General features: G+C 41.9%; 1 long non-coding RNA gene across 1 annotated transcript; it reads left to right on the forward strand.

The window, feature by feature from the left end:
- Positions 1-4339: 4339 nt before the first annotated feature.
- On the forward strand, positions 4340-52878 carry LOC126933629 (uncharacterized). The gene is made up of 3 exons (XR_007718690.1): positions 4340-4441; positions 13166-13225; positions 52467-52878. It is a non-coding gene; the product is annotated as an uncharacterized LOC126933629 (long non-coding RNA).
- Positions 52879-72089: the final 19211 nt, after the last annotated feature.

A 72089-nucleotide genomic window follows, 5' to 3' on the forward strand; every position in this document is an offset into this window, starting at 1 on the left:
CGGGCGACCCATGGGTCGCCCAAGCATGCAGGCCAGTGTGGGTTTCCACAGCATGGTGATATCCCTGTTTCCTGATCACACCTCCCTGCTTCCCCAAGCTCACTCTGGTTTCCTGTTTGTTACCTCCCTGTCCAGGTTCAGCTAACCTTGCCAGTGGTCAGCGACAGGGTGGGCTGAGGTGAGGATGGCATAAGCACTATAAGTTTCCCTCTCCCATCCTATGCTCCTGCAACCAGTTCCCTGGGAGTTTCCTGCCTTTCTTCACAGTTATCCACACACCCTCAAAAACTGTCCCTTCAGCTAAAGTTGGTAGAAGCTGTGTTGTAAATGTGTTGTAAATACATTGTAATATACTAATACAAATAATAAAGAAATAAAGTTTCTCCTTCACTATCCTTGTTCTAAGGACCACCCCATTATAAAACAAATACTATAGGATTAAAAACACACCAGGAGAGCCATCTTTCTAACTGGGTGGAGGTTGAGCTGAAGTTTCAGAAACATCTTTCCTGAGTGTTCCCTCAAACTTGGAAGATGAAAATACAAATGAGCCCACAAGCTCTTCAGTTCTTGGAGGATCACTCCCCTCCATTGGACTAGCTATTTTTCTTGATACTGCTGAGAGGTATTAATGAGTATTTATTCACTCAGTATTAGGAGGAGAAAGCTTGCATTTGCCTTGTCAATGTTTTGTTTGCTTGTTCCTTTTTGGGTTCCAGGACCCATTTCCTTTTGGTTCCAGATGCTGTCCCCCAAAGGAATCAGTGATGCCTTTCTCCAGATCTTTCTTTCTCAGAGTCTGCAGTTTTATCTAACTTGAGCTAAACTATTGAAAATATGGCTTCCAACATGCATTGCATTTTCTTCTCACGAATAAGAATTGAACCTATCATTTGCCAACAAGTGTACCAGGCTTGTTATGAGAGAGTTTACTGTGGTGGAGGAGCAGGGGGTTTTGGTACGGCTGAGGAAGGATGCAGAGAAATGACCGTATTCACAGCCACTGGGATTCATACTAGGAGTCAACTGCTTCTTGGGTATGACAGTTGTACTGTTTCCAGTGAGGGTTCTGGGTTCGGTATGTATACACAGGTTAAGTTTCCTCTAGTCTCGATTACTTTAGGTGTAATCTCATGGAAGCCAGGGACAAAATTATTTTTAACTTTTCCATCACTCTTAGATTCTCTGACAATTAAACAAATAAGTTCAGACTCCTCACCTTTGCAGCTGACTGCAAGTAGGACCAAGATATGTTTAGGCCTGGAAGTGCCAAGAGCTGCCAGAGACCTCCTTTTTAGAAGATCATCAACCTAAGGTTGACCTCTTCTGAGATGACCAGAATTGTTTTATGAGTAAACACCCACCATTAATTTGCTCATCAAAGTTTTCCTGTAACATGCACTTTCTAATTGTGCAAGAAATTCTTTCCACTTGATTTCCAAGAAATTCCATTTGATTTTTAGATTATGAGGCTTATAGAGTCTGATTCCATTTGGGTAAACGGTTTAGTGCAAAGCAATAAATAATGAAGTCTTATTTCACTGTAAGTATTTCCCAAATATTGCCTGGGATATACTTATGCCAAACAATTTTTCTTTGTTTACATGAAATTCAAATTTAACTAGGTATCTTATATTTTTATTTACTAAGTCTGGCAGCCTTAGAAGGTAAGCACTTGAGAAATGGATTTTGAATGGATCCACATTGTATGTGTCTGGGTGTGTTTGTATTTTAGGTGTGTATTTTGGGGGACAGAAGGGAGAGTCTAGGGAAGAATTTCTTGGGCAATTAGACAAGTGCATGTTACAGGAAAAGTCTGATGGGCAAATTAATGGTGTGTGTTTACTCATCAAACAACTCTGCTCATCTCAGAGGAGGTCAACCCTAGGCTTGGGGATCTTCTAAGGAGGAGGTCTCTGGCAGCTCTTGGCACTAGGGCCTTAGTGAGAGACTAAGTGGTGAAAGGTGAAAGGAATCCTGCAGTATGCCAAGAAAATGGAACTCCTTTATGATGGCCAGCCAGCGGGACCTTGGGCATCTCTCTTAAGCCTGCTTTGTCTCACTTTCCACATCTGCCAAATGGGATTAATAATGATTATTTTATTTACATCATGGATTTATTTTGAACCATAAATTATCATGATGCTCACACTCTTTGAAACAGTGTAAACTTCCTGTATGACTAAAGGAAATGGACTCTGTTTTGCCAAAATATACTGAGCTGTACCACATGGTTTTAGGGAATCCAAGCTTTAGATCTTACCTTGGAATCCAGACTTTGGACGCCCTTGATAGGTAAACTCTTCTCCCATCCCAAACTCTCCCCTTTCAGCAACGAGAGTCCATTTGGAAAAGGTCTCAGGTGGTTTTGTCTTTCTCTGAGGCTGTTTTGAGGTGGCTACTGTTCTCAGTACCTCAGTGGGATTCCAAAGTGTGACCAAAGAGGATTTGGGATATTTATGTACAAGCTGGCTCAACTTAGCAGAAAAATATCTGGGCAAAAATTGAGAGTAGAAAATGATTGAACATGAATTTCTCCACAATGATTCTAGTATCTCTACTCAGGTGCATAAACAGAATGTGTCACATACATAATAAGACATATAATTCACATTGCACTTGAGAGTTTACTACATGCCTTTTCACACACATTATCTCATCCATGCATATATTATCTTCCTGTGGGCAAAAACAGACCTTTTGCTTCTCTGTACACACGGGTGGAGGAGCACAAGCTGCAGAGTGGGTGACTGAGTGACCAGACCTACCCACACTTCCACCAGCATTGAGTTGTCCTTGATCATGTGGGCTGCGCCATCACACTCAGCATTCTGTAAATCATTGGTACTTATGTTGAACGTAGTACTTTATCATGCCATTGTTCACCAGACTTGTAAGCTCTAAGAGGGCAGAGATTTTTGTATCTTTTGTTTATTGTTTTATTCTCAGTATCAAGAATATTGCACATAACAGCTGCTCAAATATTTACTGAGTAACTGAATAAGTGAATTGTTCTTCATAATTAGTTACATCTTCTCAAATAGATTCTCACAGCTGTGAGGGTAATTTCCCTTGTCCCCCCAGTGTACCTGGCATGGTGCTGAAGAACCTGAATGTTAGTGATGCGATTTATGTGTAATTGACTCACCCAGGCACATGGAAATGTGTTTTGAATCGGTAGATAGAGCCATTTTAAGGCCAAACGCACTCTTACTTTTGAAATCCTAATCTCATATTATATTAATCTTTAAAATGCATGTACATTTCACCCTATATGTGAGTGCGCATGCACATATTTCTGCTGTAAAATAATTTTTATAACTTGCTTTGTTAATTATTACTTCAATTATCATTTTGATTTCACAGCTTCCGTTTTGTAATTTGGAGCCTTTTTTTTTCATCTCGAACATTTTTTTGGCCCTTGACAACCCCACATCCCCTAGGCACTGTGCCTACAGCGCCTGATGCATAAAATGGCTTTGCCTGTGGGCACTTCTAGGACAAGAGTGACCTAAAAGGAACAAGAGGATGCATCAAAATCGAGTTGCGCGTCCCAGTGAAACTGTTCGCCATCCCCTTTCATCCTGTTCCCGGGCCTTCTCTTTTGCCCTGCCCCATCTGCCAGACTCCAGGCCTGTGCAGAGAGGGCGAACTCTGAGTTTTATGGTATCTGTAGTTGTCCCCCAAGTGCAAGCGTCTAATTAGGCTTGACACTGCCGAGGCGTTTCCCTGACATTTATGTCACTGTCTCTCAATCTTCAGCAGCATTCGGTCTTGTGGGAAGCACAACAAACAATGTCAGAAACAACATAAAATTCCCCGTTAGAGGAGGCCCTCGGAAACGGTGCCGCTGTTTATTAGGTTCACTAAAAGGGGAGGCCGAAGGGTGGGGCCGGGTGTGCAGATTCCGGCTTGGAGGAAGAAATAAAACGGCTCATTTAAATTCTTAAGAACTGCATAGGAGGCAGAAGACACAATGAGGATCTTAGAGAAGAAAGGCCATCAGTTGAACAAACTAATCACATGGTAATCAAAGGGGAGTGATTCGCTGCCTACTGGGAAGTACTTTAGAAGAAGTTCCAGCCAGGGAGAGGAAAGACCCTATAGAATGACAGCTCTCATAAATTACAGATTTTTAAAAATTGCACAAAGGAATGTGCAATAACGTGCGAAATGGATTTAAAGACGAAAAGTTCTCAAAGCATCTGGGCAAAGCCAGGAAACAGGCAGGGATAGGTTGGGGGAGGCTCTGATCCCGCGTCGGAGGTCCACGCCCCCCCGCAAGCCACGCCTCTCGCGCAAGGTCCCGCCCCCCACGCTGAATCCCGCCTCTCGCAAAGCTCCGCGAGGATCTGCGTGCCTGGCTTTGATGCGGGGATGCCCTTCGTATGATTAGACTGGAACTAAGTAGCCTGGAACAAACACCCTAATCAGGGAGCAGGTAGCTGGACTCTCTCCACTGCACACTGCACTACCACTACCAGTTTTACAGACTGGAAATTCTTAGCCTTTACCACGGCACAGGAAGGCAGGGGGAAACAGCATGACTTGGAGTCTGACTTCTGGGCTGAGGCTAGGCTTCCCGCTCCATAGGGTGGGCTGCTTGGTGGGGTGGGGTTCCTGGGAGGACTGCCAACTCAGAGCTCCTCTCCCCCTAGGCTTGTCCTCAAGCTAGGCTGAGCACTCAAGCCCTCTGCCCAGTCTGCTGTAGCCATTTTGGTCATGTGGAATCGTAGCCTTGCTGGGAAGGGCAGCAGAGGCCAAGGTGGCTGGGGGGTGCTTCTGTACATCAGGGCTAGGCCAGCTCTCAGCCAAGGGAAAGGAAGGCAAGCTCTGCCTCCTGGCCTCCCGCCTTTGCAACCAGGAGCCCCTTTCTTGCGCTGGTGCCCAAGGTAGCTGCCTTGAGGCCTCTTCTTTTTCTCAGGTGGTAAAAAAGTGATGACTAGCCAAGCCTTCAGATGTGATTGTACCTAGGACCGTCTTTGTAAAGGTGATTTGAGAAGTTGGGAAAGTCGTGACAAGTCAGAAGTATTAGCACTGGGTGCTCTTTCTAACTGTGTGATCTGGGGACAGGTAATTAACCTCTCTGGGTCAAAGTTAAAGGGCAGGTGGGACTAGTACCTTCTTCTGAGTTGTGATAAGCCCAAATGAAGTTCTGGATGTAAGTAGCTCAGCACAAAGCCCAGCATAGAGTGAGTGTTCAGTAATGTCTGCTATTGTTTTGCTCCTAAGGTCACCCTGAGCATGGCGGCTGGTGGTGGAGAGAGGCAAGGGTGGGCTTAGCTACCTGCTCTCTTCCTGACCTCCTAGAGGAACCTGAGTGGAGAAGGAGCATTGGCTTGTATGAGTTCCTAACAGAGTCTGCGAGGAACTGTGAAAGCTCCTTTCCTTCTCTCCAGACCCTGGCACAAGGGTGAACATGCTTAGTACTCTGGACATTAGTCAGCCCCATCATTGGAAGATTTGACTGGTTGCTGCACTGTGGATGGCGGGCTTGTAGACTATAGATTCCAGCTCCTGTTAGGAATGGATTAAATCTAACCTGCAGCCGCCACATGAGTGGCTTTCTTGGGGATCAGTCACACATGTGAGCCAGGCCTCAGACACATCGAAGGGAAATCAGTCTCCACTCCGGATGGTCAGTCGGGGCCCAGAGCCTCAAGGTCAGCTTTTGGGGGTCTGCCAGTCTTGTCAGCAGTCCAGCTCTGTGCCGTCATCCATTCAGTCTTTGGCATCAGAGAGGAAGGGAGTGTCTGGGGACTTTCCATGGGACCGGTTTAGCTGTGAACCCAGAAGAGAGAAAATAGGTGTGGTGAGAATCTAGCTGTCTCTGGCATAGACTCCTGAATGTTACAGGGTAGCTCTAAAGCTGGGCCCGAGCTTCTTAACTGGAGGTCCCTGAATTTGTGGAGGATTCATGCATCTCTTGCAATTGGATGCAAAATGTATGTATGAATGTATTCACTTTTATCCTCTTCTTAAAGGATTTGGGACTCCCCAAATACAAAGAATCTTTGCTTTATCTTGCTTTCTAGTCCAATGGGAAGACTTTGGGGCTGACAGTTTAGATGAATTCCCAACATGAGTCTACTCCAGCCTTATCCAGCCTCATGGATTCCAGATTAGATTCTGCGAGTTGATGATATTGGGGCCACCAGGCCAGGACAAGGCTGAGAGGGCTGAAGCCCTGCCCCTGGTTGGACCAGAGTAGAATGTCTGCCTTCTACATCCGACATTCTTTGAAAAGATGTCAGGGTCAGGGTCAGGATTTCTATCTCCCTTACTCCCTCTTTCATTTTCTTCCTTCCTTCTAGTAGAGAGCAAATGATGGGTAAGAGCAGAGATTTATGAGCACCTTACCTCATGGTGGCGCTGCTATTGAGAGGCTGTCAGCTTTAGGAAGAGAAAGGTTTACTTGGCTGTGAAGAATCCGAGACTGCGATGGGCAGGGTTAGGGCCCTTCCAGAACAGATCCAGGAGCAAGGGTCATCCGGATCTCTCCAGTTTTCATGTTCAGGCGGGCAGGGAGAGGAGGGAGAGGGATGTCAGGGAAGGGAGTCCCAGACGCCCATTTGAGACAGCCTCTGTGAGGGATGAAAGGCGACTCGATGGGAAAATTGACATTTTGCACGTTGTCTCAATGCCGTGTCTGCCTGCGATGGGCTCAGAGCGCCATTGTTTTCTTCCTGGTGACGGGCTCCACCTGAAAGCCCTTCCAGACGTCGAGGGCATGGCTGAGGGGTTACAAACGGTTCCGTGGCTTAAAAAGAAAAATTGGAAAAACCGCTGGTGTAGCCTAACAATGGGGCTTTGTGCTCTTGCCCGACCCTGCCTACCAGAGGGCCTTTTGTTTTCAACAATTCCTGGCACCGGACTTCAGGAGGCCATGGGCCCTGCTTTTCTCTTAAAGTCAGAAATACTTGCAGCTGGCATTTTGTTTCATCCTATCTCCTCAATTCGAGGGACCTACCCCCCTCTGAGGCCACGGCTGAACAGGAGTGGCCTGCTCTCTCTCTCTCCTATTTGTAAGACAGGGCGGGAGACAATACTCAGTCCGGCCTGGAGCGCCGGCTGTCTGGGTGAGTGCGACGCCAGCTGTCAGCCTGGGATAAGGTCAGACAGAGGCCACCCTGGTCCCAGGTGGGCAGGGGTCACCCAGGTGACCAGACTGCACCGGAGGCCCAGAAAGTGTGCACGAGCATGAACTGTTGGGCTCTCCTGCGGGAGAGGAGCTGCAAGCACTGATGGGAATCCACTGCAGACCCTGGCCAGGGGGCCAGCATCATTCCAGGTGCCTCTGTCCCTTCAGGAAGTTTGGGGTCTTCATTAAGCCTGTGCGTCTGCAGCCCGAACACAGGGGTATCCAGGCTGCACTGGTCGGGTGGCCTTTCTCTGTTAATAGTTTTGTCATCTGGAGGAGTGCTTCAGGAAGAGGCGGTGCATTGGATCAAGTCCTCTCTGGTTTTGGAGACAGTAAAGCATAATGATTAAGAAAGAACCTTCTGAAGCCAGACAACCTATGTTCAAATTCTGCTTAGCCACTGAGTAACTTGGCAACAGAGGGCTTGTGCCTCAGTTTGTTAATCTATAAAATAGGCCTAATGAGAGTATGCACTTATTTTGTAGGGTTGTCATGGGTTTGAGTTGATGCATGTAACACTTAGAGCAGTGCCTGTTAAACAGTAAGCACTCAATTAATGTCCGTTTTCATTATTAGCAAGAAATATCTCCAGGGGAAAGAGACCTTTCCCACTGATGACAATGCAGGGGCTCTGTGAGTGGTGTTTATGTCTGTCTGTCACCGTCACTGCTCCTGAGAAACCTTCTTTTATCACTCAGACAAGGTTGCCTTTTCTTTTAATTGCTTTGATATTTGTGGTCTTGCACCTTCTAACTGAAAAAATTCCTTTAGGTTGTGTTCTCTGCCTTATCTTTTTCTGTCCATTCTCCCAGCTATTAATATAATAAATTCTTGTTAAATATTTTTTGCTTCACAGATTTCACACTGCTTTTTAAAAACAACTCATACTCTTTGTAGGAATATCCATCATAAAAAGAAAAATCTCTAGTCTAGGATAATGTTCTTAAAGTTTTGTGCTTTTGATAAACCCTCCTTTTTTTTTTTTTTTTTTTTTTTTTTTTGAGATAGAATCTTGCTCTGTTACCAGGCTGGAGTGCAGTGGCTCGATCTCGGCTCACTGCAACCTCTGCCACCCAGGTTTAAGTGATTATCCTGCCTCAACCTCCCAAGTAGCTGGGACTGCAGGCACACACCATCACACCCAGCTAATTTTTGTATTTTTAGTAGAGATGGGGTTTCACCATATTGGCCAGGATGGTCTCTATCTGTTGACCTCATGATTCGCCTGCCTCAGCCTCCCAAAGTGCTGGGATTACAGGTGTGAGCCACCATGCCCAGCCATAAACTCCATTTTTTAAAGAATAGTGCTCTACCTGATCAAAACTACATTGTAAAGCTATCATAATAAAACAGTATGGTACCTATTCAGAGAGAAGACAGAAACAGCAGTGGAACAAAATATAGTAGGTAAAGCTCATGAATTGATAAAAATTTATTATTTTTTGTACATAAAAATTATTATTAAAAATTATTAAAAATTTATTTTCAATAAATAAAAATTATTTATTGAAAGTCAATAAGTACAGCCAGATTTGTATGAGACTTTATTAAATTTTAAAGGTGGCATTGAAAATCAATGGGTAATTGATGTATTAGCAGTGTTGAGACAGCTATTTGGAAAAATAGATATTTTGAAAAATAAGTAAATCTGGATCCCTAAATTGAAAAAGACTATAATCACAAAGTAAATGAAAATTTTAATGAGATTCAAATACAGCAGATGTGAAACTATGGGAGCTATAAAAGAAAAACTGATTAGTTTGATAATATAAAATCTGAAACTTTCATATGGCAAAATATTATCAAACTAGGAAATAAAATACAGCTAACTGGGTCTATATAGCAAAAATACCATAGACAAAGTGAAAAAAAAAGACTATCTGGGGAATATTTTTGTAACATATTTTCTTAATATGCAAAGAGCAATCAATAAATCAAAAAGACAAATATAACAATAAGAAAGTAGGCAAAACTCATGAATTGATATATGTTTTAACCTGCTTTCTAAAAACTATTGGATAATCTCTTGTATATTTGTTGTTCACCAATGTCTTTTTTCTTTGAAATATCAATTCATGAGCTTTGCCTACTATAAGCCCTTAGTGAAAGTATGCCTAATAGCTGGCTAGAGAACAATGGGATCAGGTCTTCCACTTGTGGGTCTCTTTCTCCTTTGATTCCTAGTTCAGGTGGCTTCTTCTCTGCCTGCCCTGCCCTGTCCTGCTGCTGACAACCACACTTTCAGATCTGAAGGAGTGGTGTACACTCCCTCCCTGTGTTTCCTGTGCTCTTCCACTCCATCTTTGGTCTGCTGCTCAGAAGGCTACCTGGTGCTCACTTGACCTTCAGGGCTCACCTCTGAGTCCAAAGGCACTCTTCTCCTTCTGGAAGGTCTCCTTTTTGTTAGAATGCCATGGTTGTCAAGCTTAGCTCACGTTAATTGTGGCCTGCTTCTTGACTTGATTAATGGAGATGCATATGCATATATAAAAGCAAAATTGACCAAAATTAACTTTCAGCAGTTTTAGTCACTTAGATCCCAGCAACTCTAATCTCAGTCTTTGAAAATAAGTTCCCTGTGCATAGTGAAACTTGCAGCTGGTTAATGCCTCTAAATTATACCCATGATTCAGATGATGACTGATGCAGAAGGACTCTTGCCATTGGGCAGATAAGTCAGAAGGTCATCTGCCTCTGGCCCTGCCAGGGCAGTAGGCGTATTCTCCAAGTCCGTCGGGGATCAGGCTGCAATGTGTTTGCCCATCATGACTTTCCTTTGTAAGTCTTCACAGATGAGAAAACGTGTCAGGGACCTGACTAAGCAAGACCTGGAATTTTGAGCCAGATCTATAATGTGGAAACATGAAAATATTTTCATCTGGATTAATGCCCTGCTGGTGGTATCTTTCTATAACTATCCAGGGATAAAGTCTAACCGGAATAATAATAATTTAAAAAAATCCCAACAGAGCCTCCAAACATCCTACCCTCATCAGAAACTTGGCAGCATGATTTTGTGTGGTTTTTTTTTTTTTTTTTTGGTATAGTCCTGTTGGAAAGCAGACCCCTGGAACTGTTCACTTGTATAGCTTCCCGGCCCAAGCTAGGATTCTAGCATGAAGATAGTCTATGATGTTTTTCCCTCTTGATTTTGTGCACTTGATTTATTTCTTCATCTTTATTTTCCTTTTCTGAAGCTGTCAATGATACACCAACATTGCAATAGAAGACGGTCTTCTGAAAAGTTTCCTTTTGCAGTGGAAGTTGTGCGACAGGGTGGGAGAAAATGAAAAAGATATAGGGGGTGGGGCAAATAAGAAGTGTAGAGGCGAGGGTCACCATTCTGCAGAGTCTGCCTGCAGAAGACGCTGCAGTAGAGGCTTTTCTGGCTATAGAAGCCTCAACAGAATGTCCTGGGCCTGGGGTTGCCCTTCACTGCTATTGTGAGAGAATCTAGGCATAGGGACCAAGACCAGGAACACTTGCCTTGACCACTCAATCTCTGCCTGCATTTAGCAGTGATTTGCTAGACCCATCTTTCTATAATGGAGATTATTTGGTTTGAAAAAAACCTTATTTTTTATTAATGGTGGCAGTGGGGGTGCATAAGCAATGCTGTTCCACAGATGATGCGCACGGGACAAGTGAGAAGGGAAAGGGACCTTGTGCTAGAACCAGTACAGAATTCAGAGCCATTTCTCTTGGCTGATTATTTGGTGTTGGATAGTGGATAAAGTGTTTGGTCCTCTCTGATGAGGTGCAGGCATTAATTTCTGGTAGATTCTGACGACACTGCTAGGAAAAGAAGGTGTGACAATGATTCTGTAGGAGAAACTGGGGGGTAGAAACGAGAATGAAATTCCTTTTGAAATGTGCCTAGATACTATTCAGAGGAAATTAGTGGTTGAAAGCTGGCAGTTGGAGCACAAAGTATTAGACAATGACTTACTATCATGGCCTTAAAAATAAGCCTAGACATATTTTCTTTTGCCCACACCAATGTTTTCTCTACCACAGATATAGTGGTAGAAAAGTGGACAAAGTCAGTATTTATTTTTTCTCCAGGGTGGGTAGAAAACAAAGAAGTAAACAAACACACTAGGCTTTCAGGTAAGGACTTATTTCCAAGGCTGCACTAAGGTAACCTTTTTAAGGGAGGTGACACTGGACTTGGAGGTTGGGAGAGGGTCACAGTATCTAAAGACTAGAAGAACAGTAAATCCAAGTGCAGTTGCCTCTTAATTGTATCCTGTGTCTTTGGCCTTGAAGGGCAGAGACTCAGAATTGGTCCAGTCTGATGCTTCATTGGTCGTAAAGATTTAATTACAATCCTTATTTGACCAGGATTGTAACATGAGACTCAGTTAGTATTTACTAGGATTATCTCTCATTGCCCCTCACTTTCTCCCCTTCCCGCCCACCCACCTTCCTTTAGTCCCCCCTCCCCATTAAAAGGATGACCAGTTTTGAATTACGGTAATAGCTGCACTCTTGGTTTAGGACTAACCTCCCTGAAATTTTCAGGACCACTAATTTGTGGTTACTCCAGTGCTAGAATGAACTTGGCGCTCTGGCCTTTAGACTGGCAATGCAGTAAAAGTTTAAAGCGAAGACTGCCTCAGAGCCAAAAGAAGAGAGGAGATTGAAACCTAAAGGTTATCCTGAAATGCACTTTACTGTTATCTATGAGAACAAATGAGTTAAAAAAATTTCAAATACCAGAATACCCTACAGGGAGGAGATATAACTATTAAAGGGCTGTTATAGCTGCAATAAATGTAGGAACAATAAAAATAAATTGATGAAGTAAATGTCAGCGCTGTTCCCCTGAGCTGCCCCCACACCTTTGTCCAAAAGTAGAACATCTCCAATTACAGAGGGTGGAAACAGCCTTCAATGACAATATGACAAGGACAGAACACAGAACGCTGGCACAGAGAACACAATTATGCACAGCCTTGAAAAATTGTATCATAGCACAATGCATGGGAGAAATCAATTAATGATGCAGGGCTTCCACTGCTGTCTAATAATCCTAGAAAGGAAAGGAGGGAAAAAGTACTCTGTACATCCAGCGCATCAAAAAGTTGACCCTTAAGTGGAAGTCTACATAATACCAGAGGTCAGTCCTCAGAGTTTATAGCATCTGAAATACTCTTTTTTTTTGCTCAAATTTTTTCTCCTTAGAAAAAAAGTCTAACAGTCTTAAGGAGGCATTTAAGTAAAAGTCACTTCTTCTGTGGTTAAATAGCCTTGAAAAAGAGAGTTCTTTGGTGGAAAGGGCAGGGATGAGCAAAGCGCGTGGTTGTTGTCGCAAGCCCACCAGCTGAAAGGGAAAAGGCAAAAGTTAGGCGTAAACACGGTGGAAGGTAGAAGGTGATTTATCTTGTGCAATTTACAACAGGTGCTAAACATTACGAAAACCAGAGCTATTAAGCAATCAAATTAAGCTATAATTATAACTGAAGAAAACTGTACAGGAATTCTAATTAATTCAAATCTGAACATGTCCAAGAGGAATGCTCCAGCAACCCCACTTCTGAATAAAACAAAACAAAAATAACCCTTGGATAATGCTTTCAGATTGCACAGGAAATTAAGAAATACTTCTCAGCCTGAATATTCCAAGCATTCCTTATTAAATAGTGAGAGAAATTCCCTGCAATGCCTCGGCACTTGGCTTTTCAGGTACACACCGCCTAAAGCATGTAGTTGGGGCGGGGTTGGGGGGGTCGCTTAACTCGGCAGGATTTGAAGAAGGAGTGGACCGAGGGATTCCACCGTTTATATAAGTACTTCAAAGGGTCTGAAGGGTTGGCTCATTCTTCTCGCCTTTGAAGGTTTTTCGCAGGGCATGGGAGCCTTTTAAAGAGCTCTCCAACACTCCCTTTTTATTTCTTTATTTATTTATTTGTGTGTGTGTCTTCTGGACCAATTCCATTTTTTTCCCCAGCCACTCCTTTTCCAATCCTCAATGGCAATCTTTTCACCTGACTTGAGCTTTCTGCTTTTCTCCCCCTTCAGGGAGCTCACGGATGTCAGGAGAACAGGGCACGGTTTTCCACGGGATGTGCCAAAACCATGGTACGTTGCATTCGATTAAGATGTTGTGGGAAGAAGAGGTTTAGATATTTGAAAAATATTTCCAACCCAAAGAGTGAACCATTTGATTAGGGTTTCTATTTCGCTAATTCATGTTTCTTTGATTTTAACAATTCAAGAATAGGAACAACAAAAACAACAGCAATGGGAGCAACATTTGTCAAAAGCTTGTTATGTATCATTCTAAATTCTTTACCCGGATGTCTTAGTTCATTCCTTCTGCCATAACAAAATACCTGAGACTGGGTAATTTATAGATAATAGAAATTTACTTCTCACAGTTCTGGAGGCTGGGAAGTCCAAGATCAAGTTGTCAGCAGATTACATCTGGTAAAGGCTATTCTCTGCTTCCAAAATGGTGTCTCTTGCTGTGTCTTCACATGGCAGAAGAGATGGAAGGGCCAAATTTGCCCCATCAAGCCCTTTTGCAAAACACAAATCCCTTAGAAGCAGAACTTTGTGGTGTTGTCTGTAGTTCCAGGTACTTGGGAGACTGAAGCAGGAGAATTGCTTGAGCTCAGGAGGTCAAGGCTATAGTGTGTGATGACTGTGCCTATGAGCAGCCACTGCACTCCAGCCTTGGCCACACAACAAGACCTCATTTCTAAAAAATAAAGAAAAAGAAAAAAGGAAAAAGACATTAATTCCATCCATGAGGCTTGGTCTCATGGCCTAATCACCTTCAAAAGTCCCCACCATTTAATACTGTTGTAATGGGACTTAAGTTTCAGCATGAATTTTGGAGAGGACACAAACATTCAAACCACAGTACTAGATTATCTCAATTAATTCCCTCAACCTCTCTATCAAGTAGGCAATCTTAGAGTACTCATTTTACAGAAGAAGAGCCAAGACCTGCTGTTGGCTGTTAAACAGATTATAAAACAAAGACCCCTTTCATGTTATTCATGTGATTCTTGTACATTTCTAAATAATTCCTTGCAATTTCTCTTTGCTTTCCATTGGGTTAAAGTGGTTGAGAGTGTGTGTGGGGGAGGAATGTTTTCTCAGGGTGAGTTTGCCTTCTGGACTGAAAAGGTGGCATGGCCCTTGTCATTAGCATAGTTTTGCCCACCATTTTGAATATCTGTTTTTCAACACATCCTTGACGCTTGCCTTGACTTTGCTTCCATTCATATAACGATATGGTGCTTGGGGGGTAAAGATGTATGAAGAAACACTGAATTTGTGGATACTGTCAAATTCATAGCACTTTTCACTATTACTGGAGTTTGTGTTCTCACGGGAAGCGCCATGCTCACTGTTGACAGCATTGACAAAAGGTATAGGGCTTATTTTTCTTCTGTGGTCTGGGTTCTCTAGGTCACATCCCCTCTCCCTTTGATTCATTGTGTAAGAGAGGGTTGGTACCTAGTTTGGCAAGATTAGTTCATAAATGTTTGCTGGAAGCAATTCTCATAGTAGCAGTATGAAGAAATCCTAATTTTCATTGGTAGATGAGGAAATCAAGAATTTAAGAGTTGGAAATGTGGCGAGGGTCACATTGCTAGTTATGTGGCAGACACAAGCACTGAGCTAGAGAGCACAATGCTCTTCCATGGGGCACCCCATCTGTGCATGCACGTGGGCACTCACTCCCACACCCAGTTTTCTTTTGCTACCCTTGAAGCACCCTGCAGGAGTTATAGGACATTTCCCTCTCACTTTCTAGGGCATCCGCCAAGCCTGGGATTAAGGGGAGTGCAGAAACTGCCCAGGGCTCAAGGGAGGCTTATGCCAACAGAAATGGCTTTTTGTGTAGGGTACCAGGTGGCTGGCAAGAAGCTTCAGCCTGGTGACTCCTAAAGGGCAGCTCTGGGGCCCACAGACTTAGCTCAGCCCACAGTAGCCCTTCCATAGAAAGTGTATGATGCTTTGGGAGGCCACGGTAGACAGATTACTTGAGGTCAGGAGTTTAAGACCAGCCTGGCCAACATGGTGAAACCCCGTTTCTACTCAAAATACAAAACTTAGCCAGGCATGGTGGTGATTGCCTATAATCCCAGCTACTTGGGAGGCTGAGACAGGAGAATTGCTTGAACCCAGGAGGCAGAGGTTGCAGTGAGCCAAGATCGCACCACTGTACTCCAGCCTGGGCAACAAAGAGTGAAACTCCATCTCAAAAGTAAAAAAACAAACAAAAAAAGTATATGATTGCAGTTGGGAGATATGAAGACACCTGCTATCATGGAAATACCAGCAAAAGGGAAAATATATGTACATTGAAACAGGAAAATAGTAATCCTTAGCATTTACTGATGCCAAGACCACTATGTACATTCATTCAATTCTCACAGCCACCCGATGAAGCTGATGAATTACTATTCCCAAGCTAAGGCTGAGGAAATTGGATCTAAGGGTCATTCAGTGACTTGCCCAAGGTCTCACAGCTTATAAAGGGCAGAATGAGGATTTTGACTCAGGCAGGCAGACCTAGGAGCCCAGCTCCTAAGCAAAATGCTGGGCCCACTACAAGCCTGTCATGTAAGATGGGTTCCAAAGGCACAGTGTCAGGAGCCAAGTGGGAAAGGGGGCTGTGACCTGGAGTGAGGCGGATGGGAAGGGCTATCTGGATGAGCTTGATGGAGGCCTCTGAAGCTGGACTCTGACAGGCAGGATTGGGAAGGCAAGTGGTGGAGGAGGAGGGAGACATGTAGGCCTCACAGCTGGTGCCAGCAGAGGTGAAGATACCACAAACGCTTTGGCACCCCGGCCAGGGGCTTGGGATAGCAGGGCCCACAGTGGGAATGTCACTGGGTCCCTTGCACTCTTCCCTGTCAGGATCTGCCCAGGCTCAGCTTGCGTGGCTGGGGGGAGGACCACCCTCCCTCTCCTCCCCACCCCTCTAGGGTGACCTTGGCCCTAAAGCACTTTCCTGGACTTCCTGCTCTCATGGGGGTGGCAAGTGCCCTGGGGATCTCCCAGGGAACTTTTGGTCATCCCTTCATGGCCTGAGGTGTGATCTGTGCTTTCTGTCTGTTCTGGGAAAGACAGCAAAGGCCTGCAGTGGCCTGTTGCCCTGACAAGCCCTGCTTGGCAATCTGGTCTCATGGGAATGTTCCCAGCCCGCCCCTTGCTCCTCTAAAGTCCTGTCCTCTCCCGTCAAAAGCTTCTGAGGTGGGGGAGGCCTGGGCACTCCTTGTGCCTGCACACTCTACTTCCAGCTTTTGAAATCCTCCTCAGTTTTGCATAAGTCATGGTCACCCCTCCCACGCATGGGTCGGAGGCTAATTTGACCTCATGTGGTGAGACTTGCCTTTCAACTGGCCTGGAGGGTGACCCAGAGAGACAGCTCCAGAGATGTGACTGGAACCCTGGAATGGGCTGACCAGTATAGCAGCCACTCAGGTAACCTCTGTCCTGCTTCCTCCCTCTGTGAAGTTGGACCAGAAGTCCTTACTGGCAGCAGAGCATGGTGGTGAGCTTTATTCCTGGGATTCAACTGCCTAGATTGAAATCTCGGATCCCTCATCACCAGCCAGGTGGCCTGGATGAGTTACTCAGCACTGTGCTCTTCAGTTTCCTCATCTGTAAAATAAAAATCTTTGTACCTCTCATTTGGCCTTTGTGAGGAGTAAATGGAAAAATATATGGAAAATACTTAAAACGGCATCTGGCATGCAATGGATGCTCAATAAATGTTAGCCATTGTTATTTTACCATTAGAGTTTGAGGAATCCTTTCCTACCATAAGCTCATTTCGCCAATGAGGAGTCAGAGGCCCAGCCAGGTCATTTACCTACCTGAGATCACCTACCTGGTGTCAGAGCCAGGGCCTTGCTCTGCTGGTACTGTATGCCCAAACCAGGTCTCTTTCTGCCCCCACACAAGGTGCTAGGGCCAGGTCTGTTTCTCAGAGCCTGGGATGAGATCCCATGCCTCAGAATGGCTGGAGGAGCTTATTAAAAATACAGATTCCTGGCCGGGTATGGAATCCCATATGCCTCTAATCCCAGCACTTTAGGAGGCAGAAGTGGGCAGGAGTTCGAGACCAGCCTGGCCAACATGGTGAAATCCCTTATCTACTAAAAATACAAAATTACCCAGACATGGTGGTACACATGTGTAGTCCCAGTTACTCGGGAGGCTGAGGCAGAAGTATCACTTGAACCCGGGAGGCCAGGGTTGCAGGGAGCTAAGACCGTGCCATTGTACTCCAGCCTGGGCAACAAGAGCAAAACTCCATCCCCGCCCCCCCAAAAAAAGTTCAGATTCCTGAACCCCGACCTGGACCCACTAAAACAGACTTTCTGGGATGGTGCCTGAAAATCTATTTTAGCCAAGATCACGTCCTTATTGTTCCCACTTTCTACCTCTGTTTGATTCTTATGTTCCCTAAAGCTTGAGAACTACCCACTTAGCTTTTGGGTAGTTTGATCAAATTACAAAAGGATTGGATGGCAGCAGAGTCTCTAAGTTTTTTGAATCAGCCCAAGTGCATGTCCTGCCTCTGGTGTGCCCTGCACGCTGCCACATCACCCTCTTCTCTGGGAGCCTACAGACCTATTGATCAGCATCTATGGGGAAGGGGAGGGGGATGGTGAAAAATGTGAGGTCAGTAGGAGATGAAGGGCTACGGGAAGCCCGACATGGTTGGTGACACTGACAGTCAGAGAGGCAGAGGCCAGTGAGTGGAGAGTTGGTGGGCTTTGGGACCGTGAGGCCCTTGCAGGGTGGGGAGCTTCGAGTAGGCAGAGGAAAGACAGAAGGGCAGCTCAGCTAGAGCCACCTCTGGGGAGTGGAGCTGCTGGGAGCGGGTGTCACTGGTGGCAGCTAGGTGCAGGGGTATGGGGTGGGGGACAGTGTGACTGACCAGCCACCAAGAAACCCACCCACTTCTTTTGATACTGTTAGGCTGCTCTTTTATGATGAAATGAGCAAACACACACCCTCCGTTTAAAGCTACTGTGGATTTGATTTCATTTGTAGGCTTTATTTTATTTTTTGGGTGGTTATAGAAGGACAGCTTGCCCCTTGATTTCCCTTGTCCCTACAATCTTCAGGGACAGCATGGACCTGATGTGGCTGCAGGAAACGTGGGAGCAGCAGGCTGGCAGGGCAGGAGGGAAAGGGCTGGAGTGGGGAGGTGTGGGGAGATGGTGACTCTTTGGTGCTGGGCTGGGTGCCGCCTCATTCAGCAGCTGCCCATACCTCCTCCCTCCTGTGACTGCTCTCTGGACATCCCCTGATCTACTCGGAAGAGGTGGGGGTGGGCTGACCTTCATGGCAGATGTGGAAGAAGAGCGTGCCCTGGTTCCTGTCACTGGAGGTTACATAGATTTATCTGTGCTGCTTTACATCCTTTCTGGAAGCTGGCAGGGTGTAAATTAGAAATAAATAAAAATAGATTTATCAGCACTTTCCAAGTTTATACCAAATTCAGGGGTGGCAGTAGAAGTGCCTCTCTGAGCCCTTTAAGTTAGGGGTCAAGGTGCATGTGAAGATAAAGACCAATAGCTGGATCTCTCCCACTGAGCAGAGGCCCCAGCCAGACTTCTTGATGAGAGGGGATGCGGGGTAACTGCTCATATTCCCAAGTGCTGGCTGTGGACAGTTCGCTGAAATAAGTCCTTTACATGGATTAACCCTTCAAGATGAGTACCAATATCACCATTTTCCAGGTGAGGAAACAAGCCTAGCAAGAATAAGTTACTCACCCAAGGATGCACCGGTGAGTAGTAGGTTTGGAGTTGGAACCCAGGCAGCCTAGCTTCAGAAGTCACATTCAAACCCAGGTCACAGAAGGACCTGCCTCATTTGCTTGGGAAAAGGAGGGATTCTGAGTGTTTATTATTAGTTCATTCAAGAGACAACTGACATGTTTGGCTCTGTTTCATTCTGAGGTTGGCTGGACTCAACACTGTTTGCGCTGGACAGATTAGCAGCCCCTAAAGGGTAGGGTCTAGGGCTCACTGAGCTCTACCAAGGCCTCAACACCTTGGACTTGTCTGCATGGTGCCTTTGGCTGCATTGAGTCAAGTGCAGTCATTGTTTCCAGAAGTCCTCTGCCCAGCTTTGATAGAGAACCACATTTTCATTATTCATCATGATCAAACAGAGTAGAGAAAGAGGGGTCTTCTTTCTGGTCGGTCGACATGTTCCTACTGCCTTTTCTTCAAAGGGAGGTGATTTGGAGTGAACTTTGAGTGGCTGGCTCGCTGGCAGGCCAGCACACGAAGGCCAGAGTTCTCCTCTGTCTGCCTGCTCTCTTAGTCCAGGGGAGTTCAAATGCTTGCTGCTGCTTCCTGTGTCACTCCCTGTCTGTCTTAAGTGGGTCGGTGGTGCAGGCAGGCTCAGCCCCAGAACAACAGAGACCCATCTAAGGCCTGTCCAGGTGTGAACTGTGAGAGGTGGGGGGTGGGAGAGAACAGTGTTGCAACTTCTATCGCGCTCCCTGCCTTCTACTGAATATGTTACCCACGGACCAATCCTACTACCCCGGCAGCCAGAGAACCCCTCACCTCTGTCCTGTCATCCTCTCCGCCTGTTTCTGGAACCAAAACCACTTTCTCTCTGGTCAAAGAAAATTTCAAAAAGCAGTAAGTCCCTCAGGTTGTCCCAAGGCCTAAGAGATGATAGACATTATGTCACCAGGAAGCCTCACTATCTTGGTAAAAAACAGCAGGTGAAAGCTGTGGATGCTGTGCCCAGTTGGTGATGTGGGCATGAGCCCTGTTTTACATTGGCTCCTTGAGAGGGATCTTCAAGTACGGACATGGAATTTTTATTTCCTAGCGTTTGCCCTGTGGAACTTGAGAGATCCAACCCCATAGGCTCTGGAAGAGTTTTTTTTCTCTGAATTCCTCTCTTTAACCCCTAAGAACTTTGCTATCTATGATTATTTTATGAGGAGGGTCTGGCTCCCTGAAATGAACGTGCCATGTGAATGTAGATTCCATTATTCACTATTCTCAAGTAAGACCAGACTTAATCATAAGAAGATGGCCGTGGGGGAAATTTTCTTTGGAAAAATTTCCAAGCATATTGAGCACTGACAATACATAACGCATGCAACAGGCATTCGTTGGCAGGTGTACCAGGGTGAATAAGATATGGCTCCTGTTCTTAAAAGAGTCCTCACTCTAATGGTGGAGAAGCACAAGTGTATAAATAATACCAAGTGTGATTATGGTGACCATGTGGCTGGAAGAGGTTTATAAGTAGTTTATGTGGAGGTGTCAACTTGAGACCACCTGATTTCACACACTGCCACACTCAGCATCCTAAGTGATGCCCAGGAAGATAGGTCCGATGAAGGAGTTATGCTTGTTTTAAACTTTCTATTGTGAAATTATTTTAGACTTACAAAATATTATAAAAATCTGTACAACATTCTCAAATACCTTTCACTAGCTTCCCCTATTGTGAATATCTTATAATATCTTATGTAACCATAGTACAATCATAGAAACTAGGAAATTAATATCGATTCAGTATTATTGACTCATGTTTAGATTTTATTTGAATTTCACTAACTGCCTCACGAATGCCCCCTTTCTGGTTCAGGTCTCAAACCAGGATCTCACGTTGCATGCATGCATTGTTTCTCCTTAGTCTCAATCTTTGAGAGTTTTTCAGTCTGACTTTCATGCCTTTGACATTTTTAAAGAGTACTGGTCCTTTTGTAGAATGTCTCCTGATTTGGGTTTTTCTAATGTATCGTCATAATTAGATTAATGTTCTTTCTGCATTTTTGGCAGGAATCTCACAGAGGTGATGTTCTCAGTATATCCTATCTGGAGGTGCATAATATCCATACGTGTTACTACTGGTGATGTGATCTTTGATCACTTGGTTAAGATAGTGACTGCCAGGTTAGTCCACTATAGAGTTACTATTTTCTCTTTGTAATTAGTAAGTATCTTGTGGGTAGATAATTTGAGACTATGTAAGTATCCTGTTTCCCAACATACTTTTGCCCACTAAGTTTAGCATCCATCAATGTTTCTCGTCTGTCACAATCACCATAGTGTATTTGCTTAATGATGATATTCTATTTCTATCATTTCTTTCACATTTGTTAATTGGAATGCTACTGTAAGAAATAGATGCCCCTTCTCCTCCACCTATTTTTTTAAATGTAATTACTTATTTATACCAGAATGGACTCATGGATATTTATTTTATTAGACTCGGAGATTACCTTTAGATCCTGTTGCCATCGCTGTGAGTTCAGCCTTGCCACATCTCTTGCCTGGGTCACCATAAAGCCTCCTAACTGGTCTTCTTACCTCCAGCCTCCTCCCTTTTAACACAGACTCTGCATGTCCACCTGAGGTCCTGTAATGCCAGTCTGACCATGTCACAACCCTTCAGTTGCTTTCGTTTGCTCTTTTGAATGGTAACATAATTAACGACAACTAACATTTGTTGAATATTTACTAAGAGCTTTACGTGCATATTCTCACTGAATCCTCACAATACTTGAATGCTTTAGGTAGTATCATCTTCATCAACATCATCAGCAGCAGCCCCAGGGGGCAGTTGAAGCAACCGAGGCACACAAGCATTAAGCAACTTCCCCAGGGTTGCTGAGCTGTTAAATGTTGAGTGCGTACTCTCAGCCTGTAGGGTCTACCACCTGCTAAATAGGCCCTTAATGATCTGACCTCCGCTACATCTTCAGCCACATTTTCCATGTTCCCAGCATTCATTGCACTTTCCGTAAACAGTACTTGGGACAGAAGTAGCATTTCTCACCCAGTGTTGTTGAGGGTACAGATGACATTTTGGCTGCACTTGTGGTAGGGACATTGGTAGCAGCAGAAGCAGTAGTATCTAAGTAAGAAAATTATATAAAAGGTGGCCAAATTATCTTGTGATTGTACCTAAGTCTAGTAGTCCAGTGTAGCCTACTAGGCTGCAATTGTGAATTTCTTGTGAATTTCTCCCCTACACACCCACACCTGGACTGCCTTTCTGGAGCTTCATCACTTTTTTTGTTTCACCTTTACCACTCAAGCTAGGTAAACCTCCTCTTCAAAATTCTTCCTGAGCAACAAGTTTGTGAAGATGACTTTCCCATCAAATCCCCTCACTGGGACCATAGCATGTTGATTCTACCTCAGGTCTAGGGCTATAGGCACCTATAGTCAAGGATCAAGTATTTTAACCTATTGTGTGCCTCTACTGCCTGGAAAGTTTCCTTCTGTATAACATGTGCTCAATTTGAGGATTCACTGATTGATAACTACACATAAGACATGGCGAGTAATGACTCTAATGCACATTAATACAGTCCCCAAATCCATTATCTAAAACCCTTTGGGCCATATGTGTTTCAAATGCAGAATTTTTCAGATTTAGCAAGATATTATGGAGCATATAAAACATAATTCATGATACTCACAGTGGGGTCTGAAGAAGTGTTCCAAAGTGAAAGATAATAATATTTTTGTAGTGATATGAATATTCTAAGTAAGATAAATAAACGTTATAAATAGCCTCATGACAAGTTTTATCATCAAATAATTCCCCCCAGTTTTTTCACCTTCTGAGCTCTTTCTATTTTGGAATTGTGAATAAAGGATTCTGTGCTGGTATGAAGGCATTAATAGGTAACATAAAGAGGCACCATTTTGTCCTTGGGTTCAAGATGAAAGAGACTTCTAAGGATGAGAACACTGAGGCGACTGGCAATGGCAAACAGGGGAGTTCTGTGGCTGTTCACCCAGCTGTGGGTTGAGGGCTGGTGTGACCACAGGAAGAGGCCAGTTAGGAGCTATTACAGTTGTCCAGGACAGATGTCTCAAGGGCCTACCTTGGGTGCTGGTGATAGGTTGGAGAGAGAAAATTTAATGTGAAGTGTTACAAAGGAATGAGCCACAGAACTTGAAGGCAAGGTGTGCCAATCTGGTGAATCCGTTGTTCTCAGGCTTTGTGCTCCATGCTTTGGAAGAGTGTTCATGTCTTTAACAGAGCCAGAGTAGAGGGGGGCGGGCGGAGAAGATGGATGCATTTGAGCATGTGGAATATGCCTGTAGCCTATCCAGGTGGAAATAAGTTTTAAGAATAAAAGAGTAAACAAGTTTTCAACGACATCTAAAATAATATGTGGTATGCAAATATGTTATTGGTCATGAATATTTCTATTATTATTATCATCACCTTATTCTTTTTCAAATATCTTCATTGCTAGCCTGAAATCCCCTGCTGCCCAAGGCCAGAACAATTCTCAAATGGGCATTTACCTCAGTGTCCAGGCTCATCTGCCCCAAGTCTCCCAGAAAACCATCATATATATGCCGTGTTGGTTTGCATTGTCAAACTGTAAATGGTCATTTACTTAAAAAAACAGGCTTTGTCTCCAAGTGGATGTTTGGAGCCCAAGTTTTATCTGAGATGCAGGTTTCCTGGGTGGGTTATACACCCAGAAAATAGAGGATTCAATGGATGTAGTGTCAGACTTGGGTAAGTCATAAAGTTTGTGATTACGTTTGTTAGAATTCTAGAGCTAGAACCAGTTACAAAAAATAAGCCCACTCTCTCCTCCTCCTGCCAAGATTAAAGCAGACCTTGACTGTCAGTTCCTGGTCAAAATGACTGTCCTCACAGCTGTAGGTCTAGTTTACCCTTCTTTTCTTCTCTGCTCAGGCAGAGGGGAAAAAGCTGATGAGAATTCCCCACCAGATAGTTCTTTTCACTTGCACAAAGGGGCTGGCTGGTGTCTGGAAAGCTTGGGAGATGTCCTTTGTAGACCTGGTCCTTAAGGGATGCCTCATTCTGGCAGAACAGGTCCCCGGGGTTTGGCAGGTAGTCGTGCATGGGTCTGGAGGAGTGAGTAGATATGCTTTGTGTTTTGTTTCCCTGTTTTGTGCCTCTCTCACTCTTTGCTGGGGCTACTGGGAACTCTGTGGTGACTCTCAGGACAAGGATTCAGGGAGAAGAGACGGGGAGATGGGTGGGGGGATTACATAGAAAGGAAATATAAAATTAGTAAATCTGATTCAACTCTGATCTTGGTTCCTAAGGATTGTTTTTGATAGGGCAAAATACTTTTCCAGGAATAAAAGTCTTAGTGATGGGAGAGCTGAATGAAGCAGTGACAATCAGGTATGGGTCAGGTCTCCCCAGGAGGCTGCAGCGTTCCTAGCTCTCACCAAGGCCCCTCTCTGTCTTCACCTGACAACAGCTAGGGGTGTTTAGAGACCTGAGTGTGGGCAGTTACTTGCTCTCCCAGTGGGCTGAGCCAGGACCTAGAATCCCCGGCAGCTGATCCTGGCACCAAGAGGGACTTGTACAAATACATACTGATCCTCCACCAGCACTGTTGAGGTGTATTTGAAGCTGCATCTACAAATGGTAAATACATTTTAAATATTCATGACCTTGCCTCACAACTGACAATCCCTATCCCTACTGAGTGTCCCCTAAACTTCTCTAAAGCAGCTCAGTTGGTTTCACAAAGGCCATGCAAGGGACCTGCCTTCCTTTCCCTTCAGGTCCTGAGGTTGTGTCAAGATTGAACTTGGGATCCTGTTTTAGGTCCCATAGACTTGTATAAGAGTTTTTATGCCTACAGAACAACGTATAAAATGTATCAAAATGTATTATTCCCACAAAGGTTTGAGTCTCTTGAAGTCACTGAATTGACAATCCAACAGAGTGGTTTGAGGGTGTGGTGGTTACAATGTCGATAATGTATTTTCTAGAATAAGAGATAGCAAGTTGAATAGAAAATCTATGAGCTTCCTTATCTTCGTACTCTGATGCCTCCTTCCTCACCCCAACCTTTACCCCTCCAACCCACTAATGGGCCCCAGAACTTATCCTGGAACCTGAGCTGGAGAGAGCAGGGCTGACCGAGACATCCTCTCTAGAATCTGTCTCTCTCCCAGGGGAGCTCTTGAAGGAAACCTGCAGCAGAGAATTTTCCTGCTCTTCTTATCCAAGAGAAGGATTTCATTTGCTAGTTTATAAATGGATGCTGTCTAGTAGTTAAATCTGCTAGGGGACTGGGGTGTAGGAGCATGTTTGAGGGCTTTTGTTGATAAATATTACGTGGAAATGGAGTTCTGCTAACGTAGGCCAACTCCTGAAAAATGGATCCCTTAATGTCCTCTCAATGAGACCTGCTATACGACAGCCAGCCTGGGGAGCTAAAATACTGGTGAGAAATTGAAGCTATAGATCTGTCTCAGAGTGCGGCCTCATCAGCTGTGATTGTTAAGTGTTAACTTGAAGACTCTATAGCACTCTGGTCTTGCCCATGTCTAATAGACGGCAGCTTAGCTCGGGGTTCTGGCAGGGCAGGAGAGACTGGCAATGGGTGCTGCTGCTGCCAGGTGCTCGTTTTATGTGTGTTCCCTTCTGGCATGCACTGAGGATGGCCTCAGGGGAGAAGAGAGACCCTTGAGGGCTGGTGATTGCATCCTTCAGGGTCCAGCCAGCAAAACAGGAACAGTCTGAGATATTTTACACAGAGGAGATTTAATGAAGGAATTGGTTATAAAGGTGTAGGAAGGGCTGGAGGAGCAAAATGGAGAAGGTGATAGTTGTAAAGGAGCAGAAGGAAGAAGATGTGATATCCAGAGATTAGGAAACTGCCAATCTCCCTGGATTAGAGCCTGCACCTGAGCCCACGGCTGTGTTGCTGGAACTGCGAAGGAGGTGCTGCTGCTGAACCCTGGGTGGCTGGAATTGGGAATTACTCTATCCCACTGCCACTATGGCAACTACCAGTCAGTGCCAGAGCAGCCACTGATGTCTGAGAAAAAAACGTAGGAAGCTTTGCTCTGTCATCTCTGATCTCTCACTAGTGCCTCCCTTTGGCAGAGTCTAACCAGAAGCTGCTAGAGGGTCTGTGAAGTGTAGACTCCCAGCTCCAGCAACAAAGAGGAGAGCATAGAAGGGAGTGTGTGGGACTGAGAGGCAATGAATAAATAAATGGCACAGGGTTCTTCTGATAAATGAGCAGAAGTGGAAACTAGGAGAGAGGTTCCTAATTTGGTTCAATGACTAAGGCACGTTCAATATTTAAAATCCATTGTGCTCTGAGTATGTATTTTTTTTTTTTTTTTTTTTTTTTTTTTTTTTTTACAATTCTTTGGAGAAAAGAGGTTAGTGGTTAAAGGGATCAATATTCCACCCAGGACAGGAATTTCCTTGGCAGCATTTGGGGAAGTCTCTGCTTGAACAGTTCTGGTGACACGAAGTTTGCTATCTCAATGGGGTAGTCTGTTTATCATAGCTGGACAGTTCGAATCATTGGCAAGCATTTTATTCAGCTGAAACTCATCTTCAAGAAAAGTCTGCCCAGTGATCCTTGTTTGGTATACAAAGGTGATCTCCTTGCCTTACCTCTTCTTTAATTTGGGAAGCACTGTGTGTTATGTAGATAAGGTGGGCTTTCGCTTCTGTATTAGTCAGGAGTTGGTTTGTCCATTAATAACAGGTGTCTTCCTCCACTTGAAAAAAAGCAGTTTAATAAAGTTTAGTAGAGGCTACAAAAGGTGAGAGGGTGTTGAGTCTGAAAAATTACCTGTTGAGTACAATGTTTACCATTCAGGTGATGGATACACAAAAAGCCTAGACATCAGGACTATGCAATATATGCATGGAAAAAATCTGCTCTTGTACCCCCTAAATATATACAAATTAAAAAGATTAAAAAATAAGTCTAGAATTTGGAGGATGGAATACTGCATAAGTCGGGGGACTCTGCCCCTTCAATACCCAGGGCCCCAGTGTTCTGCATTTGTACTCTGCCATCCTGAAAGTATAACCCTCATCCTCATGGTCCAACATGGAGCTCAAGCCATCCTGTCTAAAGGATGGGTAGAGATGGGGATGAGTAGAAGGCTAGCTCTCTGTTAAGGAGCTGTCCTGGGAGTTGCCATTTGAAACTTCCACTTACATTTGATTGGCCAGATGATTGGCCAGAACTCGGTCACATGCTCACAATCTAGCTGCAAGGGAGTCTGGGAAATGTTTTCCTGGACTGGACAGCTAAAGTGCCCTGTTAAAACTTCTATGACTGTGGACAAAGAACACAACAGATACTGGAGTACAACAAGCACTTTAGCATTTAATCACAACTCTAGTTTAACAGAGGCCAAGCAATGTGCTAGGCCAGTGTTTCTCACATTAATGTGATGTGATGTGAATCACATGGGGAGTTTTAAATGCAGATATTGATTCAGTAGATTCAATTGGGACCTGGGATTCTGCATTTTTATCAAGTTCCCAGCTGATACTCACACTACTGGGACCACATGGACCACAAGAATCTGGAAATACAATGTAGAACATGATGGAATAAGTCTTATTTTGAATCCCACAAGTGAGATTGAATTCCAGCTTTTTTTTTTTTTTTTTTTACTGTAAACTTACATTTTGGGAGATGCCATGAGATTAAAAGAGCCTGGTTCTCAGGAAGTGCTCCATAAAAATACACTTTCTTCCCTGTTTTGGAAAGGTTCCCTCACCTTCACTTGAGGAGGGCGCTGATTGGGTCAGATGAACGGAGTGGCTCAAATCTGAAACATCAGCCACAGACTCCAGAATAATGAACAGTGGGTGTCTCCTGAGAGCCAGGTGGGGTCTTTGGGGATTGTGGACAGTGAGGCTCCACTGGGCACTGAAAATGGCAGTGAGGAGACTTAAGCCTGGGCATGGGGCAGTGCGGAAGAGAGCACTTCCTCCTGTGCCAGCGAGGACGAGGGCCTGAAAGAAACAAGGCCGCCACTACGGGCCTGCCCAACTCCCCATCTGCTCGGGGAGAAAAAGGACACGGAGCAGAGGCAGGAATTCAGGCAATTAATCCTTTATTTAAAGAATAATAAACAGCCAGATTTTACATGCTGAAAGAGGGAACAAGGTAAAAGGGGTTAAAAACTAAAAAGCAAGGACGGCAGACACCAATTAACACAATGCTAATTGACAATTTCCCCAAGCTTCCATGAAACATGCCAGGCCGATTTCCCCAATTGCTAATTAAATCAAACCGCACACACAATACTAATTTCCCTAACTTAGGGAACTCAGTAGACAAATAAAATGAGAAACTAACTTAAACATTTTGTCAAAGTATGGGAAGAAGGATGAATGAAATCTTAACATGAATAAACTTTGGCTCCAAGTAAATTTGTTAAAGTTCTGGCATGTTTAATGAAGTCTTAAAATATCCCAGTATCTCCGTTCTACTCCATTCTACTCACAATTGCATAAATGCACTTCCCTAATCACAAAATAATACACAGCAGTCCTCTTAAACTTACGTTCTCTCCCTCTGGTGAAGGGTACCCAGCGCATCATGGAAGTGACATGTAAATTGCACCATTTAAATATTATAAAATACCTACTTAATTACAATTAAAAACAAAGGAATAACTTGTCTTTAAAATAGTCCCTGAGGTTCTTTGAGCTGGAGTCTGGCTTTGTGAAAAACAGAAGCCAGTCACTTAATCACATAGTTGAGTGGAGAAGCAGCCGCCTTGGCTGACTTTCTCGCAGTCTTCCTTCCCCTGCACTCCACAAAGCTTGTGGGGCTCTGATCTGTCTCACAGGCCCCATCTCCTTCTCTTCCCACCAGCCCCCTCTGCAAGCCTGTTTTGAAGTGTCCCCTTTCACCTCTGTGCTACATTCAGGGCCCACTAGAAGCATCCCCGTTGAATTATGTCATCACAGAATGGGGACGGGTCTTTAAGGTCATCTATCTAATTCGCTCATTTTACTATTGAGGACACTCACGCCAAGAGATGTGGATGTGCCTAAAGTTCAACAGCTGGCCTGTGGCCCCAGGTTTTTATTTTTTAATTATGCAAGAAATATGTGATGATTTTAATAATCATAGCTTATACTTGCATAGTGTTTACTACGTGCCAGCCACATTTCTAAGCACTCTACGAAATTAACTCCATTGATCCTCACAGTAATCCTGAAGTTGAGATCATTATCTCTCCATTTTACAGATAAAGAAACTGAGGCGCTGTAGTGTTAAATAATGTACCTGAAGTCATATCCCTAAGTGGCAGAAGTAGATTTGATCCAAGAAGACTGGCTGCAGATCCAAGGTCTGAACCACTCTATTCATTTGCTCTTTTTTAGAGTAATTAGAAAATAGGAATAGAAATAAAAGTAGAGCATGAGAAGTAAGCATCACTTGTAATAATAGCACTACACAGATATAACCATGATTAGAATTTCGAACATAGCCTAACATAATTTGTTCTGCTTCTTACATATTAAAAAAATAGAGTTAAACATGTTTATATGGTCTCACATGATTCACCTTTTTTATCTTAACAGTCTATTATGAACAGCTTTCTATTGCTTATAAATACACATGTACAACATGATCTTCAATGGTTGAAATGCAGTCCACTGAATGGATGTGGCACAATGTATTTAACCTATGCACCAAACTTGACACTGAAGTTGTTTTCTTCTTTCCCTATGAGCGTGTTGCAATGAACATCTTTATAAAAACATTCTTATCCTTTCGTTAGATTGCCCTTCACTATTACATATATGGAAACTGGAAGCTGTAATAGGTAAGGGGGAGGGAGAGGTTTGTGGGGACACCCCTAAATATGCAGAACTAGGAAACTGGACTCCAAACCAGTAATGGAGGAAACCCCCTTTTTCCTAAGTGAAATATTTCACTTCATGTCCATTCTTGTGCACCTCCGCTTTCTTGGGGATCACTAAGGCAAGGGCCAGAGCCCCCACTAAAAGAATATAATAGGCAACTCACCATCTGTGGCTAAGATGTTCTTCCAAGATGTAAGTGATTAACTTTACACAAATGCATGTCTTTAAAAAATTAATGGTTTTTATTCTTATTTTAGGGTAACGGTTGCCCAGTGGGGATATTATGAGAACTAGGCTGCAGGTGAAACTTGTTTACCTGGTTTTCCATGTTCCACCCACCGACCAGAGGGGCAAGTTGATACCCCTGCCCAGCCTGGGGTATAAGCATGGGAGACAGCCACGCATGGCTGCAGAGCCGGGTTCTAAAGCATTTTTGGTCTTTTTCTCCTGACTGGCATCCGTAATGCATTTGTCAAGAGGGAGGCTGCTTATCTGTCCTTGTCCTTTCCTGGGACAAAGGCAGACCTGTCACCATCAGATCAAGGGAACACCAGAGCCGTGTGGAAGGACAGCTCAAAGTCTTTCTGTTCATTGTGATTTATCATAATCACTGACCCCTCCCCCAGGATGAAATAGGAATGAAATAGTAATGTGATAGGTTAATGCCGATAATTAAAGAGAGTTTAAGACCAGTGTGAGGCTGAACTGTGTGTGTGGGTGGTTGAAATCGTTGTTTGATGTGAAAGTCAATGATTGAATTATTCAGAGAGAGTGATTTCCAAATGATAATTTTACACTTTACATAACTGATTTTGATTTATTATAGTGGCACCCAGTCGAGCTGCTTTAGTTCTAAGGGGCTGTCAGCTTTTCTATCCCAAACCCCTGGTTTGGAACCACCCCCCTCCCCAAAACCTGGTCATGTCTGAAATTTGACATTGTTGTTGTTATCTTCCTGGCATGGCTTTTCCCTCTTGTCTCTCATGAGAGTTTATGACTTGTTTGGTTTTGCAATTTATAATCTGGCAGAGGTGTGTGTGTGTGTGTGTGTGTGTGTGTGTGTGTGTGTATGTATACACGAATGAGTGCACACAGGCCTGGGTATGTGGATGGTGAATGGCCCAGATAACCTGATCTCCCTTTCCTTCTCATTGTGGCTTTATGAAAGCTTTGATCTTTTGTCATTTAGCAAGAGGTAGGGCCATGCTGGGAATAGGACCCTACGGGCCGTTGGAATGAAAACAGTACAGCAGTGGCAAATTGCAATGCTGCTTCAGAATTGAAAAGAGAGAGTGAAAAGTGTGAGGGAGCCCTACAGGATCAACCCAAGAGAAGGAATGTCAGACTTTGTGAAGGTGTGAACTGACACCAGGTAAATCCATCTGAAAAAATCAGTCCTTCTGAGGACAGTTTCTTCTCATCGAAATCTTTTTTGCTGGGAGTGATGTAAACCAAGACCCAGATCTCCTGCTGTTCTTTTGTGGAACAGCCTAGGATGCAAGTGCCATGTGACAGGCGAGCTAGTTACTTATCCTCACATATCAGCTTAACACCCACTGCTGCCTGCTCCAGACTCTATCCCTCCTTGGTTTGGAACACCTGGGGCATGGGGCACTTGTTCTTGTGGATGAAAGTGGTGGCACAAGACTCATTCATTAATTGACAAATCCTAACTGAGCATTTGTATATAGTATAATAATATTGACAACAGCTAACATTTGTTGAATGCTAACTTTGTGACAGATGCTGTTTGAAGGACTTCATATTGACTCATTTAATCCTCCCTAGAGCCTACAAAGTAGCTGTTATTAGCTCCATTTTGCCCATCAGGAGACTGAGGGTAACTAAGGTGCCTCTGAGCAATCAGTGCAGCATCAACACTCAACCTTCTGCCCCACCTGTCCTAGTGGGAGATGCCACATTCCGTGTATCCTTGGCTTTTCTTGCCTAGGCCTTTGGATGGCTGAGTGCAGGTCTGAAACCTGTGGCTCTGAAGCAGGCAGGAGTAAAGCTACTTCATTAAAGAATATGCTGGAAAACTGTGGAGCAACTAGGTGAGTTTGGGGATCATGAGAAAAGTTTGGGATGAGTGGAAGGGAGGTGAAGGAGCTGGGGCACATTGGTGGAGGAAGAGGAGGAGAGCGGACAGGAAAGGGAGGCATTGGAAAGAGGTCCTGAAAGGCCAGACCCTGCTCCTGCTCTGGTCCAGTACTCTGGTCAGATGCCATGATGACATATCCTGGAAGGAACTTGAAGCTTCCTAAACTGTGAAACTTGTCAACTGGACAGCGTCCCTCAGTTCTGCTTTGGTGTAATGTTCACAGTAATGTGAACACTGGGGAAGGCTTGGTAAATCTTGCAGAGCCCTGTTGCATTGGTGCATCTCAGACTGGGGTTCAGTTACTGCCAGAGGAATCAATGCTGCCCCATTAGCCTAGTGGATTTCAAGAAGGAGAAGTTAAATACTTTACTTGGTTAGTCACCAAAATATGACTTTTATAGAAAAACAAATACCAATAAATTATGGAGTAGAAAATAAAGTTCTAATGCATTGTTAAGATGAAACCCAGGATTTCTAAAAACTTTTTGCCTTCCACTGGAATTCTGAGCGAGGGCCCCGTCCCTTGGCAGTGTGGATTTACTCTTCTCTGCCCCTTGGGGCATTTTGAGAGAAAAGGAGAAGTCTGGCTGCCTGTGTGCCCCTCTTTCCGGATGACTCCAGAAGTCTACTTGTGCTCTGAACTTTCACTGTGAACAAAATTGTAATAAACTTGGGGATAGGATGCCTTTCAGAGGAAGGTGGGAATCCCTAGAGAAAGAATAGATACACTAGAACTCAATAAAGGCAAAACTTTTCTATATAACAAAAGACAACATAAACACATGTAAAAGACAAATGACCAACTGGAAGGAGAAATTGGCATGCCATATAAAGGATTAATATTCTTCGTATACAAAGAGGTCTTAAAAAGCAGAAAGCAAAAGATCAACAACCTGTAGCAAAATGAGCAAAAGTATGAACAGGTAATTTACAAAATACATACCAGTGCTGAGAGACATTTGAGAAGATACTCAACCTCACTAGTTATTAAAGAAATGTAAATTAAACAATATTATATATATTTTTCCACCTAGCAGATTGAAAAAAATGAAAACAACTTGATGCTGGTAAGTGTGTGAGGAAATGGGCAGACTCATACAGTGTCAGTGGGAATGGGAATGTAAATTGGTACAGCCTTTTGGGTGAGTAGTGTAGTTGGGTCTCTAAGAATTGAAAATGTTCTTATCTAGCACCTAAGCATAAGATAATATCAGGAATATTGTGTATGTTTAAGGATATATGTATAATGACTTTTCTTTTGTAGCGATGGGGTTTCGCTTTGCTGCCCAGGCTGGTCTCAAACCCTTGGCTTCAAATGCTCCTCCTGCCATGGCTTCCCAAAGTCCTGAGATTACAGGCATGAGTCACCGTGCCCAGGCTATAATGGCATTGTTAATAGTTGGTTCGTGAAAGAGTTGGTTACAACTTACATGTCTGGAAATAGGGGAAATGGTCAGATGTATGATTTTGTTCATGCAATGGAATATAATACAGCTATCACCTTACTAGGTAAAGCTGACATGAGGAAAAGCATAGTGCAGGCTGATGTGTGGAACATGATTACTCTCTTTTGATTAAAAAGAGATGTATGTTTATATCTAATGGTGTTGTTTTAAACATAAGTAAAAATGAGGAAAGAAAATGCACTAAACTCCAAGAGAGTTATAGTTAGTGAGATTAGATAATTAGAAGAGACTTTTAAGTGTTTTGTCATGTTTTCAGAATTTAAGCAATACACGAACAAATGTAAACATTTGCTTTCTGTGTACTCATTTGGCTTTCGACAGTCCCTATTTTGTATTCCTGGTGAGCTGACCAGATGCATATATCTTCCCTTTTTCACAAGGAGATGACCTTGAGGTTTCTTCCAAACTCCTCATTTTGGAACTGAATGTGCGAGGCTCTGTGACCATGTCTCCATTTTCATAGGACAGTCCCGGTTTGTCTGTTCTCCCAGTGTTCTGTCTGATTAGTGCTTCCTCTCATTCTCAGATACGTCCTGGTCTGGACTGTAAATCACATGGCTTCCTTGCTCAGACAGGTCAAATCACAGGTCAGGCTGGCAGAGTTGGTGAGAGGTGGAGGCAGGAATAAACACAGAGCTCCTGATTTCATTGGATTTGGTGAAATGTAATCTCTTCCCTAAGTGAGCTTCCAGCAACTTCTGCAAGAAAAGGCATTTCCCCACAACGGTAGGTGGTTCTCTGGAGAAGAATACTGGGGTTAGGGCCAGTCTAGATTCAGTTCTTACTTCTATCCCTCACTGGCTGTTGGCCTTTGACAAGTCACTTAATTTCTCTGAGTCTGAGATTCCTTATGTATAAAAGGAGGTTAATAGTGCCTTCCTCAGAGAGTTGATGTTAGTATTAAATAGAGAGCTTAGCACAAATGCTCAGCACATAAACCCTATTGATAAGAAGACCAGTCAGATGGAATTCTAAGTTATGTAAGCCTCCAAGTGTTTGCAATCCTCTGATGTAGAAAAGGAAATTTTTGATGTATCTTGACCTGGAGGGACACCAGTCACCTTGGACAAGCCCATTCCCATTTTATAGATGCACATTCCAAATGTCCCAGGGAAAGGTCTTTGCTTTAGGGATGCTGAAAGATGGAAAAGCTCTGAGTTGCTTGTTAGAAGTCTAGGTTGGTGGACCAGTGGTTTGTGTCTCTCAGGCCAGTGTTATAGAGCCAGAGGCTCTTCCAGTGAGAAGGGAACTTGGAAATTATCTAGTGCCACTCTGGGCAGAAATCTTTCTGGCAGCTTTGGATAGCCAGAATCTATGTTGTATTGCTCTGATTCTGCTGGGAATCAACCGCAAGTGGTCCTCTGGTCTGCTCCCTCATCCCCGGCTCTTCTCCTCTGTGTGCCCTGGCTGGGAAGAGTCTCAGGCCCTTCTGCCACATGTCACCTGGAGTGCTGCCCAGCTGGTTAGCTGCCTGGGTCAGCAGTTCTGGGTGCTCACTGCACACCCTCTGTGTCCCTGGCAATGACCACGTCTCTAGGTAAATATCCCTTTTGTTTTCTGGTGGGCAGTAGGGAGAAAAGGGCTTTTGGGTTTTCACTTCTGAACTATGCAGGAAGAAGGAACAAAGGACCTGGATGAAAACAACAACAACAACAACAACAACACTTTTTTTAACTCTGCAAAATGGTAGTTGGTCTGTTTGGAAATTTGAGCCGTAAGCTCTCACTCATTCTTAGCTCAGTAGAGAACAGAATTCAGAAAGGTTTGTGGGTAGGCTTGCTTCCCATTTCCCATATTCTCTTTCCTTATAGTTTGAATGTGGTATCTCCTTCTGAGTCTTCTAAAAAAAGTAAATTATTCTGGGACAACAGAGGCATATTTGAAGGGGCGACATGCAGAACATGAACTGACGTCATTGGACAAAAAAATTGAGTCTATTCTGCTCCTGTGTTTACCACAACAATAATTTCCACCATCTAGTGGCCATTTACCATGTGCCAGAAACTGTGCTAAGTGCTTTAAGAGGATGATCTCATTTCATTTAATAAGAATTTCTGAGTTTGGTGCTGCTATTATTTCCATTATTCAAATGGTTAAACTAAGGCTTAAAGAAATTAACTTGCCCCAAATTCCCCAGCTAGATTCCAGAATATATGAGGCCAGATCTCTCTCTATCAACAACCAAGTTCTTATTTCTACATTGCTTTGCCTCCCACTGCATCCCAGGAACCTACTGTGTGCCAGGCATTGTCCTAGAGAAGAGCTCGTTGGGTGGCAGGTTTTGACCATAGATTTCCATGGTACGCTTGAAATATTTTTGTCCAATTCTGATTGACACCTCCCTCTTCCTCCACTTCCTTTCTTTCTTCTAGAGGAAGAAAGTCCCAAATACCTGGTGGTTGCCATATCTCCCAGCCTATGTGGTCAACATTTAATTACATTAGCATTTGTTTCCACTAAAAGAGTAATCACATTACTGCCTTTCATGTCACATTAGTGAAAATGGATACCAATACGATACATATTAATAGAATATGATGGGAAATTGCTAATACAATTAGACTTTCACGTTTTATTAGTTCTGGAGTGACACTCTATGCTGAAGAACAGCTCACCTTAATGGCGACAAGGAAAAAGGTGGAAAGTAGTGGATGTCTTCCTATGTCAAATGGACTGAGTGGGATATCGGGGGCCTGGGGGCCATCCATGGGGTCCCATGATCCGTTTCTGGGCCCCACTTCCTGCTCCTTCCTGTAACATGAGCACCTTTTGGATTTGGGCTGGGAAAGGAGTTCCTCCTTCACAGCCAGGCCGTGCTGCCTGAATTGTGGTCATTAAAGTATCATGTAACATGATCCTGCTTGGGTGGCCCCAGATCAGATAGAATTAATATTTCATTATCCCTTCTGTGGCTAGTGCTGGCAGAGAGGGGGACAAGGCAGGGAAAATGTCCCCAGGGCCCTTCCCAACGCTCACCGTCAGCTCCCTGATAGGCCTCTGCATTTGGCTGGGCGCCCCAGGAATGACATTTGGTTGCTTTGTCTTCCTAGAGGTCTCCACCTTCCGTCCTTCTCTTTCTGCCCACCCCCTTCTTTCCACTTGCCCAAGTGATGGTGGAAAGGCTGTTTACTGCATTGCTGGTGACCATCTGTAGGTGTGTTGCCGAGGAGCTTCTGTAGTTCACATTCAGTCCTGATTGATTATCTGCCGCCATATTGGATCTTACTCCTGTGGCTTTGTCTCCTCATGTCCTCTACTTGAAATGCTCTGTACAAACCCAGTTGTCTTTCCAGGCCCATTTCAAATTCTCTTTCTTCCATGAAACCTTCCCTTTCTACTGCAAGTCGATGCTACCCCTGAATTAAACATATACTGCATATCTCCTTATGTGTTCTCGTAGGACTACCCTAATGAGTTACAGTGGCCTTGTTCAAAAGAAAAAAAAATGATTCTAAACTCTGAGAACAAAGCAGACAAGGCCTGGTGAGGTGAATATTAGACGTGGGAGGAAATGAGGGTATCAGAAGCTGGCATTCGTGTGGGTGGCACTTTGGGCTGACCATAGTATGGGGTGCGGTGCAGTCTGGGAAGGGCAGACCAAGACTCACAGAGGGGCAGGCTCCCGCTTCCTTCCCTCTGTCCCTCATTTCCTGGTATTTGATTTTATCTCTCCCTGGCACACGATCCAGAACTTGGGATCTTGAACGGAAAGCCAGTGATTCTACAATTGGGAAGAAAAACTGTGGCAATTAAGGAAGACATCTATTGCCTTGACAAGGATTCATTTTGTGGGGAGGAGTTGGGGAAAAGAGATAAAGGGGGGACGAGGACAACCTGTCTTTTAAATAATAGGTAATTTACTTGGGAGAAGGCTATACATTGTGGATAGTAAAAGGAGAACTTACAGCCTCAGAGCTGTCAGCCAACCTAAATCATTATGGCAGCAGGGATTTTATTTGCCAGCTCTTTCATGTTCTTCTACAGGGAGGGGCACCAGGGGAAGCTCTGGAGAGAGCAGGGAGAGGCAGCAGACGGGCCACATGCACTATAGAAGCACAGGAAGCTGCATGGCTAGGGGCATGATCACAGGTCTGGGAATTGGGCAAACTGAGTCTACATGTAGGAGTTGTCAACAGAAGAACAAGGGAAGGGTGCTGCATCAGGTGATGGGTAAGGCCCCTTTCCATTCTGAAATTCTGCAACTCGACCAAAGAGCGGGTATACCACATGTCAAACTTTGAGACTTTGAGACTCAGTCCTGAGACTCAGTCCTGGTGTGGAGTTCTGGAAACGGGTAGTCTATGGGTGAGCACTGGTAGGATCTAGATGGATAGGATGAGAGTAGAGTGGGAGGGCTGGGGAGTGCCCTTAGAGCAGAAGAAAGGCACAAGCAGAGGTGGTGGCAGTAACTCCCAGCAGGGTACAGGGGATTGTGAATAAGAGGGCTTTGGAGAGTGCCCTCAGAGCAGAAGAAAGGGCACAAGCAGAGGCGGTGGCAGTAACTCCCAGCATGGTACAGGGGATTGTGAATAAGAGGGCTTTTTATAGGGAGGATGAATTGCAAGGCTGGGGCCAGATGGTGGACAGCATGGGATTGGCAGCCTAAAATGTGTATGTTTGACCCTGTAGGTCAAAGGAAGTCAGCGAAGGCAAACTGTTTCTCACTTGGAGCTTGCCTCACTGTGATGGCTCATGAGGGACTCCCAAGAAGGCAGCCAACTCTGTGCAGTCCATTCTGCAGGCCTGGAGTGCTGTTGGATGATCCTGATGTCAAAGTAGGAGGTCCCTGTGGGAGGCGAGTGTGAAGGAAGTCATCTCGGGTGGGTAAGTGGGTTTGCTAATCAGGTTTCAAAGTGGAGAGAAGGGTGAGGGTGTATCAGGGTCCTTTAAAAATTTATACCCGGTCTGCCACTTAGAGGCACCTCTAAGAGGCACCATCCTGGTGTCTTGGTGGGCTTCCTCTCTTGTTTCTTTCCCTGGCCTCTTAAGAACACGCACACCTGGGCGTGGTGGCTCATGCCTGTAATCCTAGCACTTTGGGAGGCTGAGGTGGGCGGATCACTGAGGTCAGGAGTTTCAGACCAGCCAGGCCAAAATGGTGAAACCTTGTCTCTACTAAAAATACAAAACTTAGCTGGGGGTGGTGGCACGTGCCTGTAATTCCAGCTACCTGGGAGGCTAAGGCAGGAGAATCGCTGGCACCCGGAAGGCGGAGGCTGCAGTGAGACAAGATCACCCCACTGCAGTTCAGCCTGGGTAACAGAGCGAGCCTCCATCTCAAAAAAAAAAAAAAAAAAAAAAAGAGAGAAAAAAGAAAACACACACATACGCACAACTTGAAGGTGACTGTGGGAGCCTGCCTGACTTAGGCTGAGTCCTGCAAAATCCCACACAACGTGAAAGTAAAATTGAGGCAGTTGTCAATTATTTAACGAACCTAATGTGTTCTGACCAAGCGTTCAAGGCCAAGGTGTTCTGACCACACAGTGTTTGCAAGGTGGGGACAGTTGATTACCATCATATCGTCACTGTCACCATCACAAGAGGACAACCCTGCATCAGACATGCCATTGACCAGTGCAGTTCCCTTTGATTTGTTCTCCTTCTTCCCAGCATAGTTCCTGAACATACATGTCAAATAAGTGTTTGTAAGTTCCATGAATTACATATTGAAATTGTTATCACTGCTAAGTCCACTATAACAAACAATACTGATTATAGAGCAGGAATATCTTTTGTAATTATAATGTTCTTCAAACTTCTCTGAGCATATTTAAACAGGGATGATCAAAAATTATGTGCACAGTGCGGTCCTTGTCTTCCCTTGGGCAGCACAAAAGCTCTCCTCAGTAGGTAACAGCCACCAGCCAGCCTTTGAGCAGCTGTGTCGAGATGGATTCAGTTTCTTTGCTGAGGGGGGGATGCGGGGGAAGACACCCCTGCTTTTAAATCAAAGACAATTCAGTTTGGAGAAAGGTGTACCTTCTGGAAATAAATAAAAGGAGGCGCAGTGTATTGTCAGCTGGCCGTCTTAAATCAATAATGCAGGCAGTCTGTCTTGCATGCCCATTCTGTTGTGAGGGGGAGGAGCACCTGCCTATAGGCTGGTCCCGAAATAAAAGCCCTCGTCGGGAGATGTCCAGGGGTGCAAGTGAGTCTTGCTCTGCTCTTCAAGGCCTTTCCGGAGCCAGGCTGGCAGTGTGCCTGTCAGGGGTCTGAGGATGTTAATGTCCTTTACATCCAGATCACATCAATCTGCGTCCATTATTTTACCAGGCAGGGACACCTGGATGGGAAGCTCTATTTTCTTTGAATGGCCTCTGGCTTATAAAACAAAACCAGCAAAGAGCACGTAATCCCTTTGAGTATTTGAGTTTTTGAGTGCCAGGTACTGTGAGAAGACTCTTGGTTGAAAAAAAAAATTAAAAAAAAAAAAAAGGAAGGCAGCATTTTTAAATCATCTTCTTTGTTTACAAAGTGGTGACATTCAGTCTTGAATCAAAGGGAACAGTTTCCAGGTAGAAAAGTCTCATGTTTGTTTTCTGTCAGCTACCAACTACCAGCACGTTTTTCCTCCAAACTTTGTGCAAAATCAACTTACCTTGATTTAAGCCACAAAGAAAAAGACTTGGGGGTAGAAAGGGTGGGAAAGGGGGAAGCTTTTAAGAGATTATCCTTTTGGAGTCTTGATAGATTAAGAGGGTGATCAAACTTGGCAGCATCTTAATAATAGGGACACGTGAATTTTGGCTAGGCTAATGGAAGCTCTTTTGTCAATTTCCTGTAACCGTGCTTGACAGGACTCAGGAAATGGCACGACTGGCCCACCTTTGATACCTAGAAGGGGCTTAATGAGATTTAAAGGTGTGGCACCATGACTGGAGTTTCCCACATTAGGTGTAAGTTACACAAAAAGTCCTTCTATGTACCAGTCCCTTGCTGGCTTTGTCGCCTGCTTGCCGCAATTCAGAATGTGTTTTTTCTATAGAAGTAACAGCTGAAAGCCGGGCAGCTGAGTTTCTGAACAGAAATTGTTTTTCTAAAAAGACTTTTTTTTTTTTTGGTTTGGTTCCATTCAGGACTGTGTCTCTGAAATATTATCTATCGTAAAAAACATGACATGAATTTACTATGGCAGTCAGCTGCAATTTTTAAATACATTCGTTAGGTTAGTGAGTAACGTCTTCCCTTCCCAAAAGACACGGATGAAGAGCGGGAACATCAGACTGTTATGTCTTGGGGGTAGATAAGTGGGCGAGGCCATGCCAGGACATGTGAGCCCAGATGGGGCCCACACGTTTCTGATGGAATATTTGAGCTGGAAGTATTTAACGTGAAAGATCCTGCCTCCAGGACCACTTGGTCAGCCGTAAAGGGGCTGGGAGTCATGATGTGTCCACATATGTTTGCTATGTCAGACTGAGGGTGGAGCTGCCCAGGCAGGGTGTGGGGGTTACAAAGTCAGTCTTGCTAGCCTTTTATTATTGTGGCTCTTCGGGGGACCTCAAGGCAAGCTAAAAGGTTTGTCTCTGGCAGCTGTCCTGGTGAGGCTGTGCTGGAATAGAATAGACACCACTTAAAGTGGGTGGGAAATGTCCTTAGACTCCTGTTCATTTTGTTACCTGTCTGACCCTGTGGGCATTGGGCTTGGTTCCCTGCATGCAGGAAGCTCCTCTGCCAGCCAAAAGGCTAGAGATCTTCCACCACACCACCTTCTAAGCATGACTCAGCTCCCTGGGAAGCTGCCAGCCAAGACTTGAATGACCTTCCTAAGCTCTTTTTGAATTCTGGCCCTTTTACTAAGGGTTAAAGATGAACTTGACATTACCATGTCTCTTGCTCATACTAAGTAAAACCTGAAAATATGACCCTGAACTTCTCCAGTCTGGTGGCCATGGCACCCTGCCTTATGACCAAGAAGAGATCTTGAGAAGGGTGCTTCCAGCTTCCAAATTGGGCAGCAAAATGTTTACATTCCCAAAAGGATCAAGGCCTGAACTTCCTAGAAGCCAAGCTGACAAGCACATGGATTGATATTTAAAGGGGGCAAAGCTTCTAGGAATAGTTAAAATGAACTTTCATGTGATGCAGCATCCATATTTTAGTTTAGAATTGTCCACAGATGCACTTAAGGAATCAATGAGAATGAGTGGAACTGATAGGCCTTGTGAGAGTTCAAGTTTTTTTGTTTTACCTCATCTGCCTTATAAGAATGTATGGTTTCTCTTTTTCCTGTCTTATGCTTGTGATTTATAAATATCAGACTCCCTTTTGCCACCATTGGCCTGGCATCAGCCAACATTTCTCCTAGGTAACCTGGGTTTTCCTTCCGTGGTATTCAAGGTACCACTTGGGAGAAATCAAATATAAACTGATCTATTTTATAGATAGGTGTGTATTTTAAAATGCTACCTGTTTAAAATATTTGCAAATAGAAGTTATTGAAATGCTCACACATGGCTCCTAAAAATGTGTGAAGGGCCAGGTAAAGTTGGAGGTTGCATATTCAGGAGACCCAGGAGGAAGCTGGCTGGTGTGGCTTTGGGCCAGGGGCTGCTGGTTGCACCAGCTTTGATGAAGACCATCACATGAGCTTGGCTTAAATACCAGTGCCACAATTTAGTAACTGTGTAACTTGGAAAAATCAATTAGTCCTTTCTGAATGGTGGTGTCCTTAGCTATGAAATGGAGATAATACCAACCTTATAAGATTGCTTTGAGAGACTCTTAAAGTTTTGGCCATGAAGCACAGTAAGAAATGCAGTTTACATCATGAGCCGGCACAAGCAACTACATACGTGCACTTGTAAAATGAAAACAAACTTTTCTTTTCTTTTTTTTTTTTTTTTGAGACTGAGTCTTGCTCTGTCACCCAGGCTGGAGTGCAGTGGCCGGATCTCAGCTCACTGCAAGCTCCTCCTCTCGGGTTCACGCCATTCTCCTGCCTCAGCCTCCCGAGTAGCTGGGACTACAGGCACCCGCCACTTCGCCCGGCTAGTTTTTTGTATTTTTTAGTAGAGACGGGGTTTCACCGTGTTAGCCAGGATGGTCTCGATCTCCTGACCTCGTGATCCGCCCGTCTCGGCCTCCCAAAGTGCTGGGATTACAGGCTTGAGCCACCGCGCCCGGCCAGAAAACAAACTTTTCATAAAACAGTTTTAACCTATAGCCTAAAAGTGCTCCCTGATAGTTTCTATTACATTGTGTTTTTTCATTGGATATGGTGATTACAACCCACTACAATGATTTTATGACCAAGGAATGGGTTGCATCACAGTTTGAAAAACACTGTAGGTGCTTAATGAGTGTCAATTCCCTTAATATGTTGAAGACCCAGACTTCTTACTAATTAGGATATGATAAATTACACTGCAGAAGCAAACCCTGACATACCTGTGGCATGACACTGTGAAGCTTTATTTCTTGCTTTTGTCAAGTTTGGTGTGGGTTGGGCAACATTTCAAGGCAGCTCTCTTCCGTGTGGGATCCATGTTGCTTCGATCTTATCACTTCGTTGTTTCCACATGTGGCTTCCACAGTTGCAACTAAGGGAAAAAGAGGGATGCAGTGTCTCATGGATGCTCTTAAGGATTAGGTCTGAAAATGGGTATATCACCACTGCTAAACTCTAATGTCCAGAACTAAGCCACATGACCCTAACCCAACGGCAAGGGGGATGGGGACATATGGTCTTCCTATGTGCACAGGAGAAGGAAAGTGTCAGGTGGTCGTAAGGAATGACAGAAACCACATACAGTAATATTTAGGCAGCACCCAGGGTAAGTCTTTGACACACTTAGCCATCAAGTAATGAAGACACAGAACTGGTCTGATTTGAGGCATTGCTGCCCAACCACTAAGGAACAGACTAAATTAATGACTTCATGGGGCCTTTTTATGCTTTATTGTATTCCACTCCCATGATTCTAAAGTTTCACAGACTTACTTATGGTTAGAGATACAGTTTTCTACAACTATTGTGAACTTACCTATTGCTTGATCTTGGAGCTCAACGGTAACGTCCTTACAGGACAATGGAATAGGACTGAAAGTTATGTTTCAAGTTGGTGAGCCCAGAGTGTGCATATATAATAACAAGTTGATAATGATAGTGAACATTTATTGAGTGCTTACTGTGTACCAGACATTGAGCTAAGCAGTTCACAAGCTTTGTCTCAATTCATCATCATCATAACATTATTAGGCAGAATCTTAGACATCTTAGTCCCCTTTGAGATAATCTATTCTGCTACCCTCACTTCAAAAGTGAAAAAGAGCGGAAGTTCAGAGAGATCAAGTGATTTTCCCAGGGTTGCACAGCAAATTAGTGTTTTTGCTAGGATCAAAAGCCAAGATCTGGCATTCCCTCTGACAAGGACATATGAGGGATACACTGGTTGTTTTACTGGCCTTAGCAAAGTTAATTGAATCTTCACCTTTAGGGTTTTCAGTTTTACCCATGTGTACACCAGAAATGCTAATCCGTGCTGAGATAGAATGACCAAAACTCCATTACTACTATTAAAGTTTAAACTGGTCATGTTAGGTAGAAATAACCAAAGTTTTCTCAGCCAATTCAGGTATAGACCAGGTAACTTACACTCTTGTTCTCAACTTCAGCTAGAAACATTAAGTCTAGATTGTAGTAAAAGATCCTCATTCATGATTTCTATTTGTTTTCACATAGGTCTGCATGCTGTCTTCTTTTTACCAAGAAGTCCTTGGTTACTACCAGTACTGAAAAGAAAAATTGGAATTTGCCAAAAGAAAGCAAATATAATACTGATTCTGATAGGATAGAGGGAGCTGGCTTAAGCCACAGTTTAATGGGTGTAAGCTTAAGGAAGAACTTTCTAGTGACAAAGTTTTTAAGCTCTCCTAGAGGTGACTGAGGAGGGTTCTAGCACATCTCTCTCTGAAGGTCTGAAAAGATGCTTTTCCAGACCAGTTCAAACCACAGATGTTGACTAATGATTTTCCAAGGAATATATAAAGATCATTTTATAATTTTATGAAATCAGTTTATCGTAGTTGTTCAGTGTAGCACATATCTTCATAAAAATGTACAGAAAATTATACTGTGCACAGTGTGTGTGTACATGTATGCATACAATTTGTACACACGTGGCCTAGATCCAAGTATCCTTTAGAATACCTTCCCGAGAAGGGCCAAAGGGCCTGGATGTTTATAGTGCGGTGTTCCTAGCCTGGCTTGGTTGGAATTTGCAGTCTTATTGTCTGCATGTGCATTTGCAGCTAAGATGAGAAATTCTCTATCTAACATCCTCCACACGTTTATATTTTTTGGATCAAGAAAAGGGCAAAAAAGTTACTACTTAGATAGGAGCTTCCAGTGTCACTGTCCCTACTCCCTCTGCTCTGCGTATGTGGATGTTCTTCCAGGTTTACAATTAATCATGTGTCCTGAAGGGGTGGGTAGGCTGGGGAAGCAGCATCTTACAGCTTTGCTATTAACGAACGTTTACAGGGGTGTGCTGCTTGGGGGTGCCTGGGCTCCCAGGGTCTTCTCTGAGGTGTGCAGTCTGCTAGGGAGGGCATTTTTATGCCGTGTGTGTACTGATAATTTTATTAACTGGAAATCAAGTCTTTTCTGACTCAACACAGACTCCCAATATTCCCGCATAATGTATTTGACATTTCTGAGACAGTGCAGTCTGAAGAGTATGAGCACTGAATAGGGAATCAGGAATGCTAGTTTTTGTCCTGATTTGGCTGCTGCCCTGCCTCTCCCTGGGCAGCTCGCCTAACCTCTCTGTGCCTCATTACCTTCCTTTCCCTACCTGGAAAATCAGGACCGTTTCTTTTACCTGCTGTAACTCAGACATGTCAGGTGCAGCCAGGCAATTTTCTTGGTGCTGTTGGCAGGGAACATATGCTATACATCTATGATGGTGTTTTTGTCTTTGCTATGATTACAGTTATTTATTTTTTAATGGCTCAGAAGAAACCGCTGTGAACTTAGTATAAGAGTACAAACTCTATATTATAATGATCTACTGTTGAAGTGGAGTCTTTCAGATCTATGATATAATTTCCAAATGCCACCTTCTGAATGCAAAACAGCACTTTGTCCCAACCCTTGAGATCCAGCTATTTGGGGCTCAATTTTGAGAGAGGTGGGCATCCTTCTTTCTCTTTTTCACTGGACAAGGTAGGCCTCATTTTCTTCTTTCTTTATAATAATTTGGACGCCCCTTTCTTCACTCCAGCCCTGATCTTTTACATCTTTTGTATGCCCTGGGTGGAAGAAAACCTCCTGAGGCTCATTACCTGCAAATAGTGCTTCTAAAAAGGAGACTGTTTCAGAAAGTTCCAAGCACTGAAAATGGGTGTGTAATAAACCATGTTTTGCATCTTTAATTATAGCATTTTACACCACAAATGCTGTAATCATGCTTTCTCTAGAGCTAAAGTAATGTGCAATTCTAGGTTCATTCATTAATGAACTGGCAAATCAACCAAGGGTCTTGTCAAAAACATCACTGCAGTGTGTGTCCCTCTGTATAGACCACGGGATCAATCTGTACTGGATCCCCTCTCCCAAAGCTCACTCAAAGGCCTTCTTAACAAGTGTCTTGTTCAAATATGCAGATTTTCTGATGTGATTTTATATAGTAACTACTGGTCCCTAGAAAAAAAAAGGAATTGTTTCTGAAATTTGGCAAGGAAGGATGCAAGGGGAGAGTGAATGGCAGACCTGGGGGGCAGAGATAAAGATTTATATGATTCCGAGAAGGTACCCAGAAGGCCTCCTTGCTTATTTAGGTTTCACAGAGTCTGAAATTTCTTCATCAAGGATAGGCTTTTGGTTAGGCATTGTCCCTGAGAGGGAGTGGAGAGGGGAGTTGTCACTTAAACAGCAAATACTTTGTCCTTGTTTGCAGATGACATGATCTTATATACAGAAAACCCTAAAAGCTCCACCAAAATACTTAGTACTGATAAATGAATTCAGTAAATTGCAGGGTACAAAATCAACAGACAACAATTAGTAGCATTTCTATATACCAACAGTGAACTAGCAGAAGTTTATAGTAGCTACAAAAATATCTAGGAATAAACTTAGCCAAGGAGGTGAAAGATCTCTGCAAGAAAAACTGTAAAACATAGATGAAAAATTGAGGAAGATACACAAAAACAGAAAGATATTCCATGTTCATGGATTGGAAGAATTAATATTCTAATGTGGTATGAAAATGATCATACCACATAAAGCAAGCTACAGATTCAATGCAATTTCTATCAAAATTTTAATAACATTCTTCACAGAAAAAAAATCCTAAAATTTATATGAAACCACAAAAGAACCCAAATAGTCAAAACAGTCCTGAGCAAAAAGAACAAAGCTGGAGGCATCACACTACCTGACTTCAAAATATTCTACAAAGCTATAGTAACCAAAATGGCATGGTACTGGCATAAAAACAAACATATAGACCATTGGAATGGATTAGAGAACCCAGAAATAAATCCACATATTTATAGTCAACTGATTTTCAACAAAGGTACCAAGAACATTCATTGAGGGAAGGACAGTCTCTTCAACAAATAATGCTAGGAAACTGGATATCCAAATGTAGAAGAATAAAACAAGACCCCATGTCTCACCAGATATAAAAATCAACTCAAAATGGATTCAAGACTTACATATAGGTCCCAAAACTATAAAACTAGTACGAGAAAAAATACATGGGAAAAAGTTTAGTATATTGATTTGGGCAAAGATTTTATGGAGAAGACCTCAAAAGCACAGGCAACAAAACCAAATATAGACACGTGGGATTATTTTAAACTAAAAACTTCTGCACAGCAAAGGAAGCAATCAACAGAGTGAAAAGACAACTCAGAGAATGGGAGAAAATATTTTCAAACTATTCATCCAATAAGGGATTAATATTCAGAATATACAAGGATCTCAGACAACTCAACAGCAAAAACCAAATAATCTGATTAGAAAATGAGCAAATGAGCAGAATAGACATCTCTTAAAAGAAAACATACAGATGGTCAACAGGCATATAAAAAATGCTCAATATCACTAATCATCAGGGAAATGCAAATCAAAACCACAATGGGAAATCATCTCATTCTAGTTAGAATGGTTATTATCAAAAAGACAAAACATAACAAGTGCTGGCAAGAATGTGGAGAAAGGGGAACACTGTTGCTAGGAATGTAAATTAGTATAGCCATTATGGAAAACAGTATGGGGTTCCTCAAAAAGCTGAAAATAGAACTACCATATGATCTAGCAATCCCACTGCTAAATATATACCAAAAAGAAAGGATATTTGTATATTGATGAGATATCTTTACTCTCGTGTTTATTGCAGCACTATTCACAATAGCCAAGACATGGAATCAACCCAAGGGTCCATAAAAGATGAATGGATAAAGAAACATGTTGTATATACTCACAGTGGAATACTATTTAGCCACAAAAATAAAAATTTTGTTATTCATGGCAATGCGGATAAGCTTGGAGGACATTATGTTAAGTAAAATAAGCCAGGCACACAAAGAGAAATACTGCGTGTTTTCACTTGTGTGCAGAAGCTTAAAAAGTTAATCTCATAGAAGTATGGAATAGTATAGTGGTTACTAGAGGCTGGAAAGGGTGAGTGGGGCAGGGAGATCAGTCAGAAGTTGGTTAACAGACACAAAATTATACCTAGATATTAGGAATAAGTTCTAGTGTTTTAGAGCACTGTTGGGTGACAATAATGGACAACTTATTATGTATTTTCAAATGGCTAGAAAAGCAAATTTTGAATGTTACCAATACAAATCAAATAATTAAATGACAAATGATTGAGGTGATAGCAATTACCCTGATTCAATCATTACATATTATATGTACATATAGTATACAAATATCACACTGTACCCCATAAATATGTACAATTATTATGTGTCAATTAAAAATAGTAAGAGAAAAAAAAAAGAAAATACTTGTGGGATGCAAACCAGAGTCCATTCAGTGTTAAACTGTGTTTGTATCAACTTGTTTTCTCTCTGACCTGAGGAGTTGGGATGCAGAAGAGGGAAAGTCTTGCTGATGTCAGTGTGGAGATTGAAGCTTTCTTGTCTCCAGGAAAGGGAGGGCATGCTGTGGGGGGAGGTCTGGAGGCCGTAGAGAATCAGTCTGGCCTCCTTCCCTGTTATGCTGGAGCTCCGCCTTGGTGAACAGACATATGGGCCAAATTGATGAGGAGGGTTGAAGAGGTGATAAAAATCACATCAACAGTGCTCACAGTTCAGCTTCACAATTCTGAAATGATTGGCCAATGTCACATTAGGATCTGGCCTTCTCTTTAGGAAAAGTCTTGAACTTCTATGAGAAACATCTGAAGTTTCTCTAATGTATTAATTATTATTATTATTTTTAATCTATTATAAACATAATATATAACATATTATTAATTATTGTTTATTGTCTGTTTTCCCTCACTAGAATGTAAGTTCCCTACGGGCAGCTTCTTTGTTTTGTTCATTGCTGTGTTCAAGTGCTTAGAACAGTGCCTGGTACACAGTGGGTGCTCAATGAGTATTTGCTGACTATATGAACATGTTGATTATTTCCCTCAGTGTAGGATAATTCACTCTTTTTCCATTTCAACCCCTAGATACTACTCACTCCTGCCCCAGAAATTCTTAGACCTGTCAGCTTGGCACTGTTTTTCCTCTCTAGAGCCCTCTCAGAATTTGGACAATTGCAAATATTCGATTTCCACCCCTTTCTTGAAGTGAGAAAGCTGTAAACAGTGATATGGCAGTCTCCACTAGCTTTTTGCACGATGCCAGTGGCGGTTTATTGCAAAGGCCAAGGCCTAGGATGGAACGTAAACAAACACAGCCATGAGTTTAAAATAGACCATTGAGCAGCTCACAAAATAGGGCCCTTGTTTTTAAAAGAGCAGTGGATGCTCTTGAGAAATAATAAGAAATAATAAGTCTGGATGCTGGATGGAAAGCTCTGATGCTTTCTGGCTGAGTTTGTCCTTCGAACTTTATTTGTGTTTGGCACGCCTGTGCTGGAGCCGGCTGCCAACCGCGGCCAGGGTCCACAGGCAGTGGAAAGTTTATCTGAGCTGCAGGAGGAAAATTGAAGTCTCTTTGGAAAAGCTGCAACATGCTTGTTGTGCTAATTTCTAAGAGACACAGATGCCCTTTGCAGAGAGTGTCCGGTGTTTGTCCTAAGCAGAGCATGAGATTTGGGTACTGACAGACTAAGGCTCTGGGGGAAAAACGTGTGGGCTAGGGATGTTTTCTTAACAACACCTTATCTATGAAAGTGTTCTCATCTTCAAAAATGAGGCATTGCTATCTACCTCATGGAGCTGTTTTAGAATTAAACAATATGAATGTATGTTCCAGGAGTTTAGCTCTTCCCTTTTGTTCTTTCCCCACACCCAGTGCCTAGCACGTGCCTGGCATCTGATAGGTGACTGTAACACTAACCTCCTTTTACAAAGAAGCAGAGGAAAACAGAGCTCTTTTGCCAGCGGTTTGAAGGAATAAATAGCATTCTTTTCCTTTTCTTACCTCCAGAATCCTTGTTCTTTAAACCTACATGCACTCACACACACACACTCACTCACACACACACACACACACACACACACACACACACACACACACACACACACAGAGAGCAAATAATTTATCAGTACAGTTTCACTGTAAAAAATTTGAACAATTGAGAAATATATTCCCAGTTCTCCCCCAGAGTATTCAGTGTGGGAATGAATCCTTCCAGAAGCCATGTATCTCAGTCTCTATCATCTCTGTCTCTCTCTCTCATGTATTTCTATAGCTATATTGTCTATCTGTCTATCTATCTATCTATCTATCTATCTATCTATCTATCTATCTATCTATCTATCATCTATCCATCCATCTATCATCTATCTATCAATCATCTATCTATCCATCCATCTATCCACCCACCCATCCATCTACCTAACATGTATCTTTCCACCTACCTACCAATCTGTGATGGTTAATTTTATGTCGACTTGACTGGGCCATGGTGCACAGATATTTGGTGAAATATTATTCTAGATATTTCTGTGAAGATGGTTGTTTGGATGAGATTAACATTTAAATCTGTGACTTTGAATAAAGCAGATTACTCTTTATAATGTAGGCGGGCCTCATCCAATTAGTTGAAGGCCTTAATAGAACAAAGACCTTTCTGGAAGAAGAAGGAATTCTGCTAGCAGACCACCTTTAGCTGCAAGTGGAAGCTCTTCCTTGGGTCTCTAGTCTGCTGAACCACCCTGAAGATTTTGGACTTACCAAGCCTCCACAGTTGTGTGAACCAGTTCCTTAAAATAAGACTCTTTTTTCTATACACATCCTGTTGGTTCTCTTTCTCTAAAAAATCATAATACTCTATATTATCTGTCTGTCTATCTATCTATCTATCTTCCATCAGTCTAATCTATCCATCTATAGCAGGGTAATTTATAGAGATATTAATTTGTGTTCTGTTATTATTTTGTTACCTTCTCCCATTCCAGGAAGACACCCAACTTCATACTATAAAGAAGCAGAAATTGTCTGCCCCTAACCTCCCTTTCTGAAAGCTCTAGAAACTTGATGGGATTATTCCTTGGTGGTGAGGGAATGGTAGGATGGGGAAAATAGGCAGAAGCCTTGGGAAAGAAATACTGGGAGGTGGTCTAGGATCAGAAACAGGTTCTAAGGGGTGAGACTTTGTCCATACCTTTACCTTTTCCTTAGGCAGGGACAAGGCCTAAGGAATGGGTAAAAAATCTCTTGTGCCCAAGAATGCACTTTGGTCACTGGGATCGTCTGTGAAGACTCCCATGCCCAAAGATGATATGAAGATTCCTGTGACTTTTGGATAATGTAATAATCAGAGTAGACCAAAGGTTGGAGGGACCATATGGAAGATATTGCTCTGTATGACCCTGGAATCCTGGCATGACACAGGCATTGGGGCTGGCGAGTGATATGGTTTGGATTTGTCCCCTCCAAATCTTATGTTGATATGTGGCTTACAATGTTGGTGATGGGGCCTAATGGAAGGTATTATATCATGGAGACAGATCCCTTATGAATAGCTTAGCACCATTCCCTTGGTAATAAGTGAGTTCTCACTCAGTTAGTTCACTCGAAATCTGTTTGTTTAAAAGAGTGTGGCACTTTCTCCATCTCTCTCTCTCTTGCTCCTGCTCTCACCATGTGATACGCTGGTTCCCCATCACCTTCCACTATGATTGTAAGCTTCCTAAGGCCCTCAGCAGAAGCAGATGCCTCACCAGAAGCAGATTCTTGTATAGCCTGCAGAACCGTGAGGCAATTAAACCTCTTTTCATATTAATCACCCAGTCTCAAGTATTCCTTTATAGCAATGCAAGAATGGCCAAACACAGGGAGATACAAGCCAAGATAATGACTGCTATTGTATATAGCCCTCCAGTTATGATTCCATTTATGTAAAGATGTTTATGTACTATATATATAGAGAGAGTATATATAGTTTTTTGTTTGTTTGTTTGAGATGGAGTCTTGCTCTGTCGCCCAGGCTGGAGTGCAGTGGTGCTATCTCGGCTCACTGCAGCCTCTGCCTCCCAGGTTCCAGTGATTCTCTGCCTCAGCCTTCCAAGTAGCTGGGATTACAGGTGTGCACCACCGCACCTGGCTAATTTTTGTATTTTTAGTGGGGATGGGGTTTTGTCTTGTTGGTCAGGCTGGACTCGAGCTCCTGGCCTCAAGTGATCCACCTGCCTTGGTCTCCCAAAGTGCTGGAATTTTATGTGTGAGCCACTGCGTCCGGCCTGGGTGTTCAAAGTGTTACTTTGTTTTAGTGTGAATATATTTAATGTAGGATTTACAGTCTCTATTTAGTACATTTAGGGTATTATTCCATAACTCTATCTCATTCTTTCAAATATTCTGTAAAATACTCTATATTACTGATACGTTGTAATGCAAATAAACCATTTCCTATTGATAAATTCTTAGATTGTTTCCGGTTTTTTCCTATTGTAAGCAATACTCTAGCAAACATCCCTGAATATTGGCTAATTGTTCCCAACTGCCTGAAAAACAGAACCTCATCTCCTTTCAGAATCCCATTTTACTACTGCACACCTACAGGAGCCCAGCTCTGTGATAGGCTTGATGGGGAATCTTGAACAGACCGAAGACATTCTTCTCTCTGCCTGAAGCTGTTATCTTGTGAGGAAAGGAGGCCTGAAGAGCAGGAGACTTCCCTCTGTAACCGCAGGATGTCATGGGACAAGAAATCAGGACTAAGCACATAATGGGAGGAGTCATGAAAGATCAGGCGTGTATGTATGAGAAGAGATTAACATCACACCCAGGTTAACATCACAGCTTCCTTGGGACACATGAAGGCATGGCAAAGCAGGATTGCCCCCATAGCTCTTCTCAAGCAGTTTCCCTCTCCTCGTTTCCCTTTAGTGTTACTATCTTTTATAAAGAATAAAGACTTGTCAGAGCTGAAATCCCAGGCTTCATCCCTCTGAAAAGTTTGTGTGTATCCTTCCCATACACACTTTGTATGTTTACTATATATGTGTGTTTTTATAAATAATATAAACTCTTGTTTCATGTATTTAAAAATTTTGCAGATCTTTTCATCAAGATGTAAACAGGCAAGGCCAGAGACTGAGTCTTTCTTTTGGCACCCACTAGCCTTGTGAGTAGTTAGTGTGGCATTTTCTTTTGACCAGGTTTGAGAACATGGCAAACCTGGGGGGCAACATGGCCTCCCTTCCCCTCGCTCAGCCCGCTGAGCCTCTTCCTCAGATCCCTCAACCAGGAACCTGGCATTTATTTCTGAAACCTTTTGAAGGACTCTGGGCCAATACCTTAGCACATAAAAATGTAAGTCTCCACTTTCCAAAGAGCCTTTTTATGGTGACACACCTGGGCATGAACATGTAAACGCTAAGGAATGAATGCATCTCTATTGAGTGGATTCCGTGAGTAGTCGGGAGCCATTTGGGCTCCTCCTTGGTGTACTCTAGAAATGAAGCCTTGTGATGGGTGCAGTTGTATTTACTGCTTTGGCCAAGGTTGGTGACTAAGTATGGCGAGGAAGATGCCACCCAGTCTGCCTGTCCCAAATAAGGAACAAAACTGTCATTAATCAGACTACTTAGAAAATTCTATACTTGGTCCTTTCATGATAAAATGAGGTAAAAATATAATATCTTCCTTTTTGGACAACCTCATCTCCAGCCAGGTTGCAAAAGCAGAAAACAGGAGGAGGAGCTCTCTCAACCCTCCAACTCCAACTCTAAAAGGTGAAGGGCTGGCAGTTTCTTTGGCTCCAGATGAGGGTGCTGATTTCCTCTAGGGCACAAGCGATGGAGGAGCAGGGCCTCCTCTGTCCCTCATTTCTTCCTCCTGCTTTTTCAGTTTTTCTTGTAAAATGTCTGGGATATGTGAAACTTCTTGTTTTAGATACTTGGACTTTAGGATTTGATTTGATTTTCTTTTAAACTGGTGTTGACATAGTTCTTTTTGTGTGGGTAAAAGGAAGTAACAAGAAAAGAGGTGCAAGAACTTTCCATTTGATGTAAGAACAATTTGCCTTAAGATTCTGCCCTCCAAATACTCAGTTTTGGCGAGAGTATTTTTGCCATCAGCCTTGTCACCCAAGATCCCATTCTTTCCTCCCTGTTTTCCCCTTCCTTCCTCCTCTAACACTTTTGCATGTGTGTCAATACAATGAAGTTGCTTTGAGCTTTTTTTTTTTTCAATTATTCAACAACTTTCAAGTGGAGAAAAATTTGGGTCTTTTAATTTCATTTTTGGCTTTTTTTTTTTTTTTTTTTTTTTTTTTTTTTTTTTTTTTTTGCATGTGTGTGTCTTCTTTCTGTTTGCTAAACAGTAATTGCGGATCTTCCTGGCCACCTTTAATACTCCCAGCTAATTATCCTGAAATAAATCTCTTTCAAGCTCGCATGCCAGCAGTTCTGGGATCCGAGCGGCTCTTTCAGCTCCCGGCTGCCTGTCACTCAAATGGGCCTCAGCTGCAACTCCGAATGATGAGTATTAACCTCCCGCTGGGAAGATTCACCCAATCTCCCCACTTCCAACAGCAGCTCCCAGGGCTGCACCACGTTCCTACCTGTTAGCCTAAGCTGGGATTTTCTTTTGCTAACGCTGTGATTTTGAAAAGTGGAAGAGGATTCCTGGGAGAAAGACACTCAGTTAACCTTCTCCTAATTGCCATTCAAGATGGAAAAGGGAGAGGAAGACAGTGGCTGTCCCAGGAGGGCGACTGGGCCGTGGAGTGGTCTGCAGCCTTGTTGGGAAGCGCACTGGTCTGTTGGTGAGTGTACGAGAGCATCTTCCGGGTCCAGGAGTCTGTGTCCAGACACTGCTACTTGAGGGCAGTTGATGGTTGCTGTCTGGGGACAGGTCTCAATTTCAATTTATTGTCCTTTCTGATGTTCTCCCTACTCCTCAAATGTCCCTCAGTGATGTGCTTTTTGGTAGCTCACTGGGTTCTCCTTCGTCTACCCAATCTCTGCTATTCCCTTCTGCATTTTCTCTCACTGTGTTCAGCAAGATTCATGGTTTCTTGCTGATTCTTAGGCCTATGTCTTTGGAAATTTGTGGCTGGTCTCATTTGCCTCTCCTGAGCAAAGCAGTGTTCTCCCCTCACTCTAGGTAAGTAATGGTCTAGTTAAGTGAATGAATGAATGAACAAACGAATGAATAAAAAATAAATCTTGTTCCCGAATATTAGGTCACCATCCTAGATTAACTTCCCTGAAACCTTTTCTTTTCATGCCGGCCTAACTGAACCGTTGTTCGCCGATTGGCAGTTCACCTCCTTGTGGGAAGAATTCCACTTCCTGGACACTGGCAGACACCATCATGTGACTTGGATTGGTTGATAATGTTAACTAAAGCCAATATGTGTCACTTCTAGGTGGAAGCTGTGAGAAACAAGCATTCTCTTTTCCTTCTGTTATATTTGCTGAAAAAGTTCCAGATAGTAGCTACTCCATCAGCTTGGGCCTTGGAGTGAGAGCTCCTGCTTGATCTCCCACGGATGCATGATGTGAACAAGAAATAAACCTTTGTAGCCTTGTGCCACTGAAAGTTTGGGTTTTTAAATTACTGCAGCATAATCTAACCTATCCCGACTGAGATACAAATACACAAATGTCTATATCCATGAGAGGCTTTGCTTCCTCAGCTTTTAAATGTATAATTTTTATCTGCTTCTGAATAAAGATATTTTTCTACTTAGCTGGACCCCTATTCTTTTCAGTGTTGCAGACCAGATATCAGAAACCCAAATATTGGCCAAAGAGAAAGATAAATGTTTTTCTTTAGAGCTTGAATTGAAGAAATGAGTCTTATAAGGTCACTGGAACCCTTGTTAGTTATGTGGAACAACAAATAGCTCCTGTGTACTGTGTCTCAAAATATCATAGCGGGGCAGCCACATACAGTTTTGAGGATGCACACTGAACAACCGAGGGGCAGGGCATTCTCAAAGATCACAGTGTGAATGGCTGCATAGACCCTTTGTTGGGCTCCTCGTGCAGAGAGTCTGCTTATAAGAAATGTTCAGAAGCCAGGGAGCAAGTTTGCATTCCACCATCAACCCAGAACAAGAGGATTCATTCTAAAGGATGCTTTGGATATTGCTGAGATGCTCTAGGATATTGCAATGGAAAAATCCATTACCATGTTGCATCTTTGGCACAACTCAAGCAAAATATAAGTGCCCAATACTTCCAGGCTTCCTGCCAGTCTCCTCTTCCACGTGACCTCAGCTCCAGGAAGGTCCCTTGGACTTATGTTACATTGTGTCTTGGAGGACCTTATTTTCTGATTTTTCCCTTTTTGTGGTGTGTGCTTTTTGGGTCTGTCCAATAGAGGAAGTTCAGTAGGTTGGAAGTTAAGTAGATTTCATTCAGCATTCATCCCTCTGGACTCTTCTCCCTTCAGTTCCTGCCCTGGATTACTTTCATCTGTCAAGCCCTTGGTTTTGATTGGTTGGGGTCTGCCCTAAGACACAGTGGTGTTTCTTTTAATTCTGATGATCACTGGTTAGTTAAATATTAAAATATGTTGGTTGATATGGTCTGGCTTTGTGTGCCCACCCAAATTTCATCTTGAACTGTAATTCGAATTGTAATCTCCATGTGTTGGAGGAGGGACCTTGTGGGAGGTGACGGAATCATGGGGATGGTTCCCTCGTGCTGTTCACATGTTAGTGAGTGAGTTCTCATGAGATCTGATAATTTTGTGTGGGGCCTTTATCCCTTTGTTCTGCACTTCTCTTATTCTTCTCCTTCCTGTTGCCACGTGGAGAAGGATGTGTTTGCTTTCCCATCTACCCTGATTGTAAGTTTCCTGAGGCCTCCCCAGCCCTGTGGAACTGTGAGTCAATTAAACCCTTTTCCTTTATAAATTACCCAGTCTTGGGTATTTCTTCATAGTAGCATGAGAACAGACTAACACATTGGTCTTGGGTTTTCTTTCCCTAATAATGTTCCAGCTTCAAACTTCAGCATGTGGCATAGAATTAACACTATTACTGCCAGAGAACCCTTTGCTGCTGAATATTCTCTGCATCTGTAAATCATCCTCCTAATGCCTACTATGACAGTTATGCAAGTGACCTTTGGATTCGTTAATTTTTTAAAAAATTTGTGACATTGCGGTTCACTACATTCATGGAAATGACCCCCACTGAGATTGTGAAATCATCAGGAATGCCAAAGAATAAGTGAAAAAAAATCAATGAAAACAATAATAAAGTGATGGTTTAGACTGAAAGGCATGGCATTGTGATGAGAAGAGCTGTTCTCCCAGTTCTGTCACTGACTGTCTGAATGTCCTTACACAGATCACTTAACCTCTCTGGGCTCAGGTTTCCTATCTGTAAAATGTGAAAAGATCCTTTCAGTTCTTGCTTCCCGTTCTAGCACTTTACAATTCTGCAAAGTAATATTGATAAATATTCAGTCATATTAACTTCAAAAATGTATTTCCAGGTTTGGTAATTTCTTAGGCACTCTGGGAGGTTCTTGTTATTGCCTTCAGTAATCTTTGAGTTGGGCTGATTTTTTTAGCACTTAGAAAATTCATCCTAGCGATCTTGTGAAATTAGCAAGAGCAGTTATCCTCATTTCATTATCAAGAACTATCAAGATTATGTATTTTTCCAAAACTATACAGGCTCTTTGGTAGTAGAAGCAGGATCAGAACCCAGAAATCCTCATTCCCATGCCCTATATTAAACAAAAGAGAGTTGTATCTTCCATGTCATTACTAGAGTGGGAATGATTGAGACATATTCTCTCATAGTAACTCAGTTTAATCAATACTAATTAAATGTATTTTATGTATTTAGTAGTGGGTAAAGTATGCTCCTAGTCTCAAAGAAGGTATGGTCTTGTAAGGGGCCATTACATGGACAGATGTAGGAACTACTATGATAAAGGTATATTCATGACTTCCTCTTCCAACTAGGATGAAGTAACAGGGGTAAGGTTTACTTTTCCACCCCCAACCAACTATAAAACTGGACAAAGTATATAAAATAATGGCTTTCAAGTCATTAGACATAAAGACAACAAGGATGGAGATCCTGAAAATATGGGAAGCAAATGAAATGAGTATTATGATCACTTCAGCTTATTGCCTGGAGAGAGTTTCCAGGTCATGGTACAGGGAGGGGAAACCCAGTGGATTCTGGCAAGTTCCTTAGAAGACATAGCTGGAAGTCTGGGGAAGCAATGTGGCTAGAGTTCACAAGGTAGAGTGGCAGAGTGAAGAGACTTTCATAGAGAAAGAGCTCCAGAGCTCTATAGAGGGTTTTACGCAGATATCTGCTGAGCAGTGCTAATCAGCACATGCATTGAGGAGGCTACACAAGCCTAGAGAAAGAATTACCTTAAAGGATTAGAGAAAAAATACTTCTGAAGATTTTAGGGCCAGGAATAGTCTGTTTCTTTCATTTCAAGTGGAAAATCTTATAATTTATAGGATATTGAGTAGAATACTCAGAAGAGTTATTTTTCAGTAGTGAGAAAAGTTAGTTCCAGATTAAATGTTGATTCTACCTAACAAAGCTTAAAAAATTCCTGAAAGGACCAAGCTGTTTCCAAGCAACTTAATTGTGTCACAGAAGAAAGCTCAAAATATTTATAGAAATGTAAAAATATCCAGTACTCAACAAGGTAAAATTCACAATGTCTAGCAACCTTATAAAAAATTACGAGACATGCAAAGAAGCAGAAAAATATGTCCCACAAAGAGAAAAACCTATCAATAGAAGCCAACTAAGGAATTAAACAGATGATAGAATTTATAGACAAGGACACTGAAACAATTATAACTGTTTTAAGTTTATAAAAAAACTAGCAAAAAATTAAGAATGTTAGGTAGAGACATGGAAGGTACAAAACCCACAATGTCCAAGAGAAAAAAAAAATACACTGAATGAGATTAACAGTAGATTAGACATTATAGAAGAAAGCATCAGTGACCTTGAAGACATAGGCATAGAAACTATCCAAGGTAAAAAACAGATAGGAAAACAGATTGAGGCAGAGTGCAGTGGCTTATGCCTGTAATCTCAGCACTTTGGGAGGCCTAGGCAGGTGGATTACTTGAGGTCAGGAGTTCAAGACCAGCCTGGCCAACATGGTGAAACCCCATCTTGCTTGAACCTGTGATTTAGAGGCCTCAGTGAGTTGAGATACACTCCAGCTTGGGTGACAGAGCGAGATTCCATCTCACAAAAAAAAAAAATATATATATATATATAAAGAGAAACATAGCACCAATCAACTGTGAGGCAATTCTAGGTAGTCTATGTGTAACTGAAGCCCTTAAAGAGGAGAGAGAGGCAGGATAAAAACAAATTGAAGAAAATAATGGATTAAATTTCCATCAGAAATGAGAAACAGTGAAAAATGAAGTATATAGGTGTGATGGTTTGGCTCTGTATCCCCACCCAAATCTCACTTTGAATTGTAATAATACCATGATACCAATGAGTCATGGGAGAGACCTGGTAGGAGATAACTGAATCATGGGGATATATTTTTCCCATGTTGTTCTCATGATAGTGAATAAGTCTCATGAAATCTGAAGGTTTTATAAAGGGGAGTTCCCTGGCACATGGCCTCTTGCTTGCTGCCATGTAAAATGTGACTTTGCTTCTCCTTCACCTTCCACCATGATTGTGAGGCCTGCACAGTCATGTGGAACTGTGAGCCAATTAAACATCTTTCCTTTAAAATTACCCAGTCTGGGGTAAGTCTTTATTAGCAGCATGAAAACTTTTTTTTTTTTTTAGAGGTGGGGTCTTGCTATTTTATGCAGGCTGGCTTCAACCTCTTGGGCTCAAGCAATCCTCCTATTGTAGTCTCTGGAGTAGCAAAGTGTTAGTCCAAGTTCTTCAGAAAAACAGAACCAATAGGATATGTATATATAGACATATAAGAGGAGATTTATTATGGGAATTGACATGTGATTATGGAGGCCAAAATATCTCATGATATGCTGCCTGCAAGCTGGAGAACCAGGAAAGCTGGTGGTATAATTCAGTCTGAGTCCAAAGGTCTGAGAATCAGAGGAGTCAAAGGTGTAAGGGGATAAAAGGATAGTTCTGGTGTTAGTCCTAGAGTCCGAAGGCTCAAGAAGCAGTACCTTATCTGAGGGCAAAAGAAGATGGTATCCCAGTTCAAGAAGTGAGAAATAGTTTTTTCTTCTTCCACTTGTCTTTCTCTTTGGACTCTGAACAGATTGGATGGTGCCCATCCCCACAGGTGAGAATGGATCTTTTTTCTCAGTCTACTGATTCAAATGCTAAACTCTTCCAGAAATACTCTCACTGACACACCCAGAAATAAAGTTTACCAGCTATTTGGGAATCTCATAGTCCAGTCAAGTTGAGATATAAAATTAACCATCATGTACCATATATAAAATGGTATATTATTTAAAGGTAGACTGTAATAAGTTAAAGATGAATGAAATAAATCCTTAAAAACTACTAAAATAACAAAAGAAATAGTTATAGTTAACAAATCAACAATCCAAATAAAATGGAATTATTACAAATATTCAATTAATTCAAAAAAAGTGGGAAAGAAATAGAAGAAACAGACGGGACAAATAGAAAAGCAATAGCAATATAGTAGATTAAAATCCAAGTGTATTATTAATTACAGTAAATGTAAATATCCCAAGCAAAAGTCACAATTTTCAGATTTGATAAGAAAGCAAAACCCCCAAATCCACTTGAAATTAAAGACATAAATAAGTCAAAAATAAAGAATATAAAAAGGTATTTCATGCTAACACTAATGAAAAGAAAGGAGTAGCTATTTTAATATTAGACAAAGTAGATTTCTGAACAAATAAGATTATCAAGAATAAAGAATATCATTTTATAGTGATAAAAGTGTCAATTTCTCAATAGGATAGTACAATCCTAAACACTCAAGAAGCAAAAAATGAGCTGCAAGAAGAAATAGGTAAATACACAATTATAGTCAAATGTGAACATTTGATTTCTAGTACCCGATAGAATAGGTGAATAGAAAAATCAGTAAGGATATAGGAGACCTGAACAACACTACAGATAAATTTGTTCTAATTGACATTTATAGATCACACTACCCAACAACAACAGAATAAACATTCTTTTCAAGTTTCCATGGGGTATCTGTTTACCAAGATAGACTATACTCAACCATAAAACAAATCTCAGTAAATATAATAGAATCCAAATCAAATCATTCTCTGACCACAAAGCAAGTAAATTAAAACTTTAATGACAGAAAGGTATTTCAACCTACCACCCTCTCCAGTATTTGGAGATGAAATAGTACACTTAAAAATACCCATGGGTCAAAGAAGCAATCAAAAGCAAAGTTAAAAACTACTTTGAGTTGGCAATAATGAAAATATATAAAAATTTGTGGGAAGCAGCTAAAGTCATATTTAAAGGAAAATTTATAGTACTAAATGTCTATATCAAAAAATGTTACAAATCAATGACCTCAATTTCTACCTTGAGAAATTAAAAAGAGAGAACACCAAAGTAAGAAGAACAAAAACATCACAATGGAAATAAATTTAAAAACTAGAAAAAGAATAGAGAAAAATCAATAAAATCCAAAGTTGATTCTTTAAGAAAATTGATCAATAAAATTATCAATAAAATTGATAGACCTTTAGCTAGACTGACTAGAAAAAGAGAGAGTAGGTATGAGTTATCAGAAAAGATTATTTAAAGGATAATAAAGGAGAACTTTAGCCATCAATTCTACAACTTAGATTAAATGGACAAATTTCTTGAAAGATACAAACTATAAAGCCTCATTTGAGAAAGTAAGTAAACTGAGTATTCCTATTTCTTAAAAATTGAACTCATATTTAAAAACTTTCCCACAAAGAAAACTCCAGTCCTAGAGGGTTTCATGAGGGAAATTCTACCAAACATTTAAGGAAGAAAAATATCAATTCTACACAAACTTTTCCAGAAAATTGAAGTTGAAAAAATATTTTTGAACTCAACCTGTAAGACAGCATTACACTGATACTCAAAAGCAGACATCTGCTTTTGCTTTGACTGTAGCACTTCTGCCTCTTGGTAGCCATTGCTTTGATTGTGCTTTGTCTTCAGGATTGCATTGGTGAAGTCATGTTTTATCTCCTGCTACAATTCTTTAAAGAAATGCTTCAGGATTCCACTTGTTTAAAATTTCAATTGAAAGCTCTACTCTTGTCTACAGCTGACCTGAGTGCAACAGTTTTGACACCCATTCAGTGGAAAGTTTGCTGAACTTTAATTTTCATTCAGAATGGTGTAAGCTGCATAAGTTGAGATGTCTTTGGTGTTCACCATTGTTTGTGCTATTAATCAACAGTCCTCTTTAATTAGGGCACACACAAGATGATTTTTTTTTCCTCAAAAGTTGATGTAAATGGCTTGCCAATGTGAGCTTCATTTTCCACATCATCTTATTTTTTTCTTAAAATGAGTTACTCATTTGTAAACTGATGATTTCTTTGGGGTATTGTCACCATAAGCTTTTTGCAAAGCTTATGTAAAACTTATGGTGACAATAAGCTTTGTCAATGATTTCAATGATTTCGCCATTCTTCCATCCAAACTTCACCATAGATTTAATGCTTGTTCTTGCTTCAATTTTAGCAGAATTCATGTTATTCTGTTAAGAGCTTTTTTCAAACTGATATTTTATCTTTCTTAGTGCCTCAAACTTGATTCTGTTCAGACACGTTGTAACAAATTAGCACAACTGTATTTTGATGCAAAAAAATTGAAATCCAGGCATAGTTTTTTCATAATATGTACTTTCCATGAAGTTTTGAAGACCCTTTGACAGAAAATACATCGTGACCAACTGGTGTTTAAGGAATTCAGTGTTATTTAACATTCAAAAATCAAACATTGTAATTCACCAATTTAACAATTTAAATTTAAAAATTTTAAAATAAAATGATTATCTCAGTAGATGCTAAACAAAATAAATCCAAAACATTTTGATAAAATCAGCTTCTTTCCTATTCTAAATGTCTAGCAAACCAAGAAAAGAAGTAAATGTCCTAACAATAATTAGCATCTATGTAATATCTACCACTGACATTGTATCTAATTGTAAGAGACTGAATGACTTTTCCCTAAGTTCAAGAATAAGACAAGGATGTTCATTCCTCTATTAAACATTTTACTGGAGGGTGTAGGAAGTACAAAATAGCAAGAAAAAGAAAACAATCCTCCAGATAAGAGAGGTAGGAGAAAAATTGTTTTTATTTGGGCATGGCATGATTGCGTATGTAGAAAATTCTGTGGAAGTTAAAAAGAAGCTGCTAGAATTAGTAAGTAAATTTAACAAAGTTGCAGAATAAAAGATCAAGATACAGGGTCAGCATGGTGGCTCACACCTGTAATCCCAGCACTTTGGGAAGCCGAGGCAGGGGGATTACCAGAGGTCAGGAGTTAGAGAACAGCCTGACCAACATGGTGAGACCCTGCCTCTACTAAAAATACAAAAATTAGCCAGGCATGGTGGCGCGTGCCTAAATCCCAGTTACTCAAGAGGCTGAGGCAGGAGAATCGCTTGAACCCAGCGGGTGGAGGTTGCAGTGAACTGAGATTGTGACATTGTGCTCCAGCTTGGGCGACAGAGCAAGACTTGTCTCAAAAAAAAAAAAATAAAATAAATAAGCTGGTTATGGTGGCACATGCCTGTAATCCCAGCTACTTGGGAGGCTGAGGCAGGAGAGAGGCGGAGGTTGCAGTGAGCCAAGATTGCACCACTGCACTCCAGCCTGGGTGACAGAGCGAGATTCTGTCTCAAAAACAACAAAACAAAACAAAACAAAACAAAAACAAACAACCCCCAAAAACAAAGATACAATATTTAATTACATTTCTTTATGCTAACAATGAGCAATCAGAAATTGAAACAAAAAATAGTATTTACAACAGCATCAAAGATAGAAAATACTACAAACAAATATGACCAAAGTCATGCAAGACTTGTATGTGCTAAGAGAAATTAAGGAGTTCATAAATAATTGGAGAGATAAACTGTTTATGAACAAAATGATTCACTATTGTTAAGATTCTGTCCAAACGATCTACAAATCCAATCCAAGGACCTGGAATAACCAGAACAACTTCGGAAAAAAAAAAAAAGAACAATATTGGAGGGTTCATTACAAAGCTACAGTGATCAAGACAGTGTGGTACTGACACAAAGATAACCAAATAAATCAGGGAACAGAATAGAGTTGAGAAGCAGACACACATATACATATACCTATTTTTGACAAAGGTTCAAAGACAATGCAGTGGCTAGAGAATATTCTTTTCAGTAAATGGTGTTGGAACAATTGTATATACATATTAAAAAAACAGAACAAAGAATTTCAACCCACACTTTGCACCATGTACAACAATTAACTTAAAATAAATCTTTGTCCGAAATATCCTATAAGAAAACACAAAATACCCTCTAAGAATACCATATAAGAAAACATAGACATCTTTTAACCTTGGGTTAGGGAAAGATTTCTTAGATATAACACCTAAAGTATGATTCATAAAAGAAAAATAAATTGACTAATTGGATTTAATTAAAAACTCCTGCTTTTTAAAGTCACTGTTGAAAGAATGAAAATACAAGCCACAGAGAGAGAGAGCGCGCACATATTTGTATACTGCATGTCTGATAAAGGATTCATATTCGTAACATATAAAGAAATTCCAAACCCAGTAATAAGAAAATTAACCTCTGCACCATGGGCAAACATTTCAATAGACATTTTACCAAAAATGATATATTGATGACCAGCAAATCCATAAAAAATACTCAAGAGGAATGCAGATTAAAATATAGAAGAAATACAGATTAAAACCACAATTAAGCACCACTGTATCTCTATTGGAATGTCTGAAATAAAAATTGGTGATCATACCAAGTGTTGGAAAAGATATGCAGCAGCTGGAACTCTCATAAGGTGCTGGTGGGAATGTAAAGCAATCAATAAAACACTTTTGAAAACAGTTTGGCAGTTTCTTTAAAAGTTGAATGTACATCTGCCAGAGGACCCATCCATTAGGTACATACCAGCAAGAAATGCAAGCCTTTTTCTATGTAAAGATTTGTTCAAGAATGTTCACAACATCTTTATTTGAAGTTGCCAAAAACTCTAAACAACTCAGCTGTCCATCAACAGGTGAATGGATAAACAAATTATGGTATATCTGTACTATAGAACACTACCTAGCAATAAAAATATACTATTAATACACACAGTGTTGATGTGTCTCCAAATAATTATGTTGAGTAAGAGAAGCCAGACAAAAAGAAGAGGATATACTATGTGATTTTATTTATAAAACATATAGAAAGTGCAAACAGATCTGCAGTGATAGACAACAGATCAGTGGTTGTCTGGCATGGGGTGAAGGAGGGGGAGGGGCCAGAGAGTGGGATGACCAAGGGGCATGAGAAAACCTTTGGTGGTGATGGCTGTGTTCACTGTCTTAATTTTGGTGATGTATTCATGGATGTATTTCTGTGTCAAACTTATCACACATACACTTTAAATATATAGTTTATTGTACAACAGTTATATCTCAGAGCTGTTAGGAAACAACACAAGCATATCAAAGCAACATTATTATTATTATGTTTTTATTTTACTTTAAGTTCTGGGATACATGTGCAGAACGTGCAGGTTTGTTACATAGGTATACATGTGCCACGGTGGTTTGCTGCACCTATCAACCCGTTTTAAGCCCCGCATGCATTAGGTATGTGTCCTAATGCTCTCCCTCCCCTTGCCCCCCATCCCCCGACAGGGCCTGGTGTGTGATGTTCCCCTCCCCGGGTCCATGTGTTCTCATTGTTCAACTCCCACTTATGACTAAGAACATGCGGTGTTTGGTTTTCTGTTCCTGTGTTAGTTTGCTGAGAATGATGGTTTCCAGCTTCATGCATGTCCGTGCAAAGGACATGAACTCATTCTTTTTTATGGCAAGCAACACTATTTTTAAACAAAATAGATTAAATTATAGATCTGGATTTAAATATTCATAGTTCTGTAAATTCACCTTGAGACTCATTAAGATAAGAGGGATGATCAGGGATCGTTGGGGGTCTGGAAAACTAACAGGACATATTCAATAGTGTTTTCCTATATTTATGATATATTATTCCAATGATGTGACAGGCAAGGATGCATTTGCCACAAAGGGTCCCTTCCAAACTCAAAGCCATATTTGGATTCAGCAGATCTGAATTGTATGAAACCAGGAGTCTGAATTCTTAGCGAGTCTTCTAGTTGATTCTGATGCAGATGAGTCATGGACCACACTAGAGAAATATTGGTCCAAAATCTCAACCACACCAATATCTCCTCTGTCTCTCTACTCAAAGTTGGCTTGTATTTGTTTCACTTGGTTGAGGTTCATAGTTTACCTGGCTTAACCCTGTAGTATCTCCTTACTGGGTAAAACTTAGCTGCCTACCTTTGGACGGAATCAATGCTCAGAAGTACTGTGACAACACTGGGTCTGGGATTAACCTCAGCAGTGTAATTACAGTCACAAGAACAACCTCTGAGTCACTGGTCCAGGCTCTCCTCTCCCTAAGGAACATCCATCTCTCTTAGACCATCTCAGCTGAAAAAGGCTGGGCTTTTGGAGCCTTGGGGCAGGGAGGCTCTTGGGACTTGCTTACCTACTGGCTCTGGTGCCAGCCACTCTTAGCCAGGAAGTTCTTCAAGTTTCACAGTTTTTCTTCTGCAGCTGCCCTTGAGAGCTGTCACTTTTGCAGTTGTTGAATGGATCAAGTCACTCCTCTACCTGGAAGCTCCTGGAAGCTTTCCATGGCTGGCATGGTGAAACCCAACTCCTGATCACCGCCTGCAGGCTCTGCATAATCTCCACCATGATGATCCCTCAAATGGCACCTCCTCTGCACACCAACGGGCAGGACTTGGCTCTTAGTGCTCAAACACACCAAAGTCTCCCTTCTCACCTTAGCCTTTTCGCATACTTCCCTTCTTGCTAAAAGCTGTCTTTAGCTCCTACGTGGCTTGCTTTCACTTCCTTTACACCTGGCCAAGGTGTCACCTCCTCAAAGAGACCTTTCCTGACAACCCTCTCTGAAGGGGGCTCTCTCCTCTTTCCAGTTATTGTCTGTCCTGATGTCTTATAAAAAGTGGTAATTGCTTTGTTTGACTATTCATGTTCTCCCCACTAGAATGTAAGCTCTGTTAGGGTAGGGTCATATCTGCCTTGCTCACCATTACTGGTTGAATAAATGAATGAATCCTTCAAGAAGCCACAAGTTTTACAAATACCATGTCAGTGGGATCAATAGAGTTCTTACAGCTGCAGGCCCTGCACACCAGTCAGTGTTTTCAAAACTGTTATTAAAATCTCTCTGCTTAAAGAATGATGACTCTTCTGTCTCACGTACTCGTCCCAGCAAAATCTTCAAATCCCCAAAGCACTTTTAAGCACAACAAAGCAGAGCAAACACTGCATGCAGATAGGGCACAGCAGAAATAGATTTGCTACAAAATCATCTTCCCTGGCCTGTTTACTCAGGAGTCAACTTGCGTCTGTGGAAAATGGTCCAAAAGTGGAATTCAGGGTTTAATTGAGTCCTGACTTTAGGCCTCACTGGTTTCATCATTGACAAGACCATACACAGGACCTGGTCCTGGCAGTCTGGCTGGGTGAGGGCGTGGCTGCGTAATATGTAACTTCTTGGCTTTTCTGGGCAGAAAGGAAATGCAAGATTGTTCTTGCTCTTACGACATGGAGAACACCACAATTTGTATGCAAGTTCTGAGGCCAGAAAGCGGGTTACAGTGATGATTGCTTTTGATTTCTGATTTTGATATTTGCAATTAATGAAGGCAGTTGTCACTTGATGTGCCACAGGAAAGTCTGACCCTGGGTGTGAAGAGCTGAGCTTCCTTGAAGGAGGTGCATTTGTGGAATCTCAATGACTTCATACTTTTTCTCTCAACACATTTTAACTTTACTTTTGGTTTTTGCTCTCTGTCCTTTCTAGCCTTCTTTTTTCCCTCTCTTTCATTGTCCCTAGACTTTTTCTCCATACTCAACTATCTTTTTAATTTCTCTCTCTGCATCTCTTTCCTATCTCCATGACTCTCCTAATCTATTTTCCATTTTTCTTCCTCTTTTTTTTTCTGTTTTTGTCTTCATTTAAGAGGATTCTCTGAAGCCAAAGGTATTCTTTTCTCCTCACTTGGGACCTAGCCCAGTGGTAACTAGCTATATTAATACCTACGTGTGAATTTAGAATTATGTACTTTCTTAGTCAACTGAATACTTTTTATCATTGTGAAGTGTCCCTGATTATTTCAACAAATCATTCCTGCCTTACATTCTACTTGTTTGATGTTAACTTAGTTTTGCCAGCTCTTTGTGGCTAGTATTTGCATAGTATATCTTTTCCCATGTTTTCAGCCTTTTTCTATGATTACATTCAATGAGTGTCACTTGTAAGCAGCACACATATTTTGGGGGGGTTTTGGGTTTTTAATCCATTCTGATAATCTTTCTCTTTTAATTTGAGCATTTTGTCCATTTGCCTTTTATTGCATTTATGGATCTATTTGAGTTTAAATCTACAGTCTTACTGTTTTCTGTTTGTCTTACCTATGGTGTTTCATTTTCTCTCCTTTTTTTCATTCTTTTGGACTTACTATTCCTTTATGATTTCATTTCTATCTCTATTAGCTTGCCATTTATATTTTTGTGATTGTTGTAGGTATATTCTTTGTTATAATTATAGTGGTTATTAAAATTTACATGTATATATTTAATATAACAACTATAACAGAAATTGGAGCTTTCATCACAATAAAGCAAGGGCCCTAAAGCACTTTATATTTTCCACCTTCAACTTGTATGCTGCTATGACCACAAATTTTCATTGACACATATATTAAATCTTGCAAGATAGTATTATTATTATTTTATGTAGTAACTGCTCACTTAGCTTATCCACTTGTTTATCATTTCTGTTGCTCTTCACGTCTTATTGCACCTTTAAGCTCCCATCTGGGATCACTTTGCTACTGCTTATAAACATTTCCTCTAGTTCAAGTCTACTGATAAATTCTCTATGTTTTGTTGTGTGAAAAATATCTTGATTACACTAACATTTTCTGAAGGATATTTTAGCTGGGTATAGGATTGTAGAATGGCAGTTGTCTTCTCAGCACTTTTATGATACTATCGCTTTACTGCCAGGCTTGTGTTTTCTTTGATGAGAGGTCAGATGTGAGTTATATTTTTGTTTCTGTAATTTTTCTTTTAAAGAATCCTCCATTTTTTGGTTAATTATCAGGTTTTTTTCTGATGTGTAGCTAAGATTTAACTTTTTAAAAATCATGCTTAAGATTCATGGTAAGTACTTCTTGAATTTGTGCCTTTTTATCTTTCAGTGGTTTTGAAAAATGCTCTAAAGTTAAAAATTAAATTAAAATTGCTCCTCTTCTATTCTTTCTCTCTTTTTTTCTATGACAACAAATATTACTTGGATATTTTCTTTCTATGCAATAGGTCCTAATTTATCTCATATGTTCTTTTTTCTGTTTTCCATCATTTATCTTTCTTCTGGATGATTTCTTCCAACGTATTTTCTCTCTTAATCCCTCTTACTAATTAACATTTCAATTCCATTTAATTTGTTCTTAAAACCATCCATGATTTCAAAATTTTAGTTATTGTATTTTTTAGTTTTAGAAATTTTATTTTCTTATTTTTAAAATAGTTTCCAGTTGATTGGCAAAATTTTTCATCTTGGTTTTAAATGCCTTGAATATATTAGGCATAGTCATTTTAAAGTCTGAGTCTGAAAACTCTATTATCTGAGTCCTTCTGGTTATTTTTGATTGGGTACTATGTATTGTATATAAAAATTAGAGATAATTTGAGGCTAAGCATAAAGTTATCTTCCTCTAGAGAGGATTTAAATTGCATCTTACTGAAAGTCACCATCCCTTTGAAATTCAATACCACCTTAATATAATTAGGCATAAATGGCTCAAATCTGGATTTTAGTCCAGTGAGATCTAGTCTATTTTTTTATTCACACTTACTCCTTGGGTAAGCTTATGTCCCTTTCATGTCCCAACCCAAAGCTCAGGAGTTTATCAGCCCCTATTTCTGGTGGGTCCTGAATATATATATATATATATATATATATATATTTCGTATCCACAAGATAGTCTGTCAAAAGGTCTGTTACATTTTACTCTCAAACTTCTCAGACACCTCGACTGGAATTGGCTGAGCCTTTAGAGTCAGGAGGAAAAGTAGTCTAAAATTTCAGACTGACTTCTCTGGGTTTCCTTTTTATTCTCTCAGTCTTGGTCTTCTAATTCTTCCCTGACTTGGAACATCTCTTGTGCCAGATAATTTTTTAAATATTGCCCAGCTTTTCTGATTATTCTCTGTATGAAGGTTCATCTAATTTACCTAATGTGCCAATACAAGCAGGCACTGCTATTCTGTTGCTGAGAAATCCTGGACAAATCATTTCTTATCTCTGGACCTCAGTTTCAGATCTATATGATAGAGATTAGACTGGGAGACCTCCCAAACCCATCTTTCAGCCAGTGTCCGCATATTCTTTTGTGTAGGCTGTATGCATTGGACATGTGGGTTTTACTGCCAGTTCTTATAGGGAAGTTACAGTTATTTCTACATAGCGGTGGCATCCTGCCCCACCTGGTTAAGGTAATTAGTGAGGCTTTGAAATGGTGATAAGCACACTTATTACTTTTGGGAGATGGAAAGCATGTACTATACCACTAGAATACAGCTAGCTTATAATAAATACTCTACGAACCATATTGGTGTAAAATGTAGGCAGAGATGTTTCATTTTTTTCTCAACCCAGAAATAGGAAGGATTCCCCAGGGCTATTTATCACAGTCAGAAGGGAGATAAATAAAGAACAGGGATGTTGTTAATTTACTCAAACTCCAAACTCAAAGTCCCTTTGATGGAGCAGAAGCACAGGGGGAGCCCTGAAGTAAGGTTTCTAGTGAACCATCTGGAGAGTCTGCCACTCATCTCACAGTACATGAACTCACACACACACACACACACACACACACACACACACACACACACACACGTGCTCGTGTGCCCCAAACATGTGTGGCTAATAATGACCACATTACAAATGGACACATCTGGTGGAAAGAGTTTCCAACAGGAATTTCAAAGCAATATCACTTTCATTCTAAAGGGCTAATTTAGTTTCATTTTGCCTTTGGTTCTTTGTTTTGAAGAATGCTTAGAACGTCATTGGTTTATAATATATTTTGAGAAGTTCCAGCTCAAAGATAATAGTTCTTGCAGTACTACATTAGCTCTCTTTGGGCTAAGAGCACAGACTCTGGGGCCAGATTGCCTGGGTTCAAAGCCTGGCTCCTCCACGTGCTACCCATTAAAACTTGGGCTAATTGGTAAATTTCCTTGTGCCTCAGTTCCCTCATTTACAAAATAAGGATAATGAATAGTACCTGCCTCCTAGGGCTGTTGTGAGGATTAAGTGTAGTAGAAGTATGAGCTTCTACGAAGTGAGTAGAAGAGTGAGCTGTTGGTCACCCTGCCTGGTCTGTTAACTTCTCTATACTTAGACCTCTTGTACTGAAGCCTTGGAGGCACAGAAGGCAAGATGTGAAGTGAAGTGGGTGGAGAACTGGATGCAGGTAAGGAGACCTGCTGTTGTGTTAGACTGATTGTTGTATTAACTTCCCAAACTGTCCAATCTCAGTTCAGTCTTCTGACCTTTGCTGTAAAATAGGACGGTAACACTCCCACCTACTTCACAGGGTGGATCTCAAATAAAGTGATGGATGTGGAAATCTTTTTCAAAAGCAGTAAATGCTGTGTAAATGTAAGAGACTTCACAGAAGATGATGGTAGACCCATGATCCTTGTAGGGAAAGGTGAAATGGTGAGGCTACAGAGAAGTTGTGGCATTGGGGGAACGTGAAGTTCTGACTTTGTACTTTAGTCTCCAAGCTTGTTTTATTTCTGCATATCTGTACGCCCCAGGACTCTCCAGGACGTGAACTATTCTGTTGGGCTGTCCATGGAAGGGACTAGCCTGCTTGTTTTGATGGCTCCTTGGTA

Source organism: Macaca thibetana, chromosome 13, assembly GCF_024542745.1.
Source record: "Macaca thibetana thibetana isolate TM-01 chromosome 13, ASM2454274v1, whole genome shotgun sequence".
NCBI lineage: Eukaryota > Metazoa > Chordata > Mammalia > Primates > Cercopithecidae > Macaca > Macaca thibetana.